Source organism: Petromyzon marinus, unplaced genomic scaffold, assembly GCF_048934315.1.
Source record: "Petromyzon marinus isolate PM22_M1 ecotype Great Lakes invasive population unplaced genomic scaffold, UKy_Petmar_22M1.pri1.0 PM_G_Scaffold_15, whole genome shotgun sequence".
NCBI classification, from domain to species: domain Eukaryota; kingdom Metazoa; phylum Chordata; class Hyperoartia; order Petromyzontiformes; family Petromyzontidae; genus Petromyzon; species Petromyzon marinus.
Window position 1 is genome coordinate 3620357 of NW_027422706.1, and position 72089 is coordinate 3692445.

At 49.7% G+C, this 72089-nt stretch overlaps 2 protein-coding genes and 1 long non-coding RNA gene across 4 annotated transcripts; 1 reads left to right on the forward strand and 2 right to left on the reverse strand.

Moving 5' to 3' along the window:
• Positions 1-18680: 18680 nt before the first annotated feature.
• On the reverse strand, positions 18681-50332 carry LOC142910731 (uncharacterized). The gene is made up of 8 exons (XM_076060126.1): positions 50152-50332; positions 39625-39684; positions 30792-30961; positions 25116-25169; positions 24664-24800; positions 23288-23344; positions 22769-22859; positions 18681-18719 (listed from the first exon to the last, which is right to left on the reverse strand). The coding sequence occupies exons 1-8, from the start codon at positions 50330-50332 to the stop codon at positions 18681-18683; spliced, it is 789 nt and encodes a 262-aa protein (XP_075916241.1).
• A 6180-nt stretch (positions 50333-56512) lies between these two features.
• Positions 56513-62493, reverse strand: LOC142910698 (gap junction gamma-1 protein-like). 2 transcript variants are annotated; one of them, XM_076060095.1, is made up of 4 exons: positions 62403-62493; positions 59702-60036; positions 59212-59553; positions 56513-57275 (listed from the first exon to the last, which is right to left on the reverse strand). In XM_076060095.1, the coding sequence occupies exons 2-4, from the start codon at positions 60001-60003 to the stop codon at positions 56840-56842; spliced, it is 1080 nt and encodes a 359-aa protein (XP_075916210.1). In that variant the 5' UTR covers positions 60004-60036; positions 62403-62493; the 3' UTR covers positions 56513-56839. The 2 variants fall into 2 exon arrangements, with proteins under 2 accessions (XP_075916210.1, XP_075916209.1); XM_076060094.1 differs by lacking the exon at positions 62403-62493 and adding an exon at positions 61698-61766.
• A 156-nt stretch (positions 62494-62649) lies between these two features.
• Positions 62650-69852, forward strand: LOC142910699 (uncharacterized). The gene is made up of 3 exons (XR_012933067.1): positions 62650-62763; positions 66049-66113; positions 69487-69852. It is a non-coding gene; the product is annotated as an uncharacterized LOC142910699 (long non-coding RNA).
• The last annotated feature ends 2237 nt before the right edge of the window (positions 69853-72089 follow it).

The window sequence follows — 72089 nt, forward strand, 5'->3', positions numbered from 1 at the left end:
TCTCAGTCATCTTAGTCGACCCGTGGCATTTGAGTCTGCCCCGTGACCTCCTGCCAGCGGGCGTTCGACACTGCACGTGGCCTCAAGGTGCACATGGCCTGGCACAAGCGTCGTGGTGACGTCACCGCCACTTAGTGGCGAATGGCGATTGTTGTTGTGTACGTGTGTGTGTGTACGTGTATGTGTGTACGTGTGGGGAGCGGTAGTGTAGCGGTTAGCGTGCTGCGCTATGAACCTGGCGACCCGGGTTCGATTCCCGCTCACGGCCAACACCAGTGACGATTATCTGAACCGGTCCTGGGCCTCCCCTAGGTCGACTAAGCCTCAAATGTGTACCTGGTGCGCTTGATAAAAAACATTGCCACTGGGGAGACAAAGGCGGTCGGGCGTGGTGCTGGCCTCTCACCCCCTCGTGTACCGTTACCGGCCTTCATAGGTGCTCGCTAACAGCACTTGCCCCTACAGTCTGTTAAGGCTATATGGGGGACCTTTGTTTTTTGTGTGTGTATGTGTGTGTAAGACTAATTGTACGTGTGTACGTGTGTGTGTATGTGTGTATGTGTAAGTGTACGTGTGTGTGTACGTGTATGTGTGTGTACGTGTGTGTGTACGTGTGTGTGTAAGTGTACGTGTGTGTGTGTACGTGTGTGTGTACGTGTGTGTGTATACGCGTGTGTGTGTACGTGTGTGTACGTGTGTGTTTACGTGTGTGTGTGTGTACTACGTGGCCGGGAGTCAGAGCCATTCCCTGTACACCTTGGGGTGCGACAGGGATGTCCTCTGGCTCCCACATTATTTAACATCTATTTTGACCACGTAGTTCGTGAAGCCTCCAATAGCTGTACCAGGGGAATCTCCATATGGTACAGATATAATGGGAGGCTAATCGATGCCCGGGTGCGGTCAAGGGATGGCTCCCTATTGCTCAACCACGTTATGTATGCTGATGATTTGGTAATAGCTGCTCAGTCAGAGGAGGAGTTGGAGACGCTGCTGCTGAGACTGGAGCGTGCCACTAAGAGGTGGGGCCTTACCATCAGCCCCACCAAAACTAAGCACCTGCCTGGGTATTTTGTACCATCAGACACTCCGCCCCCACAACTCCCAATCGGTGATGGGGAGGTTGTGGAGGGAGTGAAGAGTTTCCCATACCTGGGCAGTGTGCTTATGACTGGCTCCAGTTTAACAGCAGAGGTCTCACTCCGAATCAGTCGAGCGGCAATATCTTTTCATCGGTTGCGTAACGCTTTGTGGAAGCTACCTGGTCTGTCGCTCCGCACTAAGCTTCAGGTCTTCTCGGCCACGGTCATTCCCTCCCTTCTCTACGCTTGCGAAACGTGGACCCCCCTAATGGAACATCTTCGCCGGTTAGAAACATTTAGGCTGGCTTGCCTACGATCCATCCTGGGTTTAACCAGACTGGATTGTGTGAGGAGCTCACAAATCCTTGAAAGATCTGGGCAGGGTCCCATCGGTGAGCTCCTCCGGCAGGCAAGGCTGCGATGGCTGGGTCATGTAGCCCGCATGCCCAGCCACCGCATGCCGAAACAGCTTTTGTTTGGCCGGATTGAGGGGGCTAAGCGGGCGCGGCACGGGCTAGAGAAGAGATGGAGTGATGTGGTACAGGAGGACGTGGAGCTGAGTGGACTTGCCGATGACTGGTACCAGCGGTGTCAAGATCGGCCTCTGTGGAGGAGGCTCGTGAAGGACGCTACTGGGCAGTTGGAGGCAGTCGCCCTCCAACAACAACGGAGGGCGTAGGAGCGACGCTCACAACAACGAGCGGAGCGCCGGGTGGCTAAAGCACAGCAGGTTGGCACAGTAGGGGGCACAGGTGGTGCATCAGCCAGTCATCTCAGTCAGTCGACCCGTGGCACCTGGGTCTGCCCCGTGACCTCCTGCCAGCGGGCGTTCGATACTTCACGTGGCCTCAGGGTGCACATAGCCTGGCACAAGCGTCGTGGTGACGTCACCGCCACTTAGTGGCGAATGTCGGTTGTTGTTGTTGTTGTGTGTGTACGTGTGTGTACGTGTGTGTGTGTGTGTGTCACTTTGTGTGTTGTGTTGTGGGGAGCGGTGGTGCAGCGGTTGGCACGCCCCGCTACGAACCCGGCGACCCGGGTTCGATTCTCGCTCACGGCCAACACCGGCGACGATTATCTGAGCCGGTCCTGGGCCTCCCCTAGATAGACTCGGCCTCAAATGAGTACCCAGTGCGGTGTGTAAACATCGCCACTGGGGAGACAAAGGTGGCCGGGCATGTTGCTGGCCACCCTCCCCCCCACGTGTGCCGTTCCAGCCTTCATAGGTGCTGCTCGCTAACACCACTTGTCTCAACGGGCTGTTAAGGCTATATGGGGATCTTTGTCTTTATTTGTGAATGTTGAACGTCTTTCGCACCGTTTGGAGCCAACCGTGCTCATCGAACGATCGGCGGAAGGACAACAAACTGAAACACGGGAAGCAGTTTTACTAAAAAATGAATTTGTCAATCTCGTGCATAGCTCCGGTGGCTTCCTGATATCAGAAGGAAGAGCTTTCCAGACGGCCGCAGGAGCGCTCCTGAAAGCGGGCGATGCGGTGACCGCCTTTGTTTTTAGGCATCTGCGCAACTCTCGAACGTCCAGTGAAAAAGAGCTTCGCGGCTCATCGGATTCCTCCGGCACGAACGCACATCCTGGCTCCGTTTGACGGTCAGCGCAAAGCCGCCGCCGCCGCTCGCGAGGCCGCCCCAGAAGTTTCGGGCGGCGGTTTGCGGTCCCCGACGAGATCGGCATTTTGCGTGAAACAAGCCCGACCCTCCCGACGCCCTTTCGCGAGTCCCGTCGAGGGGCGTGCCCGGACGAGCCCCCAGGCAGTGGCACCGCGGCCGAGCGGGGGGGGGGCGGCGGGGGGGAGCGTCTTGCCGCCCTCGTCGCAGGGAGTTCGCGGTTCGAGGTTCGCCCCGGGTCCACGTTGCTGGGGGGCGGCATTCGTCCGCCGTTGGCCGCGGCGCGATCGGTCACGTGGTCGGCGTATCGACACGGAGAGAGGGGGGGGGAGGCCCCCACGTGCACGTGTGTGCCGCAACCCTCCCTCGTGGAATATTGTTTCGTGATGCCACGTTGCGCGGTGGTCAGTGGCCCACCTGGGTCGATGGCCTCTCTTCGTGGCGCGTAGTAAGAGAGCGACGGGAAAAGGGCCGTTATCTGAAACCTCACCTAGCACATGTTTGGTTTTGCGGTGTCAAATGTTTCGGCGCGTTTTGAAATCGACTTCAAATTGGGGATCGCCGCCGGTGAGCTGGCGACGGGGGTAACGAGGCGCCCCCCCCCCCCCCCCCCGCGTGCAGGGGAGCAGCACAGGGAGGTGGCGTGCGTGCGGGAGAGCCGTGGCCTCAGAGCAGCGCTGCCATCACCTACGGCGGCCCGAGCCACTCAGCCAGGGCTGCAACATAGAGTGTGAGCTCCGGTAACTCCATCGCACTCACACCCCCATCACACTGACACCCCCATCACACTCACACCCCCGTCACACTCACCCCATCACACTCACACCCCCATCACACTCACAGTCACACCCCCATCACACTCACACCCCCATCACACTCACACTCCCATCACACACCCCCATCACACTCACACCCCCATCACACTCACACCCACATCACACTCACACCCCCATCACACTCACACCCCCATCACACTCACACCCCCATCACACTCACACCCCCATCACACACCCCCATCACACTCACACCCCCATCACACTCACACCCCCATCACACTCACACCCCCATCACACTCACACCCCCATCACACTCACACCCCATCACACTCACACTACAACACAAGCAATCATCATTATCATCGGGTGTGAAAACCAAGAATATTAATCCCTGCAGCCACGAAAGCTTTAAATCGAAAAATTAAATGCGTTAAGATGTTCAAACACCAAAAATAGAAACCGAATACAATCTGCATTAACCACACGCACACACGGAGACAGTGTTTGTGTTGAACATATAAACAAAACACGCTCCGATCACATTTGCATTGTCTTTGAAACTGATTGGCCCACACCCTACACTCAGAGTCGTACCGCCAGAGCACATCAAGATGACACAAGTACAAAGACAAAGGGTCGCTATCGGAGCATTTACAGCTGGTAGTGAGCAACTACAAAATGGGACCAATAGGTACCACGTGCTCTTTGCTTCCGTCGGTAAAGTCCACGCGGTAATAAAATAAATTAAATCCGCGACGTCTTCTTTGTTTTTTTCGGTAAAGTCACCACGTAGAATGAGAATAAAATAATAAACTAACACAATAAAATTCCCACGACGTTTCGTCGTGAGACGTTTCGTCGTGACGTTTCATCGTGAGAATTTTATTGTGTTATTTTATTTTATTATTTTATTCTCATTCTACGTGGTGACTTTACCGAAAGAACCAAAGGAGATGAATCCTTGCAGTGACGAAAGCTTTAAATCGAAATTTAAATCCGCGACGGTTATGGGCGCAACACGAAGCTGTACGTCACCAGGTGGAGACAACCACAGCAAGGAGACAGTTGCTGAAGTAGGCAGAAGGGCTGCCGTGACAAGAGGCCATGTAGGTAAGAGAGGGGGGGAGGAGGAGCAAGGTGAGAGAGATAGAGAGAGGGAGGGGGGGGGGGTGTAGGGTAAAGTGACGTAGTTAGAAATAAAATAAAATAAGTAACACAAATTTAAAATAAATCAAAATTATTTTTATTTTATTTCTCCCCGCGTGAGTTTACCGAAAGAACGAAAGAGTGTGAAGTGGGCAGGAGAGGGAAATATTCACGCTCTGCGCGCATCTTATTTGATCTGCGCCAGGGGGTTTATCTCCTGTCGCTGTGGTGGTAGATTCACTCCAGGCACACACTGGTGAGTGGCCGCACCTCGCAAGGCATTGTGGGTTGGGGTTTACACGGCATTCCCGCTTAGAGAGGCGTCCCTGCAACGTACGCTGATGTGAAGAAGCCATCTGTGCCGGCAGCCGCCAGCAAAACGTCCGTCCCGTGTGGTCAAACGTCGCGTGCGGATCGCTCTCCCGCAAGAAGCACCCGGCGGTGCTGTCGAAGCCGTAATATGGCGACGCTTGCAGTTCGCCACGTGACGGCCGTTTTCATCGGCCGCGTCGGGTGGAGGAGGGTGTGCCGCACGACATTTTACTTACGCGGTGACCCAACCGGCCCCATCACCAAAGAAATCCATCGTGAACCATCCGTGCCGCCGGACCTCTTGCCCCCAAATTTCGATTTAAAGCTTTCGTGACTGCAAGGATTCATCTTCTTTGGTTCTTTCGGTAAGGTCACGTAGAATGATAATAAAATAATGAAATAACACAATAAAATTCTCACGACGTTTCGTCGTGACGTTTCGTCGTGAGAATTTTATAGTGTTATTTTATTGTGTTATTTTATTATTTTATTCTCATTCTACGTGACCTTACCGAAAGAACCAAAGAAGATGAACTCTTGCCCCCACTTAGGGCCTTCCTCTTCTCCTCTGGCCACGGGGGATGGTTTAGTTTCATTTGCATGCGATTGGGTCATTTGTTTTGCTGTTTGTTACTGTAACGTTTTTATCTGCCCCTACTGGACATCTGTGAAAATTCACTCCGCAGCTCATCGGATTCCTCCAGTATAAATAATTATTCTGATTCTGATTTCAACTATTTCAACGATCATCAACTGTTTTTTTATTTTATTTTACCAGGTAAGGCTCACTGAGCCGTATCGTAAGCTGCCTGGCGATCACAAATGACGATAGCCCAAGCGGAAGTGGCTCATTATTATCACAGCATGGAAAATGTTTCGCGGTAGGCCGAGTACTCTCCGAACGTGCGACGTCGATTACAAAATGCGGAGGGTGAAAAACCCGGAGGAACCCTGGGGGGAAATCGACGTCGAGAGAGACGCACGCCAACTCCCAAATACGCACGCAGTAGGTGTCGGGGTCGGGATGGAACCCCACGACCTCCTGCGTAGCGGGCGAGGGCACGCAGGAGGTCCGCTCCTTCACGGCGGGGTAGGGGGATGGGGTCACTTGACCCCCCCCCCCCCGCCCCGGGTGGAGGCCGCCGCGCCGACATCGGCGTGAGAACACATTCCTGCCGGAGGCAGCAGGTAGGGAACGTTGGGTTGAGTTTTATAAGGGCACCACGGGGTGACCAGCCCCTCCCCAACCATGCCCACCCCTCCCACCCCCACCCAGCCCCACCCTCCCCACCCAGCCCCTCCCCACCCTCCCCACCCTCCCCACCCCTCCCATTTGTGGATGCACGACGGACGGACGGACACAACAACAACCCCCTGTGTGCCGCTGCTGCTGCTGGTGTAGTAACCACCAGGAGGTTCCCGCCATCGACAAACCCATTCCTGCGCCTCGGCCCCTGAATTCGTTCCCCACCCCCGGCTCTCGCGTGCGGCGCACGAGGACCTGCGGCGGCGGAGGGAAGCGCTGGCGGGCCGTGCAGCGACAACTCCCCAGCGGGGGCAGCCCCTGGCCGAGGCGGAGCCGCGAGGTGCCGGAGCGGCCGGTGGAGCGGCAGCGGCGTAACGAGCGCAGCAGTGAGCAGCCGGGTGTGCCGGGACAGCTGGCACTGTGGTGCCCCACCACACCCCCCACTCTACCCCCCACTCTACCCTCCACTCTACCCCCCACTCTACCCCACACTCCACCCCACACTCTACCCCCCACTCCACCCCCTACCCCACCCCCACTCTACCCCCCACTCCACCCCCCACCCCACCCCCCACTCCACCCCCCACTCCACCCCCTACCCCACCCCCACTCTACCCCCCACTCTACCCCCCACTCCACCCCCTACTCCACCCCCCACTCCACCCCACACTCCACCCCCCACTCCACCCCCCACCCCACCCCCCACTCCACCCCCCACTCCACCCCCTACCCCACCCCCCAATCTACCCCCCACTCTACCCCCCACTCCACCCCCCACTCTACCCCCCACTCTACCCCACACTCCACCCCCCACTCCACCCCCCACTCTACCCCCCACTCTACCCCACACTCCACCCCACACTCTACCCCCCACTCTACCCCCTACCCCACCCCCCACTCCACCCCACACTCCACCCCCCACTCCACCCCCCACCCCACCCCCCACTCCACCCCCCACTCCACCCCCTACCCCACCCCCCACTCTACCCCCCACTCTACCCCCCACTCCACCCCCACTCTACCCCCCACTCTACCCCACACTCCACCCCCCACTCCACCCCCCATTCTACCCCCCACTCTACCCCACACTCCACCCCACACTCCACCCCCCACTCCACCCCCCATTCTACCCCCCACTCTACCCCACACTCCACCCCCTACCCCACCCCCCACTCTACCCCCCACTCTACCCCCCACTCTACCCCCCACTCCACCCCCCACTCTACCCCCCACTCTACCCACCACTCCACCCCCCACTCCACCCCCCACCCCACCCCCCACTCCACCCCCCACTCCACCCCCCACCCCACCCCCCACCCTACCCCCCACTCTACCCCCCACTCCACCCCCCACTCTACCCCCCACCCCACCCCCCACTCTACCCCCCACTCTACCCCCCACCCGACCCCCCACCCCACCCCCCACCCCACCCCCCACTCCACCCCCCACTCTACCCCCCACTCCACCCCCCACTCCACCCCCCACTCTACCCCCCACTCCACCCCCCACTTCACCCCCCACTCCACCCCCCACTCCACCCCCCACTCTACCCCCCACTCTACCCCCCACTCCACCCCCCACTCCACCCCCCACTCTACCCCCCACCCCACCCCCCACTCTACCCCCCACTCTACCCCCCACCTCACCCCCCACTCTACCCCCCCACTCTACCCCCCACTCCACCCCCCACTCTACCCCCCACTCCACCCCCCACTCTACCCCCCACTCTACCCCCCACTCCACCCCCCACTCCACCCCCCACTCTACCCCCCACCCCACCCCCCACTCTACCCCCCACTCTACCCCCCACCTCACCCCCCACTCCACCCCCCACTCTACCCCCACCCCCCACTCTACCCCCCACTCTACCCCCCACCTCACCCCCCACTCTACCCCCCACTCTACCCCCCACTCCACCCCCCACTCCACCCCCCACTCTACCCCCCACTCCACCCCCCACTCTACCCCCCACTCTACCCCACACTCCACCCCCCACTCCACCCCCCACTCTACCCCCCACTCTACCCCCTAGCCCACCCCCCACTCCACCCCACACTCCACCCCCCACCCCACCCCCCACTCCACCCCCCACTCCACCCCCTACCCCACCCCCCACTCTACCCCCCACTCCACCCCCCACTCTACCCCCCACCCCCCACTCTACCCCCCACTCTACCCCCCACCTCACCCCCCACTCTACCCCCCACTCTACCCCCCACTCCACCCCCCACTCCACCCCCCACTCTACCCCCCACTCCACCCCCCACTCTACCCCCCACTCTACCCCACACTCCACCCCCCACTCCACCCCCCACTCTACCCCCCACTCTACCCCCTAGCCCACCCCCCACTCCACCCCACACTCCACCCCCCACCCCACCCCCCACTCCACCCCCCACTCCACCCCCTACCCCACCCCCCACTCTACCCCCCACTCTACCCCCCACTCCACCCCCACTCTACCCCCCACTCTACCCCACACTCCACCCCCCACTCCACCCCCCATTCTACCCCCCACTCTACCCCACACTCCACCCCCTACCCCACCCCCCACTCTACCCCCCACTCTACCCCCCACTCTACCCCCCACTCCACCCCCCACTCTACCCCCCACTCTACCCACCACTCCACGCCCCACTCCACCCCCCACCCCACCCCCCACTCCACCCCCCACTCCACCCCCCACCCCACCCCCCACCCTACCCCCCACTCTACCCCCCACTCCACCCCCCACTCTACCCCCCACCCCACCCCCCACTCTACCCCCCACTCTACCCCCCACCCGACCCCCCACCCCACCCCCCACCCCACCCCCCACTCCACCCCCCACTCTACCCCCCACTCCACCCCCCACTCCACCCCCCACTCTACCCCCCACCCCCCACTCTACCCCCCACTCTACCCCCCACCTCACCCCCCACTCTACCCCCCACTCTACCCCCCACTCCACCCCCCACTCCACCCCCCACTCTACCCCCCACTCCACCCCCCACTCTACCCCCCACTCTACCCCACACTCCACCCCCCACTCCACCCCCCACTCTACCCCCCACTCTACCCCCTAGCCCACCCCCCACTCCACCCCACACTCCACCCCCCACCCCACCCCCCACTCCACCCCCCACTCCACCCCCTACCCCACCCCCCACTCTACCCCCCACTCTACCCCCCACTCCACCCCCACTCTACCCCCCACTCTACCCCACACTCCACCCCCCACTCCACCCCCCATTCTACCCCCCACTCTACCCCACACTCCACCCCCTACCCCACCCCCCACTCTACCCCCCACTCTACCCCCCACTCTACCCCCCACTCTACCCCCCACTCCACCCCCCACTCCACCCCCCACCCCACCCCCCACTCCACCCCCCACTCCACCCCCCACCCCACCCCCCACCCTACCCCCCACTCTACCCCCCACTCCACCCCCCACTCTACCCCCCACCCCACCCCCCACTCTACCCCCCACTCTACCCCCCACCCGACCCCCCACCCCACCCCCCACCCCACCCCCCACTCCACCCCCCACTCTACCCCCCACTCCACCCCCCACTCCACCCCCCACTCTACCCCCCACTCCACCCCCCACTTCACCCCCCACTCCACCCCCCACTCCACCCCCCACTCTACCCCCCACCTCACCCCCCACTCCACCCCCCACTCTACCCCCCACCCCCCACTCTACCCCCCACTCTACCCCCCACCTCACCCCCCACTCTACCCCCCACTCTACCCCCCACTCCACCCCCCACTCCACCCCCCACTCTACCCCCCACTCTACCCCCCACCCCACCCCCCACTCCACCCCCCACCCCACCCCAACCCCCCACCCCACCCCCCACCCTCCCACTCCACCCCCCACTCCACCCCCCCACTCCACCCCCCCACCCCACCCCCCACCCCACCCCCCACTCCACCCACACAGTCTTAGAGGTCTACGCTCGAAGTGATAACGAGGAGACGCTCGTGGCCCGAAAGGAATTCCGTTCGGCGTGGATTATTGGTACAACCCTGGTGGTGGCCCGTGTCACTTATCTCTTGCGCGCCGTTCACGAAAGCTCTTTGTCCATTGTTTAACTATTCATTATTTGACAGCGCATTGAACTCGGTTGAACTAAAAAGACAGAAATACCCCGTCTAGCCTTTATCCGACCGTTGGAGCAAGCGGCGTTAGCCAGCGGCACCTCGTGTTGTGAAGGCTGGCATCGGGCACGAGGCGGTAGGTAGCCAGCAAACCACGCACGTCCGCCTTTGTCTCCCCAGTGTCGATGTTTTTGCACAACGCGCCAGGTACCCATTTGAACCCGAGTCAACCTGGGGGGGAGGCCCAGGGATGACCAGTTCAGACAATCGTCACGGCCGTTTGCCAGCGAGCGGGGATCTAGTTTAGAAAGTCACGGTTGTTTTTTGCCCAGCCGTCGTGGGATTGTTGATTGTGTTTCGGATTCTCACGCAGTGCGCCGCTGAAGATTCACTCTCATCTCTTCAGCTCGAAACGCAATCTAAGCGAAGAGGATGCGCATTGAGCCAACACTTTGAGCCGTGCGTTTGTAACTTCCGACGAATAAAAAAAACTAATTTAATCGTGGACAACGCCTCTTTTTTAGTTTGTTTAACGGATGCCCCTGTAGATTGCGAGGAGTCTGCAGATTCAGGATGGTTCAGCATTAACCGTGCCCCGATGGCAGATTTTGGCATCGCTTATTGCTTGACTTCTTTCCAGCACAGAAGCAGGGAAGCGACAACCCAAGGGGCACCCGCGAGGGAAAATATCGTGGGGCGAGCCGTTTGTGCGACACGCGCCTCATTGTTAAGTGAAGCTTCAGTTCAATATTCACTGTGTAATAGATGTAAAACACGTGATGGAGCATTAGCACGTGATACCATCAACAATATCAACTGCTCTCTCTATATATGTAGTGCCTTGGATTCACTCGGACGACAATCGCCTTTCTTCCACCGTCACTTTTATTTCCATCGTTCCGCACACACACACACACTATAATTTCACACACACACACTATAATTTCACACACACACACTATAATTTCTCCTCTCCGCGCTCCGCCAACTCGAACACTCGAATTCCCCTCAGCACCGTCCGCTCATACTCGTCTCCCCACACAGTCTCTTCTTCTCTCCCCGCACACACAGTGGTTCTATCTCTATCTCCTCACACACAGTGACTCGTCTATCTCCTCACCGCACACACAGTAGTTCTATCTCTATCTCTTCACACGCAGTGACTCTATCTCTTCACACACAGTGACCTGTTTATCACCTCACACACAGTGACTTGTCTATCTCTTCACACACAGTGACTTGTCTATCACTAACTCTCCCTGTACCAACCTATACCGTAATCTCCACTCTGCTAACGCTAACTCTCGCTATCGCTATTTATTGTCCCCTGGGTTCGGCTCTCAATCTATTTCCCACTAACACTTGCCGGCTTCGCCTCTTCGCATCTCTCTCTACCCGCTGCTGTCTCCACTTCTCGCCAACTCCCCTGCCGTCCAAATCACCTAGCGTTTTTATCCCCTTTCCAATCAGCCTAATTAATTGCCACGTGCCTCGCTGGCATTTTCCCGCCAGCTCCGCACCTGTCCAACGGCCCAGACTCTGTGACGCCGCCACTTAACGCTAACAGCCTCTCGACCAATCACAGCCCTCGTCCCTTGACTCCCTTAATTACTTTGGCTTGTTTACGCCACCCGTGACCTCATCACCTGCTCGAACTTACATGACCCACACTGTTTGTATGTACTGTATATGGCCAATTTACCCATGTGTATTTTCTATTCCACTACATCACCCCCCCCCCCCGCCCCGTGATGAAAGAACCTAGCCGTCCCCAGCTACGCTATACTCGAATTGGAGTACTGGAGTGAAGCGGATGGAACGATGATAACATATATACAGAACGCACTCGCAACACATAACCATTTTGTATAACCACCCGACACGCACCACACAACGACACTCACACAACACCTTTATACAGAATCCCCAAACCCCCCAAAGTCATGTCCGATGCACGCCGTCTCCATATGCCCCGGGACGACGCCGTCGGTCTCCGGTCGACACTCCGGCCGCCGCTGCCATCGGCGGCGCCTCGTCCACCACCACCGCCACCGTGCTCGCAGCCCCGGCAGGGTTCGTCAGCGGCGGCGGTAGCGCAGCCGTCGTCTCGTATATCAATGTTGACTTGTATGTTCCTGGCGATCAGCAACGATGACACATCGTCGTCATCATCCTTGTCCGGGAGCGACAAGACGACTTTCAGTTCCTTTGCCAGCTGTAACATCTTCTCTTGCAGCAGGGAGTCCCAGCCCTCCTCGTCCATCGCCGGGTACGCAACCTGGGCGAGGGCCAGCAAGGTGCTGCGAAATGCCAGGGGGGACTCCATGGCCTCCCGTTTCCTCTGTTGAAATCGACGTTTGGCGACCGACCGCGGCTCGTAGACCTTCCTCATTGCCGCAATAGCACCGTCCAATGTTTTTCTGACAGCGGCAGGGAGTCCGTTAAAAGTCGCCAAGGAGTCATCATCCAATGCCGTCGGCAGTGCTCGTAATGCGGCACTCTCCGTCCACTTCAGGGACTCGTAAGCCGCACGGAATCTTCGTATGAATGCCGTCCAATCTCCCACCTTGGCCTCAAATCGTTGTACGTGTAGTCGTCGTGGCGGTCCCTCCGACTGGTCGTCTTCGTCGTCATCTTCTTCCAACCGCTCCGGCTGAGCGGCAACCTCCGGTGGTGGACCCGGTACGGGTAGTTGAATGCGGTTCTCCGTCAAGAAGTTCTGGAATTCCTCCGACAACTTCTCCATTCTGGCCTCCCAACCGTCTCTTTTTACGCCGTCACTTTCATTCCATCGTTCCGTACACACAGTAATTCTCTCCGTGCTCCGCTAACTCGAACACTCCGATTTACTTCAGCATCGTCCGTGCATCCCCTTCCACACACAGTGCTTCTTCGCCTATCTCTTCACACACAGTGTCTTCCCTTCCACACACAGTGGTTCGTCTTCTATCACTTCCACACACAGTGGTTCGTCTTCTATCTCTTCCACACACAATGGTTCATCTATCTCCTCATACACAGTATCGCCGCTATCTCTTCACACGCAGTGACTTCCATCTATTCACACACAGTGACTCTATCTCCGCTAACGCTGACTCTCCCTATCGCTATTTACTGTCTTTGGGGTTCGGCTCTCTATCTATTCTTCCCTAACATTTCCAGCTGTCTTCTCCGTATCTCTTCACCTCTCGCCAACAACTGCCCAGCAACAACTTCCCAGCAGCAACTCTCCAACAGCAACCACCAACAGCAACTCCCCTCCGTTCAAATCACCTCGCGTTTTATCCCCTCTCCCATTAGCCTTAATTAATTGCCACGTGCTCGCTGGCCGTTTCCCGCCAGCCCGCACCTGTCCCCCTCATCAGACATTCCGACGCCACCACTTAACGCTAACAGCCTCTCGACCAATCACAGCCCTTGTGCCACGACTCCCTTAATTACTTGGGTTTGTTTACAGCACTTGCGACTCGACCACCTGTTCGACCTCGTGTGACCCGTTCTCCTTGTCTGTCTGTATGTACTGTACATGGCCAATTCCTATGCGCATTATCTACTCCACTACACCTTGAATAAAGGTGTCAGTTTTTGTGCCAGTTAAAAGGGTAAAATCTATTACTATAGGCCTGCCATTCATTCTCGGCAAGCTCTCCATCATAAATAGAAGACTGTAAGACGGTGCCCAGTGACAAAACTACGGCCCACATTGCAAATCACTGTGGCCTTGCGCTCCTTCAACGGAGGAACAGCAAAACTAAACGAACTCTCTCCTGAAGCCCCCTCTCGTGGAGAGCAGACCTCGACAAATTGCCATTTAGGTCCTGACCACATTTTCATCATACGCAGGGATGTAATAAACATAGTTGATGCTTCCATGTCGTAATTACATTACAATGTGTCCATGCTGAAATTACATACAAATGCATGCATTCTTCATTTGAAGTGTCACATTGTATTATTGCTCTATAATTGTCATGCTTTTTAATGTCACGAGTGTATACCAATATACGTACATCTGTATCGAGAGCTCAACTCATGTTACGCTCTAATTAGGCTCACGATTCCAGGTTGTTCCATTTGCAATGAATAAAAAAACACTGCCACACGTTCAGCTTGTTACATTGCAAAAAGATGCAGGGGACGCTCGATCCCATGGGAACTTGGTGACAAATTGCTAATTGCTCAGGCTGCCAAGTTTCATGGGAGATCATTAGAGAATGCATAAAACTCACCCGGTCCACACAATCGTGAACATTGGCTCTTGCCACATCTTTAGGGATTATTTTGATTAACAAAGCACCTCACAATTCGCTTGGCCAGCCCTTTACTTAATTACACGTATAATATGACAGTAGCGGACGTTACAACTTGTTACTCGATTACATCAAGTGTTGATTAAATTCATATCAGGTAAGAGCAATTCATACGTAACATTAAAAAAATAGCAATTGTTATGCAAACTAGGGGCATGAGTGGCACGGTGGTTACCACACCGCAAGTTTTGTCCATCGGCCCGAGTTCAATTACAGTTGTAAGCTATATGTGTTCTCATATAATATGGTAGTTATTCTTTGGGTCTTTCGGTAAAGCCACGTAGATAGAAACAAATATGGTAGTTGCTTTCCTGAAGAACTGCGCGTTATGGAAACATCGCGTTATAACAACTTAAATGGTGGTAAATCACAATCCGCGATAACACGTGAGATGCGTATGCAAGCTGAACAAAGACTTGATGCACGTGGGTAGTATCCAGAAGCATCCCACCATGCGTGATGCTACGCAGAAACAGCCATACATTCGCTTATTCCAACTCGCACGACGAAGTTCTGTTCACTCAACCGCGTTGTATACAATTTGCAGGAAAGCGCAGCGGGAAACTTAGGGATGGCGAACCAAGCGCGCTCGCAAAACCGTCACGTACCACTTGGTGCAGATTTCTTTTTTCGCGCTGCCGGTGTTTCTGTACTATGGCGAAAAACGCGTTCTTGATTATTATGACCAGTCACGTGGTGCAGAACCTCATGCTCAAGGTCCGAGTCCCATTGTGTATGGCTTACACGCTCGCGAGTTCAGAGAGACACTTGTAAGGGTGTTCTGTACCAATAGACGCGTTAGGGAGGTTAACAATCGACTCATTTTTCCCCGTTGTTCCATTTGACGATAGCGGAATAAGAAACGGCAAGTTGCGACAACCGGTGTCCCTCGATTTACGAACGTTCGGCTCACGACATTTGGCGCTCACGCAATCACTCTTTGGTTCTATTCGGTAAAGTCACGTAGGTCAAAAAATAAAATAACAAAAATCACGACGTTTTGGCCACAACACAAGCGGCCTTCATCAGGTGAAGGGACCGTGCTGTCATGAGGACAGCGTTGGAGTGAAAACAGCCAAGCCCAGGTCGCGTCCTTTAAGCCGTGTGAGAGGAAGCAAAACGCTTTGACAAAGGAATTAGCTCACGCAATTGTACAAATTACGGACACTTTTCGATTCACGAAATCGATTTTCCGCGTGAACGAAATTTCACACTGCACGTGTCACCGGATCAATCGAGAACAGGCCGTGAGGCTGCGTCATCCATCCGCTAGAGAGTCTCAGCATCATCCGCTAGAGAGTCTCAGCATCCCTACAGCACGTCAACTTTCCAGTCATTCCAACATGCAGAGATTTTTACGAGTTATAGTAATAAGTTTTACCCTTTTAACTGGCACAAAAACTGACACCTTTATTCAAGGCATCATGTTTGCAATAACCACAACACAAGCAGTCAAAATGCAAACAAAAGAGACAACTCTGATAATAATATGCACTGTCCTTGAATTTGATTGGTTCACACCCGAGACAGCTTTTCTTAGAGCCTAGTCTCCATTGGTGTTGGACCAGAAGACGCCAAAAGGCGTACAACTCAAAAACAGCGCACTATCAGAGTATTGAGGTGCTTGGGGTGAGCATTTACATTATGAGACCTCATTTGCCAGTAACAAGATATAGGAAGAGGTTTTACCCTTTTAACTGGTTAATTTTTTTTCGTCTTCGCTTTAACTTTAATATACATTTGTTTGGTATTTGTGTTCTCTATTGTAGTTTTTGTTGCGCTGTGACAAGCGATATAGGTGTGTACTTTACTGGTAGTAACGAAGTTGTAAACTGAGTGTACCAGCCTGCAATAGATTAATGTGTCCGTCCGTCCCCTTTCAATACTTTAACGAAGTGAAATCTCGTGCTGTTGGGGTGTAAAATCAGCAATAGACAGCGCAGAGACTGGTCCTACCAGCCCACCCTGCAGGGACCTGTTTTTAGGTTAGGAGTAGAGTTGGAGTGGCCGTCCGAAACGCATCCCGAAAATTAAATGAAAGTGGGAAAATCGTTAAATTTACGCAGTTTCGCTTTCCACGTGTTTTAAGTCCTTTTTTTGTTTAAGAACGGCATCTCTTTTGTAAATCGAGGGACCTGGAATGATGTGCAAGTACAAAATAACAAAGAAACTGACATTTGTCAAACACATTGCCCTAAAGAGGATGAACTTGAGTTTCAGGAATTGCTCATTGCTAAACTGCCATAGAATGGCTTTGCATTTTAGTGGCAATGCTATACAGCCAGAAATATTCCCACTTCCTCCGATTGTGGCCGATGTTAATGACCAAATATTACATTGAAATCATTGTGATAGCTATTTTTTCAGGCAAGGTTATTTCATGAATTCATGATTAACTGTTTTTTTCCCGTTTTGCACAAGTGAAAATAATTTATGAAAATTAATGGTTCACATCTTTACACGCAATACGCTTACATAATAATGTTGCCGTGTATAGTGTGCTATAAAATGTCACACGCATGCTTGTAAATCATCTCAGATTTAATTAAACGATTGTTTTGCATTATAGTATATCCGCCCTCATCACTGAACCGCCAACAAAGAGTTTTGTCAGTTTAACACGTGGGCTTTCGCGACCAATATCATCCATAATTTATAGTTTTTTGGGGGTTAGATTGCATAAGCAGGAGGATTTATCCACAAATCTGGCTGTCGCCAGATAAGGCTTGTTGTAATTACTAGCGAAACGTCGTACTCAGATTGTAAATGTTGTGATTGTGCGCTCCAACACACCGATGTGCTGTACCAGTAACGAATTGGCACGTTCTGTTCACGTGACAAACCTTACTTATTGGCTGTGTCGGGTGGTGGCAGGTTTAACGACACAACATTTATATATTGACGCGATCTAACGCAAAAAAATCTGTATTATGGGATGATATTGGTCACGAAAGCCTACGACGTGTTAAACCAAATACAAGGCAGTTTACTTTTTGATTTAAAGCTTTCTTGACTGCAGGGATTAATGTTCTTGGTTCTTTCGGTAAAGTCACCACATAGAAGGGAAACAATAAAATAATAAAAATATAAAACAATAAAATTCTCACGACGTTTCGACTGCAACACAAGCAATCATCATCAGGTGTGAAAACCACAGCAAGAAAATTTGAAAAAAGTTGCGTTTGTTTTTAACGTTTACGGTGACTTTCAGACCGCATCCATTATTTTCGTTTCCCCCCCTCCTCTTTTCCGAACATAGATGGACTCGTCCATCTGAATCACTGCCAAATCGCTCTCCGTGGTGCTATCGTTAAAAATAACTGCCATTTTTTTCAAATTTTCTTGCTGTGGTTTTCACACCTGATGATGATTGCTTGTGTTGCAGTCGAAACGTCGTGAGAATTGTACTGTTTTATATTTTTATTATACTGGTAGGAACGAAGTTGTAAACTGAGTGTACCAGCCTGCAATAGATTAATGTGTCCGTCCGTCCGTCCCCTTTCAATACTTTAACGAAGTGAAATCTCATGCTGTTGGGTATAAAATCAGCAATAGACAGCGCAGAGACTTGATATGTCTTATTGCACCCAACATTTGGAAGTAACAATGTAATAAAATTGCGTTCCTACCAGCCCACCCTGCAGGGACCTGTTTTTGTTGTGTCCCTTCTACGTGGTGACTTTACCGAAAGAACCAGGAATACAAGGCAGTTTGTTCATATTATTTAAATCACGTACAATTTGCCAATCAATTCCATAAAAAAAATACGAAGTGTTTTCTTGCTTACATAAAAAGCATCGAGTGACTCTCATCACCAATGCCAGCAACCAAACAAGGTGAAATTTCCACATTCCCATAATGGGGGGCTACGTTTGTTCACAGGATGAAAACTTTTCAATCATCATCTGCAGCAGCAGCTATGCCCAAATAACCCAGAATGTACGCGATCTAGTCAAATCCTGGAAGATAATCAGGTTTTAACTTGGATGTTGCTGGCGCAGTGCTGACCACACGCATAGCAGGTTGGCATGGGCAGCTGCAGGGGTGCAAGGTGGTCAGCTGAAGGATCCATTGTTGTACTGTACTTATATGCTCTACTCGCACTTGTGCCCATCCATTTTGTGTCCCGCTTTCTGTCTCGCAGCGAAATTCCCAACGTGTGCGATTGTTACATTTGATTTGTCAGCGTGAGTTCCGTTCCTGATCATTGTTTCTGATCACTCGCAAGACAATTGAGAGATGGACATTGGAAGGCCTTCTTCCAGAAGCGGATAGAGAATGACTTTGATGATAAGTCATTTGACTCTCAATTCTATTTCACATTTGCTTGGTTATGGTATTTACTAAAATGCAAAATAACCCTCGAAGCTTTGTTTATCATTCAAATAATTTGAAACGAGCATGCAACCAAGATTTTGCTGCATATTGTTTTATTTGCATGTTTCATTTATAGGCTGCTATATAATGGTGGGGAGGTGGAAAGGGAGAAGTGGGGGGGGGGGATTGGGAGGATTTGTGTGCTGGGGGGTGGGCAGAAGCTTGTGCAAGCTGTTTTTTCTACATAACTCAATTTACTTTCTTTCATTTGTCAAACTTGCAACATTTAAATTGTTGATTTAAAGCTTTCGTGACTGCAGGGATTCATATTCTTGGTTCTTTCGGTAAAGTCACCACCACGTAGAAGGGAAGAAAATAAAATAATAGAGAATTTTATTGTTTTATATTTTTATTATTTGATTGTTTCCCTTCTACGTGACTTTACCGAAAGAACCAAGAATTTGCAACATTTAGTTGATATACTAAGCGACCTCTCGCGGTCTTTACATAACGTCTTGACATGTAACCTACTCCGATCATTTGTCCCCAAGTTAAAATCGCCCTAAATGCATGGAAATAATTTGACACAGCACCCACGACCACTGAAAATAAGAATGCTTGATTAAAGCACTGATGTGCGTTTATTGTTGTAACTGTTGACGATGAAAAAAGAAGCAATCCGAGCACAAAGCAACACATGGATGCACATGCAATCAGGGAATCATGTCGCAGCTCCGATTATAGCACGGCTGGCTACGTACGGTGTGAAAGACGTTCTCCACGCATACTAAATTAAATTTCACATTTGTAACGTATTTGTTGCGCAAGGTGAAAAAATATTAACAGATGTGCACACGTATGTATTAGAATGTGAATCAATTATTGCATTATCCAGTTCATATCATGTACTCGGCAATGACACACAATGTTTGCTTTGTGATTGTATATTATGGATATTTTTTGGTCTATAATACGGTATCTTCCTCCACATTTTCAAAAAGCTAAGCAATGAGAGATCAGCACATATAAATCATTAAAAGATCATTGTTTACCCAAGCTCATATTTAGTGTATCGTGATGTTGATGAAGATATATTATTGTTGTTACATGCAAGTGCTGTTGCTGAACAACTGAGAGATCAAAACAATGTCAATTAGCAAATTAATCTCCTGAACAACACCATATGGTGGGACCAGAATTATTTGTAAAGTAACCATTGTTAACAGGCATGGCAGTCAAAGAATGTAACGCATCAGTTGGGAGATGGAGCAATGAAATCAGCTCGTGTGCAGGTCATAGTTGGATTATTACATCATAGCATCGTCAAAGGTGGTGGGTTGGGGAGGCCTCCATTCATTGACCATGGCTGATGATGATGACGATGATGATATATAAAGGTGTCTCAGTTTTATTTTTGTATTATTTTCCATTAAAAAAAGTAAATACTGCATATCAACATTGTCGTCGTCATCATCATCAAGTAACATAGTATTGTATTTCTAAATCATTATGGTGATGTAAAAATAACACTTCTGCTGCACAGGAAAACTGTGTGAATTGCTCAATGCAACCTATGAACAAAAATGCACCTTGGAAAAACGCTTTGAACCTGGTAGAATATAATTAGAGACCAAAGCATCCCACAAGGAAAAATGCATTCTTATAAAATGGGATTAGCAATGATTTTTAGCCAAGGAATTTTATTTCACTCAAGAGCTTACTTATCCGGTGACAGGTACAGTGAGGGAAAAAAGTATTTGATTCCTTGCTGATTTTGTACGTTTGCTCACTGATAAAGAAATTATCAGTCTATAATTTTAATGGTAGGTGTATTTGAACAGTGAGAGACAGAAAAACAACAAAAAAATCCAGAAAAACGCATGTTAATAATGTTATAAATAAATTTGCATTTTAATGAGGGAGATAAGTATTTGACCCCCTCTCAATTAGAAAGATTTTTGGCTCCCAGGTGTCTTTTATACAGGTAACGAGCTGGGATTAGGAGCACACTCTTAAAGGGAGTGCTCCTAATCTCAGCTTGTTACCTGTATAAAAGACACCTGTCCACAGAAGCAATCAATCAATCAGATTCCAAACTCTCCACCATGGCCAAGACCAAAGAGCTCTCCAAGGATGTCAGGGACAAGATTGTAGACCTACACAAGGCTGGAATGGGCTACAAGACCATTGCCAAGCAGCTTGGTGAGAAGGTGACAACAGTTGGTGCGATTATTCGCAAATGGAAGAAACACAAAAGAACTGTCAATCTCCCTCGGCCTGGGGCTCTATGCAAGTTCTCACCTCGTGGAGTTGCAATGATCATGAGAACGGTGAGGAATCAGCCCAGAACTACACGGGAGGATCTTGTCAATGATCTCAAGGCAGCTGGGACCACAGTCACCAAGAAAATAATTGGTAACACACTACGCCGTGAAGGAAATCCTGCATCGCCCGCAAAGTCCCCCTGCTCAAGAAAGCACATATACATGACCATCTGAAGTTTGCCAATGAACATCTGAATGATTCAGAGGACAACTGGGTGAAAGTGTTGTGGTAAGATGAGACCAAAATGGAGCTCTTTGGCATCAACTCAACTCGCCGTGTTTGGAGGAGGAGGAATGCTGCCTATGACCCCAAGAACACCATCCCCACCGTCAAACATGGAGGTGGACACATTATGCTTTGAGGGTGTTTTTCTGCTAAAGGGACAGAACAACTTCACTGCATCAAAGGGACGATGGACGGGGCCATGTACCGTCAAATCTTGGGTGAGAACCTCCTTCCCTCAGCCAGGGCATTGAAAATGGGTCGTGGATGGGTATTCCAGCATGACAATGACCCAAAACACACGGCCAAGGCAACAAAGGAGTGGCTCAAGAAGAAGCACATTAAGGTCCTGGAGTGGCCTAGCCAGTCTCCAGACCTTAATCCCATAGAAAATCTGTGGAGGGAGCTGAAGGTTCGAGTTGCCAAACGTCAGCCTCGAAACCTTAATGACTTGGAGAAGATCTGCAAAGAGGAGTGGCACAAAATCCCTCCTGAGATGTGTGCAAATCTGGTGGCCAACTACAAGAAACATCTGACCTCTGTGATTGCCAACAAGGGTTTTGCCACCAAGTACTAAGTCATATTTTGCAGAGGGGTCAAATACTTATTTCCCTCATAAAAATGCAAATACATTTATTACATTTTGAAATGCTTTTTTTTCTGGATTTTGTTGTTCTTATTCTGTCTCTCACTGTTCAAATAAACCTACCATTAAAATTATAGACTGATCATTTTTTTGTCAGTGGGCAAACGTACAAAATCAGCAGGGGATCAAATACTTTTATCCCTCACTGTACATTGTTATTAAAGGCAATGCATCCTATTGTTATAGTTACATTGTTATTGAAGACAATTCATCATATTGTTATAGTTACATTGTTATTTAATACAATGTATCCTAGTGTTATAGTTACAATGTTATTGAAGACAATGGATCATATTGTTATAGTTACATTGTTATTGAAGACAATTCATCATATTGTAATAGTTACATTGTTATTGAAGACAATGCAACCTATTGTAATAGTTACATTGTTATTGAAGACAATGTATCCTAGTGTTATAGTTACATTGTTATTAAAGACAATGCATCATATTGTTACAGTTACATTGTTATTAAAGACAATGCATCCTAGTGTAATAGTTACATTGTTATTGAAGACAATGCATCATATTGTTATTATCAGAGCCATGTGTGTTTGCATGTTCACCCATTCACCCACCACTCACCCACGCACTTAGTCACCCACCATCGCCCCACTCTCCCCCCACTCTCCCCCCACCCTCCCCCCACTCTCCCCCCACTCTCCCCCCCCACCCCCACTCTCAGCTTCTTCTCCTTAGCGATTCTCTCCGCCCTGAGCGCTGCCACCTGGACAGGTGACAGCGGCGTCTCGTAGCTGATACCGCTGCAACAACATCAACAACATCAACAACACCATCAATAACATCAACAACATCAAAAACACCATCAACAACATCAACAACACTATCAATACCATCAACAACATCAACAACATCAACAACATCAACACCATAAACAACACTATCAATAGCATCAACACCATCAACACGATCAACAACATCAAAACCATCAACAACACCATCAACAACACCATCAACAACACCAACACCATAAACAACACCATCAACACCATCATCAACACCATCAACACCATCATCAACACCATCAACACCATCATCAACACCATCAACACCATCATCAACACCATCAACACCATCATCAACACCATCATCAACACCATCAACACCATCATCAACACCATCATCAACACCATCAACACCATCATCACCATCAGCGGTGTGGGGTGCTCACCTCTCCGACGGCACCGACACGTGCTTGGGATTCTTCTGGAAGAGATTTGTCCCCAACCTGAAAAGAGCGCAGCACACACACACACAGTCACACACACACAAAGTCACACACATGCACGCAGACACACACACACACACACGCACGCAGACACACACACATGCACAGACACACACACGCACGCACGCAGAAGCACACACGCACGCACGCAGACACACACACATGCACAGACACACGCACGCAGATACACAGACATGCACAGACACACGCACGTACGCAGACACACACACACACACGTAGACACACGCACGCGCACGCACGCACACGCGACGTCAGAGGGGGCGGGTGAGTGAGTGGATGAGCGGGTGGGTGGGTGAGTTTGTGGGTGAGTGAGTGGGTGAGTGGGCGAGTGAGTGGGTGAGTGGGTGAGTGAGTGGGTGGGTAGGCGAGTGAGTGGGTGAGTGGGTGGAAGAGTGTGTGTGTGGGTGGGTGGGCGGGTGAGTGGGTGAGGGCGGGTGAGTGAGTGGATGAGTGAGTGAGTGGGTGGGTGAGTGGGTGGGTGAGTGAGTGGGTGAGTGAGTGGGTGGGTGGGTGAGTGGGTGAGTGAGTGGGTGGGTGGGTGGGTGAGTGGGTGGGTGGGTGAGTGGGTAGGTGAGTGGGTGGGTGAGTGAGTGAGTGGGTGAGTGAGTGGGTGGATGGGTAGGCGAGTGAGTGGGTGAGTGAGTGGGTGGGTGAGTGGGTGGAAGAGTGTGTGTGTGGGTGGGTGGGCGAGTGGGTGGAAGAGTGTGTGTGTGGGTGGGTGGGCGAGTGAATGGGTGAGTGAGTGGGTGGGTGGGTGAGTGAGTGGGCGGGTGAGTGAGTGGATGAGTGAGTGAGTGGGTGGGTGAGTGGGTGAGTGGATGAGTGAGTGAGTGGGTGGGTGAGTGGGTGAGTGTGTGGGTGGGTGGGCGAGTGAGTGAGTGAGTGGGTGGGTGGGTGAGTGAGTGGGTGGGTGAGTGGGTGAGTGAGTGGGTGGGTGGGTGAGTGGGTGAGTGAGTGGGTGAGTGGGTGGGTGGGTGAGTGGGTAGGTGAGTGGGTGGGTGAGTGGGCGGGTGAGTTGGTGAGTGAGTGAGTGGGCAGGTGAGTGAGTGGGTGGGTGAGTGAGTGGGTGGGTGGGTTAGTGAGTGGGTGAGTAAGTGAGTGGGTGAGTGAGTGAGTGGGTGGGTGAGTGAGTGGGTGAGTGAGTGGGTGGGTGAGTGGGCGGGTGAGTTGGTGAGTGAGTGAGTGGGCAGGTGAGTGAGTGGGTGGGTGAGTGAGTGGGTCGGTGAGTGAGTGAGTGAGTGGGTGAGTGAGTGAGTGGGTGAGCGAGTGAGTGGGTGGGTGAGCGTGCGGGCACCCACACGGGTTTGAGTGACATCCTGCGCTTGGCAGCGCTGCTCCGCGCCAGCTCAAACTTGGCAGAGAAGAGCTCCGTCTGAGCCGTGTGCTCGTCCTGCGCGAAGATCTGGCTGGTGCACAGCGGCTGCCCGCTCTTCGTCTACGGGGGGAGGGGGGGGAGGGAGGGGGAGGGAAGCAGTCAAATGATCATCATCACCACCACCATGAGACCCACTACAGCCATCATCATCGCCGCCACCACCATCACCACCACCACCACCATGAGACCCACTTAGCTCACCTGCTCACCCGCTCACTCGCCTCCTCACCCGCTCACCCGCGGCTCGCTCGCCCGCTCATCTACCCACCTCCTCGCCCGCCTGCCCACTCACCCACCCGCTCACCCCTCTCACCCACCCACCCATTCACCCACCCGCTCACCTGCTAACCAGCGGCCCGCTCACCAGCCACTCACCTTGTAGACGCCTTTGGTCTTCTGCTTCTTCTTGGGGTGGAAGTCGTGGAGGAGCTGGGGGAGACATTGAAGGCACGAAGACGATCAGCAGCTCACCACCACCGTCACCATGGTGATGGTGAGCTCACCACCACCATGGTGACAGTCAGCTCACCACCACCGTCACCATGGTGACAGTCAGCTGACCACCACCATGGTGACAGTCAGCTCACCATCACCGTCAGCTCACCATCACCATAGTGACAGTCAGCTCACCATCACCGTCAGCTCACCATCAGCATGGTGACAGTCAGCTCACCACCACCGTCACCATGGTGACAGTCAGCTCACCACCACCACCGTCACCACCATCACCATCACCATGGTGACAGTCAGCTTACCATCACCGTCACCACCACCACCGTCACCATGGTGACAGACAGCTCACCATCACCGTCACCATGGTGACAGTCACCACCACCGTCACCATGGTGACAGTCAGCTCACCATCACCGTCACCACCACCACCGTCACCATGGTGACAGTCAGCTCACAAACACCGTCACCACCACCACCACCACCGCAGTGACGGTGATGACGATGATGACGATGAAGATGCCGATAATGCTGATGATGATGATTCTGCTGAAGCCGATGATGATGCTGAAGCTGATGATGATGCTGATGATGCCGATGATTCTGATGATGATGCTGATGATTCTGCTGAAGCTGATGGTGTGAGAAACTCATAATCAACATCATTATTGTCACCATCGTCAGCGGCAGCATCACCACCACCCACTCACTCACCCACCCACCCACTCACTCACTCACACACCCACTCACTCACCCACCCACCCACCTACTCACTCCCTCACCCACTCACTCACCCACCCACTCACTCACCCACCCACCCACCCGCTCACCAAACCACCCACCCATCCACGCCTCACTCACTCACCCACGCAGCCACCCACTCACCCACCCACCGACTCACCCATGAGTGGGTGAGTAGGTGGGTGGGTGAGTGGTTTGGTGGGTGAGTGGGTGAGTGAGTGGGTGGGTGGGTGAGTGGGTGGGTGAGTAGTTGGGTGGGTGAGTGGGTTGGTGAGTGGGTGGGTGGGTGAGTGGGTGGGTGAGTGGGTGGGTTGGTGGGTGAGTGGGTTGGTGGGTGAGTGGGTGGGTGAGTTGGTGGGTGAGTGGGTGGGTGGATGAGTGGGTGAGTAGGTGGGTGGGTGAGTGGGTAAGTGGGTGGGTGAGTGGCTGGATGAGTGGCTGGCTGGGTGAGTGGCTGGGTGAGTGGCTGGGTGAGTGGCTGGCTGGGTGAGTGGGTGGGTGAGTGGCTGGGTGAGTGGCAGGGTGAGTGGCTGGGTGAGCGGCTGGGTGAGTGGCTGGGTGAGTGGCTGGTTGAGTGAGTGGCTGGCTGAGTGAGCGGCTGTCACCCTGCAGCTGGTGCCGGGCACCACCACCACCGCTGCCCCCGGCGGTGGAGCAGATGAAATAATGGGCACGTTATTTTAATCCCCCCATCCCTCCACTCCTCTGTGCACACCGGCAGTACAAGGGGATTAAGTTAGAAATGTGTGGTTTAAGATGTGGAGCAGAGATCTCAACAAAATCATAATGGTGCATGAATGAACAAATAAAAAAAAATCGATTTTAATAAAGTATGTAATGATTGCCAGTCAGTAAGACATTCTGATTAAAATTATTAAAATTGTGTTTATTTTTACTTAACAAAGAATGCATTTATAATCACACTTACACTTCAGTCAATGAATTAGATGGACACAAGAGGGTATGTGTGTATGTTGAACGTATTTCGCATTGTACGTAACCAACCGTGCACATTGGAGGTGTGAGGTAGCAGTAGCGTTAAATGGTTTTTAACGCCAAACGGATGGATGGTTAGAAAAATGGGTTGCCATGAATAACAAAAAAAATTTGAGCAAAAGTTGTGAATGCAACACTTCCAAAAAAGTTTATTTTTTTAAAAAAGATTAACACTTTCATTCTGTACTCTTTGGTTCTATTCGGTAAAGTCACGTAGGTAAAAAATTAAAACAACAAAAATCACGACGTTTCGGCCACAACACAAGCGGCCTTCATCAGCTGAAGGGACCAGACTGTCACCTGATGAAGGCCGCTTGTGTTGTGGCCTGAAACGTCGTGATTTTTGTTTAAATTTTTTTACCTACGTGACTTTACCGAATAGAACCAAAGAGCGTGGATCCTTGCAGTCACGAAAGCTTCAAATCGAGAACTTTCATTCTGCCCTCTTTTGTAACGTTACGAGCACCATCCCCTCCGATGCAACATTATTGTTGTTCACGCTTCTTGACGCGGCGACGACAGCGGCCCACTTCGTGGGGCTGTCATTTGCGGTGGCCGGGGTCGCTTCTAAAACAGCACTGCACAGCAACTCACCGGGGCCTTGCCTGGTCAAATAAAAGGCAGTTTTAGTTTGCTTTAGTAGAACGCGGTGAACCCCGCGGTGAACCCCGCGGTGAACCCCGCGGTGAACCCCGCGGTGGCCTCGTGTGCACGGTGGGCAGCTGCGGAGGAGGAGGAGTTCACGTCGTCCCTCTTCCACTTCACTCACTCGCTGGTGACGGCCGAGCTGCTGTCCACCCATGCTGCAGGTGAGGCTCACTCACTTACCCACTCACCCACCCGCTCACCCACCCGCTCACCCACTCAACTACTCACTCGCCCACCCGCTCACCCACCCGCTCACCCACTCACTCACCCACCCGCACACCCACTCAACTACTCACTCGCCCACCCGCTCACCCACTAACTCACCCACCCACTCACCCACCACTCACCCACCCGCTCACCCACCCACTCATCCACTTACAGTGAGGGAAAAAAGTATTTGATCCCCTGCTGATTTTGTACGTTTGCCCACTGACAAAAAAATGATCAGTCTATAATTGCAATGGTAGGTTAATTTGAACAGTGAGAGACAGAATAACACCAAAAAATCCATAAAAACGCATGTCAAAAATGTTATAAATTGATTTGCATTTTAATGAAGGAAATAAGTATTTGACCCCTCTCAATTAGAAAGATTTCTGGCTCCCAGGTGTCTTTTATACAGGTAACGAGCTGAGATTAGGAGCACACTCTTAAAAGAAGTGCTCCTAATCTCAGCTTGTTACCTGTATAAAAGACACCTGTCCACAGAAGCAATCAATCAATCAGATTCCAAACTCTCCACCATGGCCAAGACCAAAGAGCTCTCCAAGGATGTCAGGGACAAGATTGTAGACCTACACAAGGCTGGAATGGGCTACAAGACCATTGCCAAGCAGCTTGGTGAGAAGGTGACAACAGTTGGTGAGATTATTCGCAAATGGAAAAACACAAAAGAACTGTCAAACTCCCTCGACCTGGGGCTCCATGCAAGTTCTCACCTCGTGGAGTTTCAATGATCATAAGAACGGTGAGGAATCAGCCCAGAACTACACGGGAGGATCTTGTCAATGATCTCAAGGCAGCTGGGATCATAGTCACCAAGAAAACAATTGGTAACACATTACGCCGTGAAGGACTGAAATCCTGCAGCGCCCGCAAGGTCCCCCTGCTCAAGAAGCACATATACATGACCGTCTGAAGTTTGCCAATGAACATCTGAATGATTCAGAGGACAACTGGGTGAAAGTGTTGTGATCAGATGAGACCAAAATGGAGCTCTTTGGCATCAACTCAACTCGCCGTGTTTGGAGGAGGAGGTGTGAGTGAGCCAGTGTGAGTGAGGAGGTGTGAGTGAGGGTGTGAGTGAGGAGGTGTGAGTGAGGAGGTGTGAGTGAAGGGGTGTGAGTGAGGAGGTGTGAGTGAGGGAGTGTGAGTGAGGAGGTGTGAGTGAGGGAGTGTGAGGGGATGTGAGTGAGGGAGTGTGAGTGAGGAGGTGTGAGTGAGGGAGTGTGAGGGAATGTGAGTGAGGGAGTGTGAGTGAGGAGGTGTGAGTGAGGGAGTGTGAGGGGATGTGAGTGAGGGAGTGTGAGTGAGGGGGTGTGAGTGAGGAGGTGTGAGTGAGGAGGTGTGAGTGAGGGGGTGTGAGTGAGGGAGTGTGAGTGAGGAGGTGTGAGTGAGGGGGTGTGAGTGAGGAGGTGTGAGTGAGGGGGTGTGAGTGAGGGGGTGTGAGTGAGGGGATGTGAGTGAGGGGGTGTGAGTGAGGGGGTGTGAGTGAGGAGGTGTGAGTGAGGAGGTGTGAATGAGGAGGTGTGAGTGAGGAGGTGTGAGTGAGTGAGTGAGTGAGGAGGTGTGAGTGAGGAGGTGTGAGTGAGGGGGTGTGAGTGAGGGGGTGTGAGTGTGAGTGAGTGAGGAGGTGTGAGTGTGTGAGGAGGTGTGAGTGTGTGAGTGAGGGGGTGTGAGTGAGGAGATGTGAGTGAGTGAGGAGGTGTGAGTGTGAGTGAGTGAGGGTGTGAGTGAGGGGGTGTGAGTGAGGAGGTGTGAGTGAGTGAGTGAGGAGGTGTGAGTGAGTGAGGAGGTGTGAGTGAGTGAGTGAGGAGGTGTGAGTGAGGGGGTGTGAGTGAGGAGGTGTGAGTGTGTGAGTGAGGGGGTGTGAGTGTGTGAGTGAGTGAGTGAGGGGGTGTGAGTGAGTGAGGAGGTGTGAGTGAGGAGGTGTGAGTGTGAGTGAGTGTGAGTGAGGAGATGTGAGTGTGAGTGAGTGAGGGGGTGTGAGTGAGGGGGTGTGAGTGTGTGTGAGTGAGGAGGTGTGAGTGAGTGTGAGTGAGTGAGTGAGGAGGTGTGAGTGAGTGAGTATGAGTGAGTGAGTGAGGAGGTGTGAGTGAGTGAGTGAGGGGGTGTGTCCGTGCGAGTTGCGATCGAGGGCCCCTCACCCAGGCCGTGCAGGAAGCTCCGTGGGTCTGCGTGCCTTCTCCGCCGCGTCCACGCAGCGCCGCCAGCCACGCCAGCCACTCGGCCGACGAGGCCTTCGGCGCTCGCGAGTCCACGGGGCGGCGGCGTAGGCGGCGGTCGCGTTTGGGGCGCGTGCAGGTCGGCGTAGTGGCGAGCGGCGGCGCGGCGGTTCACGCACCGCGTCGACGACCCGGGATCGATTCGATTCTCGCTTGCGGCCAACCTCGGTGACGACAGACGCGAACCGGTCCCGGGCCTCCCCTCGGCCGACTCTTAGAACGAGCGCCCCGGTGCGGTGCGTGGTAAACGTTTGCCTCGCGCGCCGTGCCGGTCTTCACGGCGCTCGCCCCAAAGGCCCGTCAACGCCACGGGTGGGGTATTTGTCTTTGCGCACGTCACCGTACGTACACACGCGGATGTATTTGTAGCCGGGCGGTTGGAGGCGGTCGCCCTCCAACAACAACGGAGGGCGGAGGAGCGACGCTCACAACGACGAGCGGGAACGACGAGCGGAGCGAGAGGGGCGGCTAAAATGCAGCGAGTTTGGGTACGGTAGGCGGCACGCAGCTGGTGGTGCATCTACCAATCGCCTCAGTCAGTCAACCCACGGTACCACCTGGGTCTTTTCCGTGAGCTCCCGTCAGCGAGCCTTCGACACTTCACGCGTCCTCAACGTGCACCCGGCCTGGCGCAGGACGCAGTGGTGACATCGCCGCCGCTTGGTGGCGAACGGCGGCTGCTGCTGTTGCAGTGTTCGTAGCTGCGCAGGTGACTGAGTGTGTGTTTACAGTTGTGCGAATGTAGTCGTGGTTTCCCCCAGAGCATCGTCACCTCTGGCGGGTGCAGCACGTCCATCAGCTGCTTGGGATTCCGCTGAGCCATGAGCACGCGCTCACCCGCCGACGGACACCCTCCGCACGGCAGGCAGTCGCTCACCAGCAGGGCCTGCGTCCGCTCCTCACCCCCACACTCACCCCGGCCCGCTTCCTCTTGGAGCATTCCTGCACACAGCGGAGACGGTGAGCCAAGTCTAATGATATCGGTCTAAAATGTATGTGGCGGCGACGCTGCTGCATTGGCAGTGGTGTCACGAATAAAATTCAACATATTCGTCAAGAGGACTGTCACCTTAAAAAGAAAGGGTATATTTACTGGTGACGTTTCAGGCAATGGCCCTTCTTCACAGCACATAGAGAAAGCAGAGAAGTGGGGTTCCAATAGACGGTAAATTACTATACAGTATTTATTTAACAAGGTAAATCCCACCGAGCTGCAAAGCTCTTTTTCAGAAGCGACCTGGCCACAAATTATAGCTCAACAAAGTGGCTCATTCACGTGGAAATGTATAGCAGCCAAATACTCTAAACGCACGTTGATTATATAAATGTGGAGGGAAAGCCGGAGCCGGAGAAAAATCTACGCGACCACGGGGAGAGAGAGAGACACCGCAAACTCCAAATACACAGCAGGCGTCGTCAGGGACGGGATCGAACCCACGCCTTCCTGTACACCTAGCGAGGTAGTTAACATCTCACCACACAGAGAGAGACACCGCAAACTCCAAATACACAGCAGGCGTCGTCAGGGTCGGGATCTAACCCACGACTTTCTGTACACCTGGCGAGGTAGTTAACATCTCACCTCCGCAGTGCCCCTTCCAACATCACTCACTACCAATATTCGCAGCATTTCTCCCATCACCATTCACATCATCACGGCACTGCTCACAACATCAAGTCTTACACAATCACTCCCGTCACCTACTCCACTATCACTCGAACCATGACTCCCACCATCCCTCGCAACACTTACACCACCACATCATCATTTCCATATCATCGTCATGTACACCATTACACCACAACCATCACATTATCACTCACATCAATCCCCCCATTATCACACTCTCTCACACCCCTTACGCTGCATCACCCTCCCCACCCTCCACACACACGAACAACACTCAAACTATCACACCCACACATCACAATCACCTCCACACCATCACCCCCCACCCTCCACACACACGAACAACACTCAAACTATCACACCCACACATCACAATCACCTCCACACCATCACCCCTCCACACACACGAACAACACTCAAACTATCACACACACATCACAATCACCTCCACACCATCACCACCTCCACTTCACCGTCACTCACCAACACCAACATCTACACCCGCAGCGCCGTCTTACGCCATCACCACCACGCGTTGTGATCATCTTCCACATCACTCATCATTTTACACGACATCACCAACATCGCCCTCCTCCTCCTCACCGCCTTTGTGCTGTTGGTCACACGTCCTCACGTATCCCCTCACGTATCCCCTCGCGTATCCCCTCACGTATCCCCTCACGTATCCCCTCACGTATCCCCCTCACGTATCCCCTCACGTATCCCCCTCACGTATCCCCCCCACGTATCCCCTCACGTATCCCCTCACGTATCCCTCACGTATCCCCCTCACGTATCCCCTCACGTATCCCCCTCACGTATCCCCCCCACGTATCCCCCCACGTATCCCCTCACGTATCCCCTCACGTATCCCTCACGTATCCCCTCACGTATCCCCCACGTATCCCCTCACGTATCCCCTCACGTATCCCTCACGTATCCCCCTCACGTATCCCTCACGTATCCCCCCACGTATCCCCCTCACGTATCCCCTCACGTATCCCTCACGTATCCCCTCACGTATCCCCTTCATGTATCCCCTCACGTATCCCTCACATATCCCCTCACGTATCCCTCTCACGTATCCCCTCACGTATCCCTCACGTATCCCCCTCACGTATCCCCTCACGTTTCCCCCTCATGTATCCCCTCACGTATCCCTCTCACGTATCCCTCTCATGTATCCCCTCACGTATCCCCTCACGTATCCCCCTCATGTATCCCCTCACGTATCCCTCTCACGTATCCCCTCACGTATCCCCCTCGCGTATCCCCCCACGTATCCCCTCACGTATCCCCTCACGTATCCCCTCACGTATCCCCCTCACGTATCCCTCTCACGTATCCCCTCACGTATCCCTCACGTATCCCCCTCATGTATCCCTCACGTACCCCTCCCTTCAGCCAGGTCACGCTGACCCTGACCCCGTCTCTCTGCTCGAGGTCGTCACCAATATTGAGCAATCCCCACCCCACCACCAGTGAACAACAACAACAAAACAAAATTTTAAAAAAACTCGACTTAAGCTAAAATACGATAATCATGAGGTAAAGTGTTCATTAATTGTGTTAATTAATTACGCTGTACTATGTAGGGAACAATCGTGTCGAGGAGGAGTTTTTGCGCGGGTCGCTTTTGTTACCTCGCCTGCAAAATACAAACAGTAATCGATTCTTCGATTACTGCCATACAAAATTGGGAATCGTAAATTTTAATCTGATGCTATGGTTCGTCTCTGGAATCGATTCACAGGGCCTTTGCTGAGTCGATTACTTTGACTGCTACTGTGAAAACGGCCCTCAAGGCAAAAAATTCCTCCCCCAATAATGGCGGCAAATTACTCACCCAAGATGGCTGAAACTACTCACCCAACATGGCTGCAAACGCTCGTCCAAAACAGCGGAACCTACTTACCCAACATGGCGGCCACAGAGGCCGTAAGACGTCAAGAGCCACGTGCTTGCACGGCGGTGGAAATTCCACATTCCTCTGGACGGGGATGAGCGTGGAGCATAGAGGGTGGAGCAGTGGTCGGTGGAACCCGCACCCCTCCCACGTCCACACAGGGAGAGAGAACTTAGAATTTGGTGATTGTGCTTTGGCAGTGACTTTTTATATACAACGAGGACTCCTCGACTTACGAACGAGTTTCGTTCCAGAGGTCTCTGTTCGTAACTTTACTCCAAACGTGTTGTACGGCGTGTACACTAAACATGGGGAATGCGCTTTAAAAGTTGTATAATCTCCTGCAGATGTAGATGCCACTGGTTCTTTAAGTTCTGCAGATGTAGATGCCACTGGTTCTTTAAGTTCTGCAGATGTAGATGCCACTGGTTCTTTAAGTTCTGTAGATGTAGATGCCACTGGTTCTTTAAGTTCTGTAGATGTAGATGCCACTGGTTCTTCATGTTCTGCAGATGTAGATGCCACTGGTTCTTCAAGTTCTGTAGATGTAGATGCCACTGGTTCTTTAAATTCTGCAGATGTAGATGCCACTGGTTCTTCATGTTCTGCAGATGTAGATGCCACTGGTTCTTCAAGTTCTGTAGATGTAGATGCCACTGGTTCTTTAAATTCTGCAGATGTAGATGCCACTGGTTCTTCACGTTCTGCAGATGTAGATGCTACTGGTTCTTCACGTTCTGTAGATGTAGATGCCACTGGTTCTTCACGTTCTGTAGATGTAGATGCCACTGGTTCTTCACGTTCTGTAGATGTAGATGCCACTGGTTCTTCAAGTTCTGCAGATATAGATGTCACTGGTTCTTCACGTTCTGCAGGTGTAGATGCCACTGGTTCTTCACGTTCTACAGATGTAGATGCCACTGGTTCTTCACGTTCTGCAGCTGTAGATGCCACTGGTTCTTCACGTTCTGTAGATGTAGATGCCACTGGTTCTTCACGTTCTGCAGATGTAGATGCTACTGGTTCTTCACGTTCTGCAGATGTAGATGCCACTAGTTATTTAAGTTTTGTAGATGTAGATGCCACTGGTTCTTCACGTTCTGCAGATGTAGATGCCACTGGTTCTTCACGTTCTACAGATGTAGATGCTACTGGTTCTTCACGTTCTGCAGATGTAGATGCCACTAGTTATTTAAGTTCTGCAGATGTAGATGCCACTGGTTCTTCACGTTCTACAGATGTAGATGCCACTGGTTCTTCACGTTCTGTAGATGTAGATGCCACTGGTTATTTAAGTTTTGCAGATGTAGATGCCACTGGTTCTTCACATTCTGTAGATGTAGATGCCACTAGTTATTTAAGTTCTGCAGATGTAGATGCCACTGGTTCTTCGCGTTCTGCAGATGTAGATGCCACTGGTTCTTCACGTTCTGTAGATGTAGATGCCACTGGTTCTTCATGTAGCATCTACATGACATACGGACAGGTTTTTCAAATCTCTGAAAGTCGAACGTTCGTAAGCAGAGGAGTCCCTGTATAAGGCGACGTTTCGGACAATGGCCCTCCTACACTGCACATAGCCCAGAGAGCGATGTATAAGGGTTGGAGACTGCTCATATAATTATATTTTATTTCAGTTCATTTTTGTGAAGGCAAATCGCTGTTGACTTCCAAAACAAAGTGGTACCCAATTTATCGACCCTCCCCCCACCTCCGCTGGAGGCAGAGGATGATGGGTTGAGCCAACCCCCCCAAGTCGGATTAAAAATTCGAAATCCTTCAACTCACTGGCAGCTGTGAACATTCTCGCTTGAGAGAGAACACCTGCGGTGTTGTGCATGGGGTCAATAATATCATCAGCCATGTATTTAGGATTCTTTCGCACCAATCCACTGCTGGATGAAGGCCTCCCTGAGCCACTGCCGGCATCTCAACCCAGCAGCGTCTACCCACGAAGCTATCCCATCGCTCCAGATCTAAATCAGAACACAGCTACCACGACTCCTTCATGGACTGCAAAACCTCGGCTTAACAAGCAGGCTGACGCGACCAATATAATGCATAGTACAGGGTTATTTTTTTTGGGTGAGTGGGGGGGGTGGTAGATCGCGTAAATAGAGATGTGAAGTTAATACGGTTTATGTAAAGTTTGTTTACGTGACAAACCTTAGTAATTGGCTGTGTCGGGTGGTCAGTGGGTTTAACGACACATGTATATTTACACGATCTAACCCCCCAAAAACCACTCTGTATTATGCCTTCCTGTAGCGTCGTACACTTATATTGTATTTTATACTTGATCATACTTTATATTTAGCCTTTCGTTTAAAGTAATTATATCATCATCATCACCACGATTCATGGACACGTGGCCCCGTTAGGTGTCCACTGCACATTCCATCATTTGTCATTTCCACTTTTCTCTCTCTCTGCTTTGTATTACGCTCAAGTAGTGCACCACATCACACTGACACCCAATCTCTTCCGCTGTCGTCAACCCATTCTCTGTTAGGTCCTTCCTCTGCTTAAAGCAATGGTCACAAATCCAAAGTTCGAGATATCGAACGTACGCATATCGAGGTGTTGACTTCAAAGCCTCACTCACGTGTCTCAAGACTTTTCCTGCCAAAGTTGTCCGCGGTAGGGAGAGCGATTTTGCTGTTGCTGCCGCTGCTGCTGCGTGTAATCCCGAATGAGTAATCGTCCGGTACTTTTTTTTAGCCACTGGGATATTTATTCAATCAATTCCAGTTTGCACTTGTGTTTGTGTTTAACTGCGGGAGGAGGAATGATGGAAAATCTAGAGGAAACAGATGCAGAACTGGGGGAGATAATCTACAAACGCCACAATCACTCTGCAGAACAGGAGGTCATACAAACTCCACTCACACTCACTCTGCAGAACAACAGGAGGTCATACAAACTCCACTCACTATCACTCTGCAGAACAGCAGGAGATCATACAAACTCCACTCACTATCACTCTGCAGAACAGCAGCAGATCATACAAACTCAACTCACTCTCAATCTGCAGAACAGCAGGAGATCATACAAACTCCACTCACTCATTCTCACTCTGCAGAACAGGAGGAGGTCATACAAACTCCACTCACTCTCACTCTGCAGAACAGCAGCAGATCATACAAACTCCACTCACTCTCACTCTGCAGAACAGGAGGAGGTCATACAAACTCCACTCACTCTGCAGAACAGCAGGAGATCATACAAACTCCACTCACTCACTCTCACTCTGCAGAACAGGAGGAGGTCATACAAACTCCACTCACTCTCACTCTGCAGAACAGCAGCAGATCATACAAACTCCACTCACTCTCACTCTGCAGAACAGCAGGAGATCATACAAACTCCACTCACTCTCACTCTGCAGAACAGCAGCAGATCATACAAACTCCACTCACTCTCACTCTGCAGAACAGGAGGAGGTCATACAAACTCCACTCACTCTCACTCTGCAGAACAGCAGGAGATCATACAAACTCCACTCACTATCACTCTGCAGAACAGCAGCAGATCATACAAACTCAACTCACTCTCAATCTGCAGAACAGCAGGAGATCATACAAACTCCACTCACTCATTCTCACTCTGCAGAACAGGAGGAGGTCATACAAACTCCACTCACTCTCACTCTGCAGAACAGGAGGAGGTCATACAAACTCCACTCACTCTGCAGAACAGCAGGAGATCATACAAACTCCACTCACTCACTCTCACTCTGCAGAACACGAGGAGGTCATACAAACTCCACTCACTCTCACTCTGCAGAACAGCAGCATATCATACAAACTCCACTCACTCACTCTCACTCTTCAGAGCAGGAGGAGGCCATACAAACTCCACTCACTCTGCAGAACAGCAGGAGATCATACAAACTCCACTCACTCACTCTCACTCTGCAGAACAGGAGGAGGTCATACAAACTCCACTCACTCTCACTCTGCAGAACAGCAGCAGATCATACAAACTCCACTCACTCTCACTCTGCAGAACAGCAGGAGATCATACAAACTCCACTCACTCTCACTCTGCAGAACAGCAGCAGATCATACAAACTCCACTCACTCTCACTCTGCAGAACAGGAGGAGATCATACAAACTCCACTCACTCACTCTCACTCTGCAGAACAGGAGGAGGTCATACAAACTCCACTCACTCTCACTCTGCAGAACAGCCGCAGATCATACAAACTCCACTCACTCTCACTCTGCAGAACAGCAGCAGATCATACAAACTCCACTCACTCTCACTCTGCAGAACAGGAGGAGGTCATACAAACTCCACTCACTCTGCAGAACAGCAGGAGATCATACAAACTCCACTCACTCACTCTCACTCTGCAGAACAGCAGCAGATCATACAAACTCCACTCACTCTCACTCTGCAGAACAGCAGGTCATAGAAACTCCACTCACTCTCACTCTGCAGAACAGCAGGAGATCATACAAACTCCACTCACTCTCACTCTGCAGAACAGGAGGAGATCATACAAACTCCACTCACTCTCACTCTGCAGAACAGGAGGAGGTTATACAAACTCCACTCACTCTCACTCTGCAGAACAGGAGGAGTTCATACAAACTCCTGCTCATTCAGATATTAATTCAAAGCATTGCCACAATGGCTGAATAGAAATTAACAGAATAACTAACTAGATGTCAAAGTTGATCTGTGACATTAATAATGAATGGTTATGATCACTTACGGGGGGAACAGTGCCGTAGTAGCTAGAGTACCGCAGTTCAATTCCTTGCCACAGCTCAAATCAATAGTGAGTGACATCTGATCCGGTCCTGGGCACTTCCTTTCACAAACTTGCTCTGGCCAGCGTGGTGATACACGGCTAAAACCCCCATGACCGACAAGGCATCAGGGAGGAATCAATCCATCCATCCATAAGTAGACTGAGAATGGCCAACATGTTAATTTGATTCGAGCATTCATACGATTAGTCACAAGCCAAGTCTTCATTGGCATAGCTTCAGTGGAAATGCGAGAGAGAGAGAGAACCTATAGTATTTGCAAGTAGAGGGAACAAATCTTGCATAGTGTCCAATCTGTAGAACGGCACACGGTATTCAGGAAGGGATTCCATTTCAAACACTAACGCTCGTGACCCAGTGGCTGATGCCCTGACATGTAACTTGAGTAGCACATCTATTTAATAATCCTTTGATCTATCCGTATGTATACGTATGGTGGTTCAGAGAATATCACCGAAACCGTTCTGCCAATTTCAATACATGGGGAGTCCTAGGCTAGGCCTACGACATGCAGATCCTGCCCGAATGATTTAAATAATTATACAAGAATTACCACAGATTTTATAATTCGACTGATTCGTCGGCTTAATGGCCACGACGGAGGTCATCCGGACCTACCATATGCGATAGTCTGGCCTGTTGGTGTGACCCCCTTTCCGAAATCATACGTCCTCTCCCCATTGCGCTGTCAGCCCCCCCCTCCCCCACAACTTGTAAAACTTGTAAAACGATGGCACCACCAGTGCCAGTTTGCACGGGCAACGACGCTGTGGCTGGCAAGCCTTGGCAAGGTGGCGCATCGCATACGCAACATCTACCCGCGTGCTGTGTTCACGTGCTGTGTGTCACGTGCTGTGTGTCACGTGCTGTGTTCACGTGCTGTGTTCACGTGCTGTGTTCACGCGCTGTGTGTCACGTGCTGTGTTCACGTGCTGTGTGTTCACGTGCTGTGTTCACGTGCTGTGTTCACACGCCGCTTGTGCACTGGATCTTTACAAAAATAGTTCTGGCCGCGCTGACAATTTCGGCAGGCTCCTCGAGAAGTTGCGACTCCCTGGCGAGCGTGCGTAAAAACTGTCAGAAAATAAATAAGTGGACTTTTATTTCCACCCCCCTCCCCCCCCACCGTACTTTTTGGAAAATCTAACTTAGAATTGGCACGAGTCGTAAGCTGTTGTTTTGGTGTCAAATTTCTCGTGACAGCCGACACGGCAGCAACCAACTCGGGGGGGTGTTCGTGTGCCTGTGCCTCTGTGGCGATGGCTCAGTCAGCGAGCGGACACTTGCCTGCTCGGTTGGACTGGTCAATCATGGGCTGCACTATCCCGACGGCGAGCGTTGATGAACCTGCACAGAAACACAAACGGCAACGGCAAAAAAACAACAACAGCAACAACAACAACAGCAAGGGCGATGACGACGACGTGAGTTGAGACAGAGAAAGATGAATGAAGCAAATATTTTTTATTTAAAGCTTTCGTGACTGCAGTAATTAATATTCTTAGTTCTTTCGGTAAAGTCACGTTGAAGGGAAACAATAAAATAATAAAATATCTATAAAACAATAAAATAAATTCTCACGACGTTTCGACACGCGCAGCGATTTGGCAGTTTATTTAGAAGGACTAGTCCATCTATGTTCTGAAAAGAGGAGGGGGGAGACGGAAAATTTAATGTATGCTGTCTGAAAGCCACTGTAAGGGTGAAGAATCAATTAAGACCTGAAATGGTTTATCAAATAAGGTCTTAATTGATTGTTCACGCTTACAGTGGCTTTCAGACAGCATACATTAATTTTTTCGTCTCCCCCCTCCTCTTTTCAGAACATAGATGGACTAGTCCTTCTAAATAAACTGCCAAATCGCTGCGCGTGGCGCTGACGTTTTTTTTATAAATAAATACACCGTTTAAAAATAAATAAATTAATGCAAACCGACACACCTGATGACGACCGTTTGTGTTATGGCCGAAACGTCGTGATAATTTGTATTGTTTTATATATATTTTATTATTTTATTGTTTCCCTTCAACGTGACTTTACCGAAAGAACTAAGAATATGAAGCAAATATTATGGTACGCAAAGGGTTGAGACTGGATAGTGTTTTAATGGGTCATCACGGAGCTGAGCATCGGTGTCAGTTCATTACGTTTTTGATCCAGCTGGCGATGATTGGGCAAAAACTTAGCCCCACTGTTGACCCAAGCAACTGAAGGGCGCACAGACCAAGTGCTTCGAACCGAACGTCGTGTGTTGTGGGCTACGTCGAGCCTGTTAGAAGCAGTACGGTACGCTGTTGTACTCTACTCCTATGTCCCCCGCCTCATAATACTCGCACGGATCGGCGTGGTAAAATGACCTCCACAACCCGCACGGCAAGGGGGAAGTCCTCATCCAGAAGTGGCCTGTGACAAGGGCTGTTCACGTTGTACGAAGAATGTTATAAAAATAAAACACGTTACGTTCCGAGATAACGGAAGAACGTTTTTGGTAATGGAATGTTAAATGAATACATAAACCAACAGTTTTCATGCCATTCCTCTATAGCATAACTCTGTACATCGATGCCTTCACCCCACGTTGCAACAGCATAAGTGCATAAACAGTGGGCCTTAAACATTGTCATGACCCATCATCATTTGTACGGCCCTGCAAATCACATTCTCCGCGTTACATTTGATCTTGGCACACCATATCAAAACAGCCATTCTGATGCCTAACATGATGCTTGTCATTGTGTTTATTTTATAGATTCTGGGGGGGGGGGTGGGATGAAAATGCTCTTAAATAAAATTTTCACCGCCCCCCACCCTCCACAAATTTAGCTCAATCGCCTCTTCTTCTGAGTCTCCTTTCATTTTCTAACCGTTTCAAACACCGACAGTGCCGCGCTCACTTCACGTTCACGCGTGCGATGCAGCCGGTATTCGCCCGCACTTATCTCTGTGTCACACGCAGATTACCATGTAGGCCTACGATGCCACACCAGCGGGGCGTTGTTCTCAAGCCTTTTGCCATAATAGAGAGGGACGTTACGGGTCTGAAATAGGTAGGGCGTGAAAGAACAACAGGGAAATAACGTTGGTTGTGTGTCCACCTATTCCCCGTTGTGTCCATACATTCCTGGTTGTGTGTCCACCCGTTCCCCGGTTGTGTGTCCACCCATTCCCCGTTGTGTCCATCCAGTCCTCGTTGTGTGTCTATCCATTCCCAGTTGTGTGTCTATCCATTCCCAGTTGTGTGTCTATCCATTCCTTGTTGTGTGTCTATCCATTTCCCATTGTGTGTCTATCCATTCCCAGTTGTGTGTCTATCCATTCCCAGTTGTGTGTCTATCCATTCCCAGTTGTGTGTCTATCCATTTCCCGTTGTGTGTATATCCATTCCCAGTTATGTGTCTATCCATTCCCAGTTGTGTGTCTATCCATTCCCAGTTGTGTGTCTATCCATTCCCAGTTGTGTGTCTATCCATTCCCAGTTGTGTGTCTATCCATTCCCAGTTGTGTGTCTATCCATTCCCAGTTGTGTGTCTATCCATTCCCAGTTGTGTGTCTATCCATTCCTCGTTGTGTGTCCATCCATTTCTTGCTGTGTGTCTATCCATTCCCAGTTGTGTGTCTATCCATTCCCAGTTGTGTGTCTATCCATTCCTTGTTGTGTGTCTATCCATTCCCAGTTGTGTGTCTATCCATTCCCGGTTGTGTGTCCATCCATTCCCAGTTGTGTGTCTATCCATTCCCAGTTGTGTGTCCATCCATTCCCCATTATGTGTCCATCCATTCCTGGTTGGGTGTCTATCCATTCCTTGTTGTGTGTCTGTCCATTCCCCGTTGTGTGTCTATCCATTCCCAGTTGTGTGTCCATCCATTCCCCATTATGTGTCCATCCATTCCTGGTTGTGTGTCTATCCATTCCTTGTTGTGTGTCTGTCCATTCCCAGTTGTGTGTCTATCCATTCCCAGTTGTGTGTCTATCCATTCCCAGTTGTGTGTCCATCCATTCCCCATTATGTGTCCATCCATTCCTGGTTGTCTGTCTATCCATTCCCGTTTCTCGACCTACTTCACCGCCAAACAACACAACGTGGCAACTGAACTCCCCTCCACACCGCAACCTCTTTCTCTCTCTCTCCCCACCACCACCACTAGCCTCATCCCTCTAATTCCCAGCTCCCCATCACTACATCCCCTCAGCCCCACCTCCCCATCACTACATCTCCCCAGCACCCCCCCCCCCCCACAACTCACCCCCACAAATAGTACCGCAGCCGCTTTCTCCCATACAGCCAGACCTGCTGCAATGGGAACTCGTGGGGTTACCGCGAGGTCAGGCTGGGTGGCAGAGTAACCTTTCTCAATCCAGAAACGTTTCACTACAAGCTCTATCGGAGGCTGGCTTGGAGAATTTGCGATATTTAAGGCGGGCTTCGTGCCACAATATTTACTGCAAAGACGTCTCGAGGAATCATCTCTGGAATGGTTGTACGCATCAACCAGATTGATATTTTGATTTAAAGCTTTCGTGACTGCAGTAATTCGTATTCTTAGCTCTTTTGGTAAAGTCACGTTGAAGGGAAACAATAAAATATATATAAAACAATAAAAATTCTCACGACGTTTCGACCATAACACAAACGATCGTCACCTGATGACGTTTCGACCATAACACAAACGGTCGTCACCTGATGACGACCGTTTGTGTTATGGTCGAAACGTCGTGAGAATTTTTATTGTTTTATAAATATTTTATTATTTATTGTTTCCCTTCAACGTGACTTTACCGAAAGAGCTAAGAATACAGATTGATATCATTCCAATTTATATCACCTCTGGCACACGGAATAGTGCCAAATTATAAAAATGCGTTGTGTAAAAATGGTTTTCAAAATAAAATGTCTAATTCCAGAGATTTGACAGGGTGAACGACGGCGCATTTGTTCTCATATTTGATCCATTTTTAAAGCGCAATATTACATTCTTTGGACAAGCAGTTCCACCGTATAAACCTGGGATAAAGTCAGAGGTAAATAATATCCTCTATCCCACCCCATCATTGTGGACTCTTCCAAGCTACAAGCAGTGCATCCGTCTTAATCATGATGCAGGGGCTTCGGTACACTGTTTATATTGAGGCAAATCAAAAGTACGGGGAGTTCTGAATCTCTGGCAATTGCATTTTCGAACAGTTTAACCCCTGTGTAGAATAATACAGCCAATTTATTCCGTTGGTTTATTATTATTTTTATTTTGCACACCGTTAAGACAACACACGAGAGCAGGATTGGAGTGCTTTTGGAAAACCGACAACGAAAAGCAACCGTAATCGACGCGTGTCCCCGAAGAAGAAACCATTCAATCGGCGAACGTTGCCCACTACAATGAAGGGCCCTGCCTCACGTGCCGGAGTGAGACGCGTTGCGGTGTCGTCGCAACGACGACGGCACGGGGAAGAGACCTTCGTCTTCTTTGGTTCTTTCGGTAAAGTCAAGTAGAATGAGAATAAAATAATAAATTGATAAAATACAATAACACAATAATATTCTCACGACGTTTCGCCCACAACGCAAGCGGCCTTCAGCACTGTCCTACCAGACATTCTCGTCCCCTTCACCTGATGAAGGCCGCTTGTGTTGTGGCCGAAACGTCGTGAGAATATTATTGTGTTATTTTATTTTATCAATTTATTATTTTATTCTCATTCTACGTGACTTTACCGAAAGAACCAAAGAAGATGAATCATTGCAGTCACGAAAGCTTTAAATCGAAATTTAAGAGACCTTCAACCCAGCGGTGGATAGACGCCAATGCGTAAACCGCGGCATCGACGGAGCAGGTTGTACGGTCACAGGTTAAATTTCGATTTAAAGCTTTCGTGACTGCAAGGATTCATCTTCTTTGGTTCTTTCGGTAAAGTCACCGCGTAGAATGAGAATAAAATAATAAATTGATAAAATAAAATAACACAGTAATATTCTCACGACGATGAAGGCCGCTTGTGTTGGTTTTATTATTTTATTCTCATTCTATGTGACTTTACCGAAGGTCACAGGTTACTCATCAAGCAGTCTTTTTTGTTTGCACTTTGACTGCTTGTGTTGTGTTTATTGCAGACACGATGCCTTGAATAAAGGTGTCAGTTTTTGTGCCAGTTAAAAGGGTAAAACCTGTTCCTAATGGCAGCGGCCTTTGCAAACAAAAGGGCATTTTGCTACTCTTTGCATGGCAACAAGTTGGAACGCGTCTGGCGGAGTGGGTTAAGTGTTTTTTTTTTAAGCTGCGCCACCGTTCACGCTACTGCGGGGTCAACTCTCGACCTCTGAACTTCTGAGTCGAAAAGCAGGCCCTTCATAAAACATCGCCATCGCGGCCCGTTCTCGGTTGTAGTTGATGCGGGAAGATCACCGAATCCGTTCAAGAGGCTTCTGACCCATCCTGCCGCATATCGAAGCCACCTATGGAGGCCCGCCACTTCCCCCACAATCCCCCTGGGTCTTTCCACACGGCGTCAGCCACAGAAAAAAACGAGGATTTGCTTCTGCAATTACAAACGGCATGCTCCAAAGTGCTGCCCCCCCCCCCCCCCCTTTTATATTGACTCGTGATGTGCACCTATGGAGCAATGGTTAGTTGGCACACTGTGTTATAAACCTGGCGATCCGAGTTCGGATCGCCAGGTCAGCGGTGGTCGGGTGATATATGAAACCAGTCTTGGACACGGCCCCCACTTCCTTCACCAACCCGCACTGCCCAGCGTGGTGAAGTATGTTCATGAACAACCACCCTCACGACCGAAACAGTCGTGGGCTGACACAGGTAAAAGATGAATTCGGATTAAGGCTCCGCTATTTGATGTGTCCACAAACGAGACAGACTCGATGAGCATTCGGCAATATTCCTCAGTTGGAGGTTGACCAGCAGCGACCGATTGCCGCTGTGATTGACAAAGAATGCGGTACATTTATTTTGGAGACCTTTCTCAACCCGCTGCTGGACGGAGACCTTCCCACTCTCGTGTTCCCTGCTACACTTACGAACGTGCCTCATCAGTGTTGTACCATGTAAATGCCAGAAGCGTAGACATCTCTGGAACACATGCATCCAATCCATCCACCTTCTTAAACCATTTTCACCGCTGAAGTGTACACCCTAACCTCCCCATACATTTCAGCTCCCTTCAAAGTTTTATTCACCAGAACCATAATCGCACAACGCTGCTATCCCAACGATGCAAGACACTGCTATTGCCGCCATATTGCAATTACCCAGACTGTTTTGCGCAGCTGTGATGCCACTCCACCAAGGATTTGCCAAATTTTGGCCACTGCCACTTACACACAAATTTGAAGCAGTGCTCTATCGACCGTTATTTTAAGACTGTCTACGCCCAAAGTGTACGGGTTAACCTTGAAAGAACATTGTTGGTTATGTTACCATTAAAGCTCCCACATTTCTAATTAAGTAAAAAGAGGCATGAAAAGCACATCAAAACATAACAATTGAGCGTCTAAGAGTCCGTACGGGACCTATCAGCAATGCGGAACATTAATGGGCCCACCACGGAAGTCTTTGATGGAGTGTAAAGATGTTAACCTTTTGCCGAGAAATCTTTTGCGGGTCAACCTTGGCCAACAATCCCCGCAAATGCTGTTGCAAACATGAATTATCCTGGTTATTGGCACACACGCACGTAATCCGCAACGTAAAGTTCTCCTTATTTTAAATACGTTGCAATATTTACTCCCCGAAAAACAATTTGAGAGGATTTTTTTGCTAAGTTGGTTTGGGTTAATGAGTCAACTCCTGCTTGGCGCACTGAGCCGCTGCATGACCTCCACTTCCGCTTTGTAATGAGCGTAAGTACGTGGCTGGAACGCGTAAAAATATATATGATAATAATTACAACAGAGTAACAAAAAAATGTAATTCAAAAAAATTCCAGGATTTGAAATTTAAACTTTTTCTGACCTTTTAAATATTCGTGCTCGAGCTAATTAGCACTGCCACGAAAAACCAAGATGACCGATTGGTGGGATTATAAGCTGTGTTGTAATAAGAGCGAACTTTTTCTCTACCCCCTCTTCTTCCACTCCACCCTTTTCAAACGAATTCAATGTCACTGCAGAAGCACTCGAAGCCTGTCTGCAAATAGTAATGGTACCGGGTTACTTTTGTACACAATGTTCCCGCTGTTACCTGCAGCGCAAACACACCTAATATAACTCCATGTTAATAGACACACGGTATGTAACTATGTTCGCAGTACGTAACTGCAGTGCGTTTGTATACACATACACAAACAGCGGGGGAAAAAAAACGCATCTGCGTAATCACTTACACGAGTTATTTTATTTTTTTACCATCAGAATTGACCCTGAATGCAGGTCAGCTGTAACAAAAAGGCAACCTGTGACCTGCACGGTTGGCGTTATTTATTTACTTTAAAAAAATGTTCTCTTTAAACATTCGGTGAGCGTGGAGGGAATGGTTTGGGTGGTGGTGTAAGAAATAGCGGTAGTTATTTCGCTCAGCGATGGAAATCGGCGCGAGCACCTTGGCGTTTCCGTGGCAGCATCAAAACCTCACCACTGTGATTTGTCAAAGTGATCCCGGCAGTCTGACTGCGGTTACCATGAAAATGTGGAAACGTGCGCCTCCGATCTGGGACGCAATGACTGCGATGCCGTGGGGAATTCGTGTTTAAAATTTGCAACATCAAACCCCTACTCTCCTCTCTTCCTAGCCCGCCCACCCCCACCTCCACCACAATTCCTTGACTCGCTATTCCCGTGCAAGCCCCCGCATAGCAAATTCCACCAAGTAGGGCGCTGAATCGCAAAATTGCCACAAATTGAGATTGACATGGGAATTATTTACTTGGCCGCTATGTCAGTTAAGCGGAGGTTGTTTGAACATACTTCACCACGCTGGTCATTGTGGGTAGGTGAAGAGAAGGGCCTAGCAGCGGTTCAGACATCGAATGCCACCGATTTTAACTGGGTTTTTTTTACAATATACTAAATATCAGAGTGCTGCACTGCAAATTCTATTGTTTTATTTAACTTCCATGCTCTCACAGCTATGCTTCCTGATTTCAACAACCTGTACTGACCAGTGTGGTGAAGTATGGTCAAACGACCCCACCCACGGCCGACCGAAACATAAAAAAGGTGTGGATTTATTTTCTCGGCTCCGATGCCACCGCCGCCCGAGCGCCCCGTCTGAATGAGCATCTGTGGACTCGTTCCGGCGTCTTCGCCGATCTTGAGCTGTGTGTAGGCGAGCTCTCGACTCACTCGTTCGTCCACTACGCAAAGATCCCCCCCCCCCCCCCGTATAGCCTTAACAGACAGGTGGGACAAGTGCTGTTAGCGAGCAGCACACGCGAGGGGGTGGGTGGCCAGCACCACACCTGGCCGCTTTAGTCTCTTCAGTGCTGATTTATATACAGTGAGGGAAAAAAGTATTTGATCCCCTGCTGATTTTGTACGTTTGCCCACTGACAAGGAAATGATCAGTCTAAAATTTTAATGGTAGGTTTATTTGAACAGTGAGAGACAGAATAACAACAAAAATCCAGAAAAACGTATGTCAAAAATGTTATAAATTTATTTGCATTTTAATGAGGGAAATAATTATTTGACCCCTCTGCAAAACATGACTTAGTACTTGGTGGCAAAATCCTTGTTGGCAATCACAGAGGTCAGACGTTTCTTGTAGTTGGCCACCAGGTTTGCACACATCTCAGGAGGGATTTTGTCCCACTCCTCTTTGCAGATCTTCTCCAAGTCATGAAGGTTTCGAGGCTGACGTTTGGCAACTCAAACCTTCAGCTCCCTCCACAGATTTTCTATGGGATTAAGGTCTGGAGACTGGCTAGGCCACTCCAGAACCTTTGATGTGCTTCTTCTTGAGCCACTCCTTTGTTGCCTTGGCCATGTGTTTTGGGTCCTTGTCATGCTGGAATACCCATCCACGACCCATTTTCAATGCCCTGGCTGAGGGAAGGTTCTCACCCAAAATTTGACGGTACATGGCGCCGTCCATCGTCCCTTTGATGCAGTGAAGTTGTTCTGTCCCCTTAGCAGAAAAACACCCCCAAAGCATGTTTCCACCTCCATGTTTGACGGTGGGGATGGTGTTCTTGGGGTCATAGGCAGTATTCTTCCTCCTCCAAACACGGCGAGTTGAGTTGATGCCAAAGAGCTCTATTTTGGTCTCATCTGACCACAACACTTTCACCCAGTTGTCCTCTGAATCATTCAGATGTTCATTGGCAAACTTCAGACGGGCATGTATATGTGCTTTCTTGAGCAGGGGGACCTTGCGGGCGCTGCAGGATTTCAGTCCTTTACGGCGTAGTGTGTTACCAATTGTTCTCTTGGTGACTATGGTCCCAGCTGCCTTGAGATCATTGACAAGATCCTCCCGTGTAGTTCTGGGCTGATTCCTCACCGTTCTCATGATCATTGCAACTCCACGAAGTATGGTCAAACTAGCCACGCGACTGAAAAGAACGAGAAGGCCTCCATCGTAGCAGTGGATTGACAAAGAGCTTCAAATTATAATTATTACCAATACACTTATATTTATATAACTCCATGTTAATAGACATACGGGTGAACTCTGGTTATCCGTCTCTCATTTGGGGAATGTTGAGTTTATCCACTTCTAATTTGGGGAATGTGGCATTGCAACACCAAGCCCTGAACAGAGACGGCTAATTTATTGTCACGCACAGCGATGTTAGTGTACAAATTACCGTGAAAAAACACGGCGACAGTCAGAGGAACAGTGGCAACACAAGCCAACAATCTTGTCAGAACTATAAAATTGTACATTTACACGCGATAACAAGTGCATGTTCAAAACTTTGTGACGTAGGGGTTGGAATTCAAGCATACTTTCATGGTGACACTGCAACACACATGCTAACAGACTATACAATTGTTTAAAATGCAAACGTAATTGCAATACTCAGGCATGTTTTTTTAACAGTTTGAATGTGTCTCAGGGGAAACATTCAAACTGAGGCCATTCGATATCGCAACGAAATCCACGCAAACATTACTGGGATTGAGTAAAATTGCATTACAATTTCGATTTAAAGCTTTCGTGACTGCAAGGATTCATCTTCTATGGTTCTTTCGGTAAAGTCATGTAGAATGAGAATAAAATAATAAATTAATAAAATATTATTGTGTTATTTTATTTTATCAATTTATTATTTTATTCTCATTCTATGTGACTTTACCGAAAGAACCAAAGAAGATGCCTTAGAATTATTACGTAGAGAACACAATCATCTCCACGCTCGTACTCCAATGTGGGAATCACAGCCTTAGGGCAAAGGTATTGCCTCGGGGATTTTACCACGGGGCCTAGGGGATTTTACCACGGGGCCTAGGGGATTTTACCACGGGGCCTCGGGGATTTTACCGCTGGGCCAAGGGGATTTTACCGCTGGGCCTCGGGGATTTTACCGCTGGGCCAAGGGGATTTTACCGCTGGGCCAAGTGGATTTTACCACGGGGCCAAGGGGATTTTACCACGGGGCCAAGTGGATTTTACCACGGGGCCTCGGGGATTTTACCACTGGGCCTTAGGGATTTTACCACGGGGCCTCGGGGATTTTACCACGGGGCCTAGGGGATTTTACCACGGGGCCTAGGGGATTTTTTGCGCGGTTTCTGCTCCGATGGCAGCCAATGGTATGGGCCCCCGCTCAGGGTGATCCTACATCACTCCCTGAGGGGGACCCTTCGCCGTCTCTCTCTGGGTTCCAGCACCACCATCGTGCCAACCGCGGAGCCTTCAACGGAGCCCCCCCACCACCACCGCCGCCGCCGCCGCCGACCCGGCGAAGATGAAGCCCGCGTTGATCGCCGTGCCCGGGGGCTCGGCGCCCGTCAGCGGCGCCGGCTCTTCCGGCGGCGTCCCCAAAGCGTGGGGGGCGCTTCCTGGTCGGGTGAGAAGAGACGCCTCTGCAGACGCCGCCATGGGCGTCCGGACTGGCGGCCACCTTGTACTCGCTCGACTGCCACGGGAGTGTAGCGTGACAACCTCCGTCAGCTGGGCGTCCCGGCCCACCCGAGGCCTCCTCCTCCTCCTCCTCTCACGGAGTCGTGGGCTCTCTCGGACCTGTGGATGGGTGAGTGGGTGAGTGAGTGGGTGAGTGGGTAGGTGAGTGGGTGGGTGAGTGAGTGGGTGAGTGGGTGGGTGAGTGAGTGGGTGAGTGAGTGGTTGGGTGAGTGGGTGAGTGAGTGGTGGTTGAGTGGGTGGGTGAGTGAGTGGTTGAGTGGTTGAGTGGGTGAGTGAGTGGGTGAGTGGTTGAGTGAGTGGGTGAGTGGGTGGGTGAGTGGGTGAGTGGGTGAGTGAGTGGGTGGTTGACTGGGTGAGTGAGTGGGTGATTGTGGGTGTGTGGATAAGTGGGTGGGTGAGTGGATAAGTGGGTGAGTGGTTGAGTGGGTGGTTGACTGGGTGAGTGGGTGGGTGTGTGGGTGAGTGAGTGGGTGAGTGGTTGAGTGAGTGGTGAGTGGTTGAGTGAGTGGGTGAGTGAGTGGTTGACTGGGTGAGTAAGTGGGTGAGTGAGTGGGTGAGTGGGTGAGTGGGTGGGTGAGTGGGTGAGTGAGTGGGTGGTTGACTGGGTGAGTGAGTGGGTGATTGTGGGTGTGTGGATAAGTGGGTGGGTGAGTGGATGAGTGGGTGAGTGGTTGAGTGGGTGGTTGACTGGGTGAGTGGGTGGGTGTGTGGATGAGTGGGTGGGTGAGTGAGTGGGTGAGTGGTTGAGTGAGTGGGTGAGAGGTTGAGTGAGTGGGTGAGTGAGTGGTTGACTGGGTGAGTAAGTGGGTGAGTGAGTGAGTGGGTGAGTGGTTGAGTGAGTGGGTGAGTGGGTGAGTGAGTGGGTGAGTGAGTGGTTGACTGGGTGAGTGAGTGGTTGACTGGGTGAGTGGGTGAGTGAGTGAGTGAGTGGTTGACTGGGTGCGTAAGTGGGTGAGTGGGTGAGTGAGTGGGTGAGTGGTTGACTGGGTGAGTGGGTGAGTGAACCAGAGAATCAACCCCCTCCTACGGGGGGAGGGCGTTCCGACGGCGTCTGCAGGCCGCCTCTACCGGTGACTCCACCTGCACACTAGAACATCGGATCATGGTGTAAGTATTTGTACTACAATATACACTGCACCATAGACTCAACACTGCACCATAGACTCAACACTGCACCATAGACTCAACACTGCACCATAGACTCAACATTGCACCATAGACTCAACATTGCACCATAGACTCAACACTACACCATAGACTCAACATTGCACCATAGACTCAACACTACCCATAGACTCAACATTGCACCATAGACTCAACACTGCACCATAGACTCAACATTGCACCATAGACTCAACACTGCCCATAGACTCAACACTACCCATAGACTCAACACTGCACCATAGACTCAACACTGCCCATAGACTCAACACTGCACCATAAACTCAACATTGCACCATAGACTCAACACTGCACCACAGACTCAACACTGCACCATAGACTCAACACTGCACCATAGACTTAACATTGCACCAAAGACTCAGCACTGCACCATAGACTCAACACTGCACCATAAACTCAACACTGCCCACAGACTCAACACTGCACCACAGACTCAACATTGCACCATAAACTCAACACTGCACCATAGACTCGACACTGCCCACAGACTCAAAACTACCCATATGCTCAACATTGCCCATAGACTCAAGACCTCACCTCCGATTGAGTTGTAGTGGTAGTAGTAGTAATTGATGAGTAGTTATAGTGGTAGTAGTATTTTTCGTAGATATAGTGGCAGTAGTAGCAGTGGTAGTTGTAGTCGTAGTAGTACCGGTGCTAATGGTTGTAGTAGTACTGGTAGTAGCGGTAGTAGTACCAGTAGTAGTACTGGTAGTAGTACTGGTAGTAGTAGTAGTACTGGTAGTAGCGGTAGTAGTACCAGTTGTACTGGTAGTAGTAGTAGTTGTAGTACTGGTAGTAGTAGTACTGGTAGTAGTACTGGTAGTAGTAGTACCAGTAGTAGTACTGGTAGTAGTAGTACTGGTAGTAGTTGTAGTTGTAGTACTGGTAGTAGTTGTAGTACTGGTAGTAGTAGTTGTAGTACTGGTAGTAGTACTGGTAGTAGTAGTACTGGTAGTAGTACTAGTAGTAGAAGTACTGGTAGTAGTACTGGTAGTAGTAGTTGTAGTACTGGTAGTAGTAGTAGTACTGGTAGAAGTAGTAGTACTGGTAGTAGTACTGGTAGTAGTAGCAGTGGTAGTAGTAGTACCGGTGCTACTGGTTGTAGTAGTACTGGTAGTAGCGGTAGTAGTACCAGTAGTACTGGTAGTAGTACTGGTAGTAGTAGTACTGGTAGTAGTAGCAGTGGTAGTAGTAGACCCGGTGCTACTGGTTGTAGTAGTACTGGCAGTAGCGGTAGTAGTACCAGTAGTAGTACTGGTAGTAGCGGTAGTAGTACCAGTAGTAGTACTGGTAGTAGTAGTACTGGTAGTAGCGGTAGTAGTACCAGTAGTACTGGTAGTAGTAGTACTGGTAGTAGTACTGGTAGTAGTAGTTGTAGTACTGGTAGTAGTAGAACTGGTAGTAGTACTGGTAGTAGTAGCAGTGGTAGTAGTAGTACCGGTGCTACTGGTTGTAGTAGTACTGGTAGTAGCGGTAGTAGTACCAGTAGTACCAGTACTGGTAGCAGTAGTACTGGTAAGTACTGGTAGCAGTAGTACTGGTAGTGGTAATAGTGGTAGTAGTATTAGTAGTACTGGTAGTAGTACTGGTAGTAGTAGTACTGGTAGTAGTAGTACCGGTGCTACTGGTTGTAGTAGTACTGGTAGTAGTACTGGTAGTAGTAGCAGTAGTACTGGTAGTAGTACTGGTAGTAGTAGTACTGGTAGTAGTAGCAGTTGGTAGTAGTAGTACCGGTGCTACTGGTTGTAGTAGTACTGGTAGTAGCGGTAGTAGTACCAGTACTGGTAGCAGTAGTACTGGTAGTGGTAATAGTGGTAGTAGTAGTTGTAGTACTGGTAGTAGTACTGGTAGTAGTAGTACTGGTAGTAGTAGTACTGGTAGTAATACTGGTAGTGGTAGTACAGTAGTAGTACTAGTTGTCGTAGGCCTTGTAGTAGTACCGCTAGTACTAATACCACAACTAGTAGTATTAGTGGCACTACTACTAGTACTACTAGTAGTAGTACCAGTACTAGTAGTACTGGTACTACTACTACTCGTGGTAGTAGTAGTACCAGTACTAGTAGTACTGGTACTACTACTACTCATGGTTCTCGTGGTAGTAGTACCGCTAGTACTAATACAACTAGTAGTATTAGTGGTACTACTACTACCAGTACTAGTAGTACTGGTACTAGTAGTACTGGTACTAGTAGCCGCATTTTCACTGCCCTACTGGAGGTGATCAGTCTGCAGCTGGAGACGTCAACGTGGGCACAGGAGCAGCGCCGCCATTGCGGATCGCGAATCGTGGTTTTTATCGTCGATTCCCTCTTGTCGAGTCGATCCGGAATTGCCGCAGGCATTAAACGTCGATTCTTCGGCAGGCGAATCGTTTGGTAAACGATTCATTCGACAAGCAATTCCTTTTTCTTCTTTGGTTCTTTCGGTAAAGTCACGTAGAATGAGAATAAAATAATAAATTGATAAAATAAAATAACACAATAATATTCTCACGACGTTTCGGCCACAACACAAGCGGCCTTATTTTATCAATTTATTATTTTATTCTCATTCTACGTGACTTTACCGAAAGAACCAAAGAAGATGAATCATTGCAGTCACGAAAGCTTTAAATCGAAAAAAGCAATTCCTTTGTTCACGTGACACGCACACCCCCTGATTGGCTCACATCGCCTCCCTCCTCAAAGCTCCCTCAGCACGAGACAGCCCCTCCCCCCCACCCATAGCAGAGTGTATAGTAGTGTATAGTGGTGTAGTGTATAGTAGTGTATAGTGTAGTGTAGAGTAGTGTATAGTGGTGTAGTGTATAGTAGTGTATAGTCGTGTAGTGTATAGTAGTGTATATTACTATAGTGTATAGTCATGTATAGTAGTGTATAGTGGTGTAGTGTATAGTAGTGTATAGTGTAGTGTATAGTGATGTATAGTGGTGTAGTGTATAGTAGTGTATAGTGGTCTAGTGTATAGCAACATATAGTGTAGTGTATAGTAGTGTATATTACTATAGTGTATAGTAGTGTATAGTAGTGTATAGTGGTGTAGTGTATAGTGTGTATAGTGGTGTATAGTGGTGTAGTGTATTGTAGTGTATAGTATAGTAGTGTATATTACTATAGTGTATAGTAGTGTAGTGTATAGTGGTGTAGTATATAGTGGTGTAGTGTATATTACTAGTGTATAGTCATGTATAGTAGTGTATATTACTATAGTGTATAGTAGTGTAGTGTATAGTGGTGTAGTGTATAGTAGTGTATATTACTAAAGTGTATAGTCATGTATAGTAGTGTATAGTGTAGTGTATAGCGGTGTAGTGTATAGTAGTGTAGTGTATAGTGATGTATAGTGGTGTAGTGTATAGTAGTGTATAGTGTAGTGTATAGTAGTGTATAGTGGTCTAGTGTATAGCAGCATATAGTGTAGTGTATAGTAGTGTATATTACTATAGTGTATAGTAGTGTATAGTGTAGTGTATAGTGGTGTAGTGTATAGTAATGTATAGTGGTGTATAGTGGTGTTGTGTATAGTAGTGTATAGTGTAGTGTATAGTAGTGTATATTACTATAGTGTATAGTGATGTATAGTGGTGTAGTGTATAGTAGTGTATAGTGTAGTGTGTAGCAGTGTATTTTACTATAGTGTATAGTGATGTATAGTGGTGTAGTGTATAGTAGTGTATAGTGTATAGTAGTGTATAGCAGTGTATATTACTATAGTGTATAGTGATGTATAGTGGTGTAGTGTATAGTAGTGTAGTGTATAGTGGTGTATGGTAGTGTAGTATACAGTATTGTGTGTAGTGTATAGTGTAGTGTATAGTAGTGTAGCCTATATTACTGTGTATAGCAGCGTATAGTGTAGTGTATAGCAAGGTATATTCCTATAGTGTATAGTGATGTATAGTAGTGTATAGTAGTGTATAGTGGTCTAGTGTATAGCAGCATATAGTGTAGTGTATAGTAGTGTATATTACTATAGTGTATAGTCATGTATAGTAGTGTATAGTGTAGTGTATAGTAGTGTATAGTGTGTATAGTGGTGTTGTGTATAGTAGTGTATAGTGCAGTGTATAGTAGTGTATATTACTATAGTGTATAGTGATGTATAGTGGTGTAGTGTATAGTGTAGTGTATAGTAGTGTATAGTAGTGTATAGCAGTGTATATTACTATAGTGTATAGTGATGTATAATGGTGTAGTGTATAGTAGTGTAGTGTATAGTGGTGTATGGTAGTGTAGTATACAGTATTGTGTGTAGTGTATAGTAGTGTAGCCTATATTACTGTGGTGTATAGCAGGGTATAGTGTAGTGTATAGCAGTGTATATTACTAGTGTATAGTGATGTATAGTAGTGTATATTGGTGTATGGTAGTGTAGTGTACAGTATTGTGTGTAGTGTATAGTGTAGTGTATAGTAGTGTAGCCTATATTACTGTGTATAGCAGCATATAGTGTAGTGTATAGCAAGGTGTATTCCTATAGTGTATAGTGATGTATAGTGTATAGTGCAGTGTACAGTGTAGTGTATAGTAGTGTAGCCTATATTACTGTGGTGTATAGCAGCGTATAGTGTAGTGTATAGTAGTGAATATTACTAAAGTGTATAGTGATGTAGAGTAGTGTATAATAGTGTAGTGCATAGTGGTGTATGGTAGTGTAATGTACAGTATTGTGTGTAGTGTATAGTAGTGTAATGTATAGTAGTGATGTGTATAGTAGTATAGTGTATAGTCAGGTAAAGCATAGTGCCGTGTGTAGTGTATAGTGTAGTGTATAGTAGTGCAGTGTATAGTGTTGGGAGAATAAATCCATGCTCACAATTGTTCTCTCAAACACACTGGTGGGCTGCAGTAGTAACCACCCGGCACGAGGTTTCGTCTACGTGACAGAACCTTGCTGGCTGATGCCGGGTGGTGGAGTGCTCAACGACATATCTACAACTCACAAGCGAGATCTGACCCCCCCAAAAGAGAAAACCTTTATTCGTGAATAACTCGGCGTTCAACTCAAAACAGGAAACTTAAATCTCGACTTGAAGCTTTCGCGACTGCAGGGATTCACACTCTTTGGTTCTTTTGGTAAAGTCACCACGTAGAAGGGAAACAATAAAATAAAAAAATAAAAAATATAAAACAATAAGATAATTCTATTGCTTTATATTTTTATTATTTTATAGTTTCCCTTCTACGTGGTGACTTTACCGAAAGAACCAAGAATAAAAAGTAAAATGTTTATTTCTACCGACGTGACTTTACCGAAAGGACCAAAGAGTAAGGAAACTTAAACTGAGATGGTTGGATATTTCTTCGTTCGGACGGCCCTTCCCTTCCTAGAGGCGGCCTTGACCTCTCCTTGTTCTTCTCCGGAATCTCCTACTTCGTCTGCCGCCGCCGCCACTTCGTATTTCTTGCCGAGCTGCACTTGGGGGTTTTTGCTCACGGCCACCGCGGCCGAGCGTAAGGCCGGAGTCTCCCGCCGTCCTCCCTCTCCGCCTCCCCCACCTCTCCCTGCTCCGCTCTCCCCGTATCCCCGCGTTGCCCTGGCCCGTCGGGGTGGTGGGGAAACCGTCAGCTCCAGCCGCCGCTGTATCGCGCGCAGGTAACCTTGCAGCTGCGACGCAGCCGCCGGCGTTATCGCCACCTGCCGGGGGGCGGCCTCCTCCGTCTCGGCCGCGCGACGAGGAGGAGGCGGAGGAGGAGGATCGCCGTTCGCAATCCTGTTCATGGCAACGACAGTAGCAGTGGGAACGGCACGTTTTGAGCGTCAGGGAGGAAGCCCGTACCCTTTCTGGCAATAAAGCACGAGTTGTGTTCAGATGTTGGAACGCCAAATAGAAACCTTTTGCATGGAATCAAGTTCACATTAACCACACGCAGCACTTGTGTGGTGGGTTCCATTTAGGCGCACACTAGAACTGGAGGCAACAGGTAACTCTCAACAGGATGACGACATAGGGCGGTAACCACCGCTCCCAACTTAGCTAATTATATTACCGGACCAGGACAGCTCAACACGCTGCCTGGTCCACTAGCGGAGACCGGAGACCGAGGACCTTAGATGGCGGCTTCATTCCCAGAGTTGACCCAGCAGCCCCGCTCCCACCCGGGACTTGGTTTATAACTGTGTGGCCGGCTCTGCCCTTGGCCACGCCCCCTTCCAGATCCTTCCGGGAGGGGGCGTGGCCGGCTCTGCCCTTGGCCACGCCCCCTTCCAGATCCTTCCGGGATGGACCCTGAGTCCTTATCACGTAACCCTCACGTCCCCCCTTGCCCCCTCGTCCAGTCACGTGCCCTCTCGGGTTCACCCAGGATATCATGTCCTGACCCGACCTCAGCGACACCCGGACCCTGCCCTCTAGTGAGCCATTCCGTGCCGTGCTCACTCTGGTACCATAGAGCGGCACCACGCATACAGCACCACTCTTCACTCGCTACTGTCGCTACAGAGTAGTGACACCATTTATGTCGCTACACTTGTGGTGAACATGCAAACAAACATGCTCTGGTAGTATATGATGCATTGTCTTTGAAACTGATTGGTCCACACCAGGGAGAGCTATCTTTAGAGCCTAGCCTCAAACAGTGTTAGACCAGAGGATGCCAAAAGGCGAACAGCACAGACACAATGCCACTATCAGCACATTGAGAGCTCATTGTGAGCAGCTACATCATGTGCAGCTACATCATGGGAGGTCCCATGGTGACGTCGAATTTGTTATCGGTGAAAACAAACGGCATCCCACGCGATAGCCGCGGTCAAAAAATAAATAGCGGAAGACATTTCCGCGTTCGATATTTCGAGGCTTACCTCGCGTGATATATTTTTGCTCCTCTCCCCAATGACTTCAAGTAGGAATCTGCAGAAGTGCGGGCACGCAGCGCGCCCTCCCGTCGAACGAGGGCACTGGCTAAGTAATGAACGTGTCAGCAGCGACGACGCACGTCCAGTTTCAAGTACCGCGTGAAGGAAGCCGAGTGACAGCGGAGGGAGTTAGTGACATGGGTTAGCAGCAGTAGCAGCTGTAGAACATTACCGCTGAAGGCCTACGAGATAGAAGTGTCTAGGGCCTACAAGAACCTTAATCTGGCCCTGACTGAAGGCCTACGAGATAGAAGTATCTAGGGCCTACAAGAACCTTAATCCAGCCCTTACTGAAGGCCTATGAGACAGAAGTGTCTAGGGCCTACAATAAACCTCAATCCGGCCCTGACTGAAGGCCTACGAGATATAAGTGTCTAGGGCCTACAAGAACCTTAATCCAGCCGTGACTGAAGGCCTACGAGATAGAAGTGTCTAGGGCCTACAAGAACCTTAATCCGGCCCTGACTGAAGGCCTACGAAATATAAGTGTCTAGGGCCTACAATAAACCTCAATCCAGCCCTGACTGAAGGCCTACGAGATATAAGTGTCTAGGGCCTACAAGAACCTTAATCTGGCCCTGACTGAAGGCCTACGAGATAGAAGTGTCAAGGCCCTACAAGAACCTTAATCTGGCCCTGACTGAAGGCCTACGAGACAGAAGTGTCTAGGGCCTACAAGAACCTTAATCCAGCCCTGACCGTTGCTGGCGCTTGGCTCGGCTGCCTGGCAACAAGTCAGCTCGGCCAGGTCGAGAGCCAGGCTGAGGCCGCCCACGGCGTACATCACGTACAGGAAGACGGTCTTCTCCGTGGGCCTCGACACGAAGCAGTCGACGCGGTGGCGGCAAGGGTGGCGGCGGGGGCACTCGAAGCGGGGGATCACCTCCAAGCCGTACATCACGTACTGGCCCAGAAGGAAGCCCACTTCGGCCACCGTGCGCAGGACGAGCTGCAGCGTGTACGCCCACATGAGGCCGTCGGCCGGGATCGCGCGGCGCCCGTCGTGCCATCTGTGGTCGTTCTTCTTGACCTCGCCAGCCTCGTCGGCAAACTCCCCTCCTTTCTCCGCTTGGACATTCTCCTCGGCTTGCTCGGTCCGTCGGTGCTTTTTGTGGCCGGTCGAGCCTTCTGACCTGCGGATAACGACGCGGGAATGAAAGTTTAAAAATATCCTTCTCACCAAAACAAAGAGTGGAATTAAGGTTTTTTTTTTGGGGAGGGGGGGCCTTCATCGTCATTATCATCATCACGATTATCGTCATCGTCGTAACTCTACTAGACCTCTGTATCCTGTGTATGGCGAAGGCGAGGTAGAGAATGCTGGGCGCCGCCACGGTGATAATCTGAAAAATCCAGAAGCGCACGTAGGAGAGGGGAGCGAAGGAGTCGTAGCAGACGTTTGTGCAGCCCGGCTGTTGCGAGTTGCACATGAACGAGCTCTGCTCGTCGTGGTAGATGGATTCGCCCGCCGCGATAGTCAGCATGATGCGCAAGATCAGGAACGTGGTGAGCCAGAGCTTGCCCAGGTACGTCGAGTGCAGAGATATCTCCTCCAACAGACGGGTCAGGAAGCTCCAGCTCATTGCGACCGCCGGCTCACCAAAAGCGTTGCCCGCCTGAGAATTCCAGAAGAGAGACGCGGATTTAGACGGCGCGTTGGCCGGCCGCGCGTCAACCAATGTCGCACGTTGGGCACCGCATTCAGCTCGAGACACCGTCGATCGTCATCGATTATCCGTCACCACACGATTATCATCCGACATTATCCAGCGGTCCTGGGCCGATCTGGCGAAACTGGCAAAGCCGCTCCAAAGGCCGTAGTAAACCAGTCCCGGCGATCGGCACCATTGTGCAGCGTGACCAAAAAAAAGCGTAGCCGCACTTGTGTTAGAGGATGTCTCACCCGTCCTCACACACTCTGGTGTTAAACCGGAGCCGGTCATGAGCACACTGGGCAGATGTGAGAAACTCTGCACTCTCGCCACAACTGAGCACTATTAATTCAGCAGTGCATAGTGACTGTGGTGGTCCGTGCTATTACTACAGCAGTGCATAGTGTGGTGGTACCTGCTTTCCCTGCAGCAGTGCATGCATACTGTGGTGTAAGCTGCTATGATTAGAGCAGGGCAAGCGAAAGTGGTGGTACCTGCTATGATTAGAGTAGTACATGCTGACTCTATAGCAGTATTAATGGACTGTACAGTAGTACATGCTGACTCTATAGCATTAGATATCGACTCTACAGTAGTACATGCTGACTGTATAGCAGTATTAATGGACTGTACAGTAGTACATGCTGACTGTATAGCAGTAGATATCGACTCTACAGTATTAATAGTGATTCTATAGCAGTATTAATAGTGACTCTATAGCAGTATTAATAGTGACTCTATAGCAGTATTAATAGTGACTCTATAGCAGTATTAATAGTGACTCGATAACAGTATTAATAGTCACTCTATCGCATTATTAATAGTGACTCTATAACAGTATTAATATTCACTCTATAGCAGTATTAATAGTCCCTCTATAGCGGTATTTATAGTGACTCTATAACAGTATTAATAGTGACTCTATAGCAGTATCAATAGTCACTCTACAGCAGTATTAATAGTGACTCTATAGCAGTATTAATAGTGACTCTATAGCAGTATTAATAGTGACTCTATAGCAGTATTAATAGTCACTCTATAGCAGTATCAATAGTCACTCTATAGCAGTATTAATAGTGACTCTATAGCAGTATTAATAGTGACTCTATAGCAGTATTAATAGTGACTCTATAGCAGTATTAATAGTGACTCTATAACAGTATTAATAGTGACTCTATAACAGTATTAATAGTGACTCTATAACAGTATTAATAGTGACTCTATAGCAGTATTAATAGTGACTCTATAACAGCATTAATAGTGACTCTATAGCAGTATTAATAGTCACTGTATAACAGTATTAATAGTGACTCTATAACAGTATTAATAGTCACTCTATAGCAGTAATAATAGTAACTCTATAACAGTATTAATAGTGACTATAACAGCATTAATAGTGACTCTATAACAGTATTAATAGTGACTCTATAACAGTATTATTAGTGACTATAGCAGTATTAATAGTGACTATAACAGTATCAATAGGGACTCTATAGCAGTATTAATAGTGACTCTATAACAGTATTAATAGTGACTCTATAACAGTATTAATAGTGACTCTATAACAGTATATTTAGTGACTCTATAACAGTATATTTAGTGACTCTATAGCACAAAGTACTCACGTGACACAGTGACGCGATGTGGCCGTGAGGTCGACCGAACGCGCATCACGTGGCAGGGTCCGCCCCCCCCCACGTGGCAGGGTCCGCCCCCCCCCACGTGGCAGGGTCCGCCCCCACGTGGCAGGGTCGTGTGCCCATAGGTGGTAGTGGATGTGAAAGACCCAACGCAGATCTCCGGGTTTGATAATCCGTGGGGTTACTCGCCCCCACCATAGTAATGTGGAGTTTCCACCACTGGTTCAGGGCTGTAAACAGCCCCCCCCCCGCCTCGCCCATACCTCCCCCCCCCCCACAAAACCAAGACCCCATTGAACCCCTCCCCCACACTGTCCACTCGCTCCAATTCCCACCTCCCCGTCCTACCAGACCCATCCTCACTACCTCCCTGTGATCCTTCCTAATGACCCCACAATCTTTTCATTAATCAGTCGCGACCCAGTCGCTAGGGTCCACGGTGTCCGCTCGCCACGAGCTACAATTTGCCCGGGGCTTCGATTCTCTCTGCATGCGTCGATGATCCGGCATCATAATTGTTCACCCGGCATAAAACATCCAGCCCGCATCTTTCTGTGCGCCCTGGTGGCTACAAGTCACGTGCCACCTAACTGGTACCTATTTTATCGACCACTCCCACCGAGGGATGATGATAGGCTGAGTCAACACCACCCCCTCTCCAGAGCAGGACTTGAACCTGGCCGGGCTTACGATTTTAATGACGCAGCAGAGTGGCGGCAGTCGACCTGGGCACTGAGTCACTTAGCCAGGAGCTGAACTCACCGTATCCGATACAAAGTGGAGGGGGTGCGGCGGTGGGCGGTGGGGGGTGGGGGGGAAGCCGAACTTGGCCGATCCCATCTCTAAATGTAAATCGTGACCACCGAGACCCATTGTCGGGCAGGGCACTGCCAGCCCCCCCCCCACAACGTCCAGCGGGGTGGTACAGTCCGGGTGAGTCACCAAGCCCCGCCCACGCGCCGCCAGTCGCTCGCTCCGACCGCGCGCGCGGTCGGTAATTGTCGCGGGGCGCTCCACCTGGAGTTGCCACCTGTCCCGGTTTCTCTTCCTGGTAAGTTCGCGTTTGCCGACGTCCGGGGAAGTCTCGAATCCTTTCCCGGGATATTGGAAGTCCAGGGTCAGCTGTATCAGCAACAATAATAATAATCTCGACTTGAAGTTTTCGTGACTGCAGGGATCCACACTCTTAGTTTCTTTCAGTAAAGTGACGTAGCAGGTATAAGATAAAATGTTGTTTTAATTTAAATTATTTTATTACCTACTTGACTTTACCGAGATACCCATAGAGCGGCTCTCTGTTGATTGGTTGATGAACACGATTGTACTGTTCAAAATAAAACCTCAACCAAAATCTTCAAAAATTTAAACTACCGTATTCAACCAACCTTCACTTGATGTACTTGCAGTGTATAATAGTTTAAAACTTACAGGAATTGTAACTATTGATATATTGATAGATTTGAGCCGATTTCATAACTAAACATTAAATGTATCAGAGACCGAATGGTTAAACACTGTGTTTTGATCTTTTTTCCTTTGCATTCATTAACATTAAAAGGCATTAATCTTATAATTTGTTTTATGCAGTGTTTAAATTGGCCATACTATATATACTTCAAAATGTATTTGTACAAAAAAACGCCTTTGCACTGGCTGCTGTGTGCATTTAATCCACGTAAAAACAAATCAGCATTAGCCACTCATAACAGATTTGTAACTCGTACAGCAAGCGTAGTCATTACCTGGACCTTAATGAACCACATTAAACCAATCTATTTCGAGCAATATTAAATCACCGAGGGAGTACTCCCAAAGAAATTAAGATGCCTGGCAATGTCATTATTATTCTTGGTTCTTTCGGTAAAAGTCACGTAGAAGGGAAACACCTGATGATGACTGCTCGTGTTGCAGTCGAAACTTCGTGAGAATTTTATTGTTTTATATTTTTATTATTTTATTGTTTCCCTTCTACGTGCAGGTGACTTTACCGAAAGAACCAAGAATATGAATCCCTGCAGTCACGAAAGCTTTAAATCAAAATGTCATTATTGTTAAGTACTCACCTTTAACCTTTGCGAGTGGCGTGGCATAGCGCTGCCTACGACGCCACTACTGACGCCTGCAGGCCACGGTAGAAACTTGAGAGGGGGACATCTCGGCTAAAAGTCACAGAGGGTGCCAATCGGGAAGGGCGCTCGCAGGTTCCAGAAGGAGGGCGTGGCCGGGGAGGGGCGTGGCCTCGCTGAGAGTCCAGGAGGGGCCCCTGTGTGGGACCTCGTGGCTGTTGCTGGGAAGTGGGATGATTGCCCGTCGTGCTACTCACGTCCATCGTCGTCACCATCTCGCCGTCGCCTCCGAGAGAGAGACACAGGGATAGAGAAAGGGACAGACAGAGAGAGAGACACACAGGGATAGAGAAAGAGACAGACAGAGAGAGAGACACAGGGATAGAGAAAGGGACAGAGACACAGAGAGACACAGGGATAGAGAAAGAGACAGACAGAGATAGACACAGAGAGAGACACAGGGATAGAGAAAGAGACAGAGAGAGAGAGACAGGGGTAGAGAAAGGGACAGACAGAGAGAGAGACACAGGGATAGAGAAAGGGACAGACAGAGAGAGAGACACAGAGAGAGACACAGGGATAGAGAAAAGGACAGACAGAGAGAGACACAGAGAGAGACACAGAGATAGAGAAAGAGACATACAGAGAGAGACACAGGGATAGAGAAAGAGACAGACAGAGAGACACAGAGAGAGACACAGGGATAGAGAAAGAGACAGACAGAGAGAGACACAGGGATAGAGAAAGAGACAGACAGAGAGAGACACAGGGATAGAGAAAGAGACAGACAGAGAGAGAGACACAGAGAGAGACACAGGGATAGAGAAAGAGACAGAGAGAGACACAGAGAGAGACACAGGGATAGAGAAAGAGACAGACAGAGAGACACAGAGAGAGAGAGAGAGAGGCAGACACATAGAGAGACAGAGAGAGACAGAAACAGAGACTCAGCAGGCCAAGTGTTACTAAGTAGACGTCACGAGCTGGCGTGTGTAGTAGTAGTAGTACTGTGTAGTAGTAGTACTGTGTAGTAGTGCTGTGTAGTAGTACTGTGTAGTAATAGTACTGTGTAGTAGTACTGTGTAATAGCACTGTGTAGTAGTACTGTGTAGTAGTAGTACTGTGTAGTAGTAGTACTGTGTAGTAGTACTGTGTAATAGTACTGTGTAGTAGTACTGTGTAGTAGTAGTACTGTGTAGTAGTACTGTGTAATAGTACTGTGTAGTAGTACTGTGTAGTAGTAGTACTGTGTAATAGTACTGTGTAGTAGTACTGTGTAGTAATAGTACTGTGTAGTAGTAGTACTGTGTAGTAGTAGTACTGTGTAGTAGTACTGTGTAGTAGTACTGTGTAGTAATAGTACTGTGTAATAGTACTGTGTAGTAGTACTGTGTAGTAGTACTGTGTAGTAGTAGTACTGTGTAGTAATACTGTGTAGTAGTAGTACTGTGTAGTAGTACTCTGTAGTAATAGTACTGTGTAGTAGTACTGTGTAGTAGTAGTACTGTGTAGTAATCGTACTGTGTAGTAGTAGTACTGTGTAGTAGTACTGTGTAGTAGTAGTACTGTGTAGTAATAGTACTATGTAGTAGTAGTACTGGGTAGTAGCACTGTGTAGTAGTAGTACTGTGTAGTAGTACTGTGTAGTAGTAGTACTGTGTAGTAATAGTACTGTGTAGTAGTAGTACTGTGTAGTAGTAGTACTGTGTAGTAGTACTGTGTAGTAGTGCTGTGTAGTAATAGTACTGTGTAGTAGTACTGTGTAGTAGTACTGTGTAATAGTAGTACTGTGTAGTAGTACTGTGTAGTAGTAGTACTGTGTAGTAGTACTGTGTAGTAGTAGTACTGTGTAGTAGTAGTACTGTGTAGTAATAGTACTGTGTAGTAGTACTGTGTAGTAGTAGTAGTACTGTGTAGTAGTAGTACTGTGTAGTAGTGATGTGTAGTAGTACTGTGTAGTAGTAGTACTGTGTAATAGTACTGTGTAGTAGTAGTACTGTGTAATAGTACTGTGTAGTAGTAGTACTGTGTAGTAGTACTGTGTAATAGTACTGTGTAGTAGTAGTACTGTGTAGTAGTAGTACTGTGTAGTAGTAGTACTGTGTCCTACTACCACTATAATGTAAAGTCTCCTGTATGAGTTTAAGGGGAGACGCAGCAAAAGTAGCAGCAGGAGATGTTTCATCTCTCTCTTTCGATGTCCCTCTCTCATCTCTTCCCATCTCACCCCCTCTCTCCCCACGGCTCTCCGTCGCTGAATCAACGCCAAGAAGGCCCCAGCGTGCTCCTCACTCCTCGCTTGGAGCTGTCCCTGGTGCGGACAGTTTATATACACGTAATATACAGTTTATATATACATAATATACAGTTCATATATACATAATATACACTTTATATATACATAATATACAGTTTATGTATACACACAAAAAACAGTTTAGATTACGCATAATCATCATACATCACCTCACAATAATTTTAATTTCACCACGTAAGGCCCCACACTCACAGAGACCCATGCTTACAAAGACCCACGGAGACTCATACCCACAGAAACCCACACTCATAGAGACCCACTGCTACCCACAGAGACCCATACCCACAGAAACCCACACTCATAGAGACCCACTGCTACCCACAGAGACCCATGCTCACAAATGCCCACACTCATATAGACCCACTGCTACCCACAGAGGCCCATACCCACAGAAACCCACACTCATAGAGACCCACTGCTACCCACAGAGACCCATACCCACAGAAACCCACACTCATAGAGACCCACTGCTACCCACAGAGACCCATACCCACAGAAACCCACACTCATAGAGACCCACTGCTACCCACAGAGACCCATACCCACAGAAACCCACACTCATAGAGACCCACTGCTACCCACAGAGACCCATACCCACAGAAACCCACACTCATAGAGACCCACTGCTACCCACAGAGACCCATACCCACAGAGACGCACACTCATAGAGACCCACTGCTACCCACAGAGACCCATACCCACAGAAACCCACACTCATAGAGACCCACTGCTACCCACAGAGACCCATACCCACAGAGACCCACACTCATAGAGACCCACTGCGACCCACAGAGACTCATACCCACAGAAACCCACACTCATAGAGACCCACTGCTACCCACAGAGACCCATACCCACAGAAACCCACACTCATAGAGACCCACTGCTACCCACAGAGACCCATACCCACAGAAACCCACACTCATAGAGACCCACTGCTACCCACAGAGACCCATACCCACAGAAACCCACACTCATAGAGACCCACTGCTACCCACAGAGACCCATACCCACAGAAACCCACACTCATAGAGACCCACTGCAACCCACAGAGACCCATTCCCACAGAAACCCACACTCATAGAGACCCACTGCTACCCACAGAGACTCATACCCACAGAAACCCACACTCATAGAGACCCACTGCTACCCACAGAGACCCATACCCACAGAAACCCACACTCATAGAGACCCACTGCTACCCACAGAGACCCATACCCACAGAAACCCACACTCATAGAGACCCACTGCAACCCACAGAGACCCATTCCCACAGAAACCCACACTCATAGAGACCCACTGCTACCCACAGAGACTCATACCCACAGAAACCCACACTCATAGAGACCCACTGCTACCCACAGAGACCCATACCCACAGAAACCCACACTCATAGAGACCCACTGCTACCCAGAGACCCATACCCACAGAAACCCACACTCATAGAGACCCACTGCTACCCACAGAGACCCATACCCACAGAAACCCACACTTATAGAGACCCACTGCTACCCACAGAGACAGATACCCACAGAAACCCACACTCATAGAGACCCACTGCTACCCACAGAGACCCATGCTCACAAATGCCCACACTCATAGAGACCCACTGCTACCCACAGAGACCCATATCCACAGAAACCCACACTCATAGAGACCCACTGCTACCCACAGAGACCCATTCCCACAGAAACCCACACTCATAGAGACCCACTGCTACCCACAGAGACCCATATCCACAGAAACCCACACTCATAGAGACCCACTGCTACCCACAGAGACCCATACCCACAGAAACCCACACTCATAGAGACCCACTGCTACCCAGAGACCCATACCCACAGAAACCCACACTCATAGAGACCCACTGCTACCCACAGAGACCCATACCCACAGAAACCCACACTTATAGAGACCCACTGCTACCCACAGAGACAGATACCCACAGAAACCCACACTCATAGAGACCCACTGCTACCCACAGAGACCCATGCTCACAAATGCCCACACTCATAGAGACCCACTGCTACCCACAGAGACCCATATCCACAGAAACCCACACTCATAGAGACCCACTGCTACCCACAGAGACCCATTCCCACAGAAACCCACACTCATAGAGACCCACTGCTACCCACAGAGACCCATATCCACAGAAACCCACACTCATAGAGACCCACTGCTACCCACAGAGACCCATACCCACAGAAACCCACACTCATAGAGACACACTGCTACCCACAGAGACCCATGCTCACAAATGTCCACACTCATAGAGACCCACTGCTACCCACAGAGACCCATATCCACAGAAACCCACACTCATAGACACCCACTGCTACCTACAGAGACCCATACCCACAGAAACCCACACTCATAGACACCCACTGCTACCCACAGAGACCCATACCCACAGAAACCCACACTCATAAAGACCCACTGCTACCCACAGAGACGCATTCCCACAGAAACCCACACTCATAGAGACCCATTACTACCCACAGAGACCCATATCCACAGAAACCCACACTCATAGAGACCCATTACTACCCACAGAGACCCATACCCACAGAAACCCACACTCATAGAGACCCACTGCTACCCACAGAGACTCATTCCCACAGAAACTCACACTCATAGAGACCAGGGACGTGCGGTCAGGGGAGGCAAGGGAGGCAGAGCCTCACCTGTGATACTCCAATGAAAACAGCTGTTACGAAAAGTAAAAATAAAGAATAATCCAATAAAATAAATATTAAGATTTTTCCACTGATGTGTGTTATGAATGTAATTTCTGTACGATTCCAATCATTTTTAGAGTCAAAATCGCCAAATTTGCGGAGCTCCGCTGCAAATACAGGAAGAGACGAGAGGTGAGACAGCGACGAGCTCAGCCTCCCCTCTGATTGCGCAACCCCTCAGTAACTGGATGGAGCGTGGGCAAAAAGCACGTGCTTGTTACTATCTCAGTATGTCACCAATGTAATGTTTGTAGACCCCTTCATTTCATGTCCTCGCCTTCCATACTCCAGGTAACTTATTTCACGTGTATGTATAAAGATATGTAGGGCCGCTGGTCTCGTCGTGAAACTGCAATGAAAAAGCACCAGGGGAGGCAGCTCTCACATCTGCCTCACTGAGGGGGACGTGTCTAACACGCCCCCTCAGTGAGGCCACGCCCACATCAGTGAGGCCACGCCCCCCTCAGTGTGTGAATCTGGCTCTGACACCAGCCAGTGCCTCCCCCAGCCATTGACCTCACCGCACGTCACTGATAGAGACCCACGGAGAGCCACAGAAACCAGCACACTCACAGAGACCTACAGAGACCCACGCAGAGGTGACGGTGTTGGAGGCGATGACGGCCGCGATGGTTGCTGTGACGGCACAGGAGGGGCCGAGCAAGAATCCGACCGGTGACAACCGCCGGCCATGGAGAGGGGCCGAGGTCGAGGAGGAGAAGTCAACCGCGGGAGGATCTCCGACATCTCGGACAGGCTAAGGCAGCTGATTGACGCCGACAGGGGGCAGCAGCGGCCGCCGGACAGGGAGGGCCGGGGGCGGGGGGTCAGCAGCGGGGCCGGAGGCGACAGGGAGTCGAGGAGGGACTCACGGGTGAGGCAGAGGGAGGCGGTGGAGCAGGCGAGGGTTGCGATGGAGCGCGAGGTGTTCTTGAGGGAACAGTTCTCGCGGCATCGGAGTTCTGTCGAGAGGCGACGGGAGCTACAGGAGCTCGCCAGCCGGGGGCGGAACGTCCACTTCAACCCGACGGAGGAGGCGTGGAGACACGCCGGGGGGGGCACGGCGGGGCGCGGGGGGAGAGGTGGAGGGAGCAGAGTTGGGGGAGGGGGGGTTATAGAGGAGGCGGAGGGAGGAGGGGTGGGTGGAGCGGGGGGAGGGGTGGAGAGAGGGGGAGGAGGAGGGAGGGCGGAGGGAAGGGGTGCAGGGGGGGGCGGGGAGAGGGGTCGGAGGGGGCGTGAGTGGATGGAGCGACTGCGACAGGCAATGACGCTGAGATGGAACCCGTATCATCAGTTTGGGAGGGGGGGGTCAGGAGGGACGAGCAGTGGGTGAGGGAGATAGGGAGGGAAGAGAGGGGTGGGAGGGAGGGGAGGGGTGGAAGGGAGGGAGGGGAGGAGGGAGGGGAGAGAGGGGTGGGAGGGAAGGGGGGAGGGAGGAAGGGGAGGATGGAGGGGGGTGTGTGCGGCCTGCTCCAAGCGTCTCAGCATCGCACCGTGCGGGGGTGGTGGGTGGTGTCAAAATGCCTCCAAGTGTCCCCAGGTCTCCACGTGGAACCCTGGGGAGGTTTCCGTCTTTTTGCGTTCGAGCCTCGGACGTGGAGTTGTTGTAGACATGTTGGGCTGAGTCGGCCCCCAACCAGGGATTGAACTGGTGTCCTTCCTCGTTTGATGGTTATCGTTTGTTTGTGGACGTTAATTATTTTGACATTAGGTTTAAAGTTACCTTTGCCGAATGCCACAATTGACACTGGGCGTGCGTTCATTAAAAGCGGTTCGAAATGTGTGGAGGATCGAACTGAATTACCTTATACAGGCTGTGTTTATCTATAGTGGGTATTACATCTGGGTGAAAGGATCCACCAGGGAAGCCTCTGAAACGTTCCTGAAGGTTCCAAGAGGGGCGTGGCCAGAGGCGGGGCTTAGCCTCCGTGGAGCGTTTATAAGCCGGGGGCACAGCAACGTTAGGGGTCGGTGTTGAAGATCGAGAGGAGCTCCCCATAGCTGCTGCTGCCCCGCCATCTCCACCGGCCACGTGGCGTCGAGACCTCCAGCCGCTCAGCCGCTCCCCAGCGCGCCGTCAGCCGGCGGCGTGTTGGTGAGTGGGTTTATGGCCACATGGCGCTTACCCCGCTCACCCCACTCACCAACACGCCGCCATCAGCCGGCGGCGTGTTGGTGAGCGGGGTGAGCGCGGGTGGACATCCGCAGAGAGAGAGAGGAACAAGTCTGTGCGAATATTTATTAATAAACAAACTTCAAGTCTTTACCGTGTCGGAGCCACTCATTACATGGATATAAAAATTGTGTGCAGTGCAAGGGGCATGTCCCCGCAGCTGTATGAAATACACTACACTACACACTACTACACTATACACTACAATACACACTAGTGCTGTGCTAGTACACTACACTATACACTACACACTAGTGCTGTGCTAGTACACTACACTATACACTAAACTACTCTACACTATATTACACACTACACTACACACTAGTGCTGTGCTAGTACACTACACTATACAATACACTACACACTACACACTAGTGCTGTGCTAGTACAATACACTACACACTAGTGCTGTGCTAGTACACTACACTATACACTAAACTACTCTACACTAAATTTCGATTTAAAGCTTTCGTGACTGCAATGATTCATCTTCTTTGGTTCTTTCGGTAAAGTCACAGCGCTCCAGCGCTGTCCTACCAGACAGTCTCGCCCCTTCACCTGATGAAGGCCGCTTGTGTTGTGGCCGAAACGTCGTGAGAATATTGTTGTGTTATTTTATTTTATCAATTTATTATTTTATTCTCATTCTACGTGACTTTACTCTACACTACACTATACACTACACTAGTGCTGTGCTAGTACACTACACTATACACTAAACTACTCTACACTACACTATACACTACACTAGCGCTGTGCTAGTACACTACACTATACACTACACACTAGTGCTGTGCTAGTACACTGCACTATACACTACACTACTCTACACTACACTATACACTATTATACATTACACTATACACTACACTAGCGCTGTGCTAGTACACTACACTATACACTACACACTAGTGCTGTGCTAGTACACTGCACTATACACTACACTACTCTACACTACACTATACACTATTATACACTACACTATACACTACACTACACACTCGTGCTGTGCTAGTACACTATACTATACACTACTCTACACTACACACATGCTGTGCTAGTACACTATACTCTACACTA

Excerpts from the sequence above, each read along its gene's own strand:
- LOC142910698 (XM_076060095.1), bottom strand. The coding sequence starts at position 60,003 with ATGAGCTGGAGCTTCCTGACCCGTCTGTTGGAGGAGATATCTCTGCAC. Across the intron at positions 59,554-59,701 it reads GCCATACACAGGATACAGAG|GTCAGAAGGCTCGACCGGCC; the intron begins GTCTAGTAGAGT and ends CGTTATCCGCAG. Across the intron at positions 57,276-59,211 it reads ACGGAGAAGACCGTCTTCCT|GATTGCGAACGGCGATCCTC; the intron begins GTACGTGATGTA and ends TGCCATGAACAG.
- LOC142910731 (XM_076060126.1), bottom strand. The coding sequence starts at position 50,332 with ATGGCGGCGTCTGCAGAGGCGTCTCTTCTCACCCGACCAGGAAGCGCC. Across the intron at positions 24,801-25,115 it reads AGACCAAAGGCGTCTACAAG|ACGAAGAGCGGGCAGCCGCT; the intron begins GTGAGTGGCTGG and ends CTCCCCCCGTAG. Across the intron at positions 23,345-24,663 it reads AGGATGTCACTCAAACCCGT|GTTGGGGACAAATCTCTTCC; the intron begins GTGGGTGCCCGC and ends CGCTCTTTTCAG.